The sequence below is a fragment of the Mytilus trossulus genome, chromosome 5, assembly GCF_036588685.1.
Source record: "Mytilus trossulus isolate FHL-02 chromosome 5, PNRI_Mtr1.1.1.hap1, whole genome shotgun sequence".
NCBI lineage: Eukaryota > Metazoa > Mollusca > Bivalvia > Mytilida > Mytilidae > Mytilus > Mytilus trossulus.
In genome coordinates this window covers 81,482,332-81,554,420 of record NC_086377.1, presented here as the reverse complement: position 1 = coordinate 81,554,420, position 72,089 = coordinate 81,482,332, and the positions used below count along the sequence as shown (strand labels likewise).

Here is a 72,089-nt window from a genome sequence, read left to right as displayed (position 1 = left end):
TGTTGTTAATCAGACAGGTTTAATGGACAACAAATATTTGTTAGAATTATATAAAGTGGGGTCTCATTTTATTCGTAACACAGAACTGAATCAGATAGTTGAGGTTTTATTTTGTTTCCTGATGAAAAATTATTTTGTAAACATTTGATTTTAATGAGAAGTTGATGAGAACAAGTTGTGTTAACTTCTTTAGTTAGATAATGTTAATTCTACAGATCTAATGTAAAATGCCTTTTAAAAATAACAAATACTTGACAGAATTATATAAAGTGCGGTCTTATTTTTCTTGTCTCTTCGCACTGAATCAGATAATATAACTCGTTTTAATGTTTCTTGAAATTTTTTTTTTTTTAACTTTGATCATTCTACGTAATCATTGTTAATCAGACAGATTTAATGGACAACAAATATTTGATAGAATTATATAAAGTGGGGTCTCATTTTAATTGTCTTGTCCAGCTGAGTCCATTGATATAAATATTGTTTATGTTTCTAGAAAAAAGTTTTTTTTTAACCTGACAGTTCTGATGGAAGTTCTGACATCTCACACTAAAACATGTTGTTTATTTGATGTTTATGTAGAATATAAATACAAGTGTGACTGGTCATTTTATTTAGTTTTGACCACTGATTCATGTGATACATATTTTGTTTATATTTATTACACAACATTGTCCAGTTTATGACACAAGTTTTGATGTCTGTTATATGTTGATATTACAGATTGGAGAGACACCATTAATGTTGGCGGCTGAGAGAGGACACCTGGAGGTGGTGACTTACCTGGTCACTCACGGCAGTCAGTTAGACGCTACACACCGCTGGGTAATGATAGATACAATCACCTTACTCTGACTTAACATCACTTTATACAGAATCTACACAAAATCATGTTGTTAATCAGACAGATTTAATGTACAACAAATATTTGTTAGAATTATATAAAGTGGGGTCTCATTTTATTCGTAACACAGAACTGAATCAGATAGTTAAGGTTTTATTTTGTTTCTTGACAAAAAATAATTTTGTAAACATCTGATTTTAATGAGAAGTTGATGAGAACGAGTTGTGTTAACATCTTTAGTCAGATAATATTAATTCTACAGATTTAATGTAAAACATCTTTTAAAAATAACAAATACTTGACAGAATTATATAAAGTGGGGTCTTATTTTTCTTGTCTCTTCGTACTGAATCAGAAAATATTACTCGTTTAAATGTTTCTTGAAAATTTTTTTTTTTTTTTCAACTTTGATCATTCTACTGAATCAACATAAAATCATGTTGTTTATCATACATGTTAAATGGACAACAAATACTTGTGAATTAGATAAAGTGAGGGTTGCTATCATTTAACTTGTTACACTTATATAATTAAGAGTTTACTTTTTTTTTACCTGTTTTGTTTCACTGAATCAGAAAATATGCATTGAATTTATATATCTTAATCTACCATTTAATAGTTTATACACAAATATAATTGCATATTTTCTTACCCGATGTTAGATTTCTTACATTTGGTAAATTGTTCTCATGATTTTGTTATCACACACCATTAACATGTTTATATTTTTATATTGTTATAGGATGGACAAACAGCTTTACATCATGCTGCTAAGTATGGAAATATTGATGTAACAAAATGTTTAATAGATCAAGGATGCAGTCCTTGGGTGAAAACACATAAGGTATCATTCAGTTTTATTCCTATTAGATAGATAGATATTTTATTCTTTAAAAACTAAATACAAGTCAACTGAGGAAGTACAATTACAATATAAATACATGTACAATAGTTGAGGGTAAACAGATGCAGATAAAATATAATAAAGTACAACTTTATGATGAAATACCTGTATAATAAACAGGTTAAACTAAATATGAAGAAATCAGTCTGTGCGTTACTTTTACATGGAGGGATTAACCTTTTTATTAATACACTTAATGAATGAACACAGTTTTCTTAAGGAGGCTCACGGGTATAAGATTTTCAAAAAAATTAAACAATATTTTTTCATTACAAATTTTATTTATTACCTTAAGTAGTTATTACTTTATCATTATGGTACAAGAATCATTCCAAAAAATCAATTCTTGTTGGCCTCAGGTGACTTTTAAAATGTAGATATAATTGAAAAAGCTCCAAATTATCTCCCTTTGGTGCAAAAATGCCATTTTTTGGCATTAAAATAGAAATATCTTAAATTTACTCATTGGTGACCTATATTTTTTATTGTTGTTTTCGAAAAAGCTGTACATAAACTAAATAACTGTAAAATTTAGTTCTTTTTTTTATTTCGATATTACAACTATTTCCCCTATTAGGTCAACAGAAAAAAGGACATTAACAAAAATGTATACTTCTTTCGAAGGCAGATTGTGAGCGTAAATGAACGGTGACCCCATTTTTTAGCTCACCTGGCGTCCGGCGTTAACTTTTACAAAAATCTTCTCTGAAACTACTGGGCCAAATTTAACCAAACTTAGCCAAAATCATCATTTGGGTATCTAGTTCAAAAATTGTGTCCAGTGACCCGCCAACCAACCAAGATGGTCGCCATGGCTAAAAATAGAACATAGGGGTAAAATGCAGTTTTTGGCTTATAACTCAAAAAACCAAGCATTTAGAGCAAATCTGACGTGGGATAAAACTGTTTATCAGGTTAAGATCTATCTGCCCTGAAATTTTCAGAAGAATCTGACATTCTGTTGTTAGGTTGCTGCCCCTGAATTGGTAATTTTAAGGAAATTTTGTTGTTTCTGGCTATTATCTTGAATATTATTTTAGATAGAGATAAACTGTAAACAGCAATAATGTTCAGCAAAGTAAGATCTACAAATAAGTTAACATGACCAAAATGATCAGTTGACCACTTTAGGAGTTATTGCCCATTATAGTCAATTTTTAACCATTTTTCGTAAATCTTAGTAATCTTTTAGAAAAATATTCTCCTCTGAAACTACTCGGCCAAATTAATTGAAACTTGGCCACAATCATCATTGGGGTATCTAGTTTAAAAATTGTGTCCGATGACCCGGCCAACCAACCAAGATGGCCGCCACGTCTAAAAATAGAACATAGGGATGAAATGCAGTTTTTGGCTTTTAACTCAAAAACCAAAGCATTAAGAGTAAAACTGACACTTAGTAAAGTTGTTGATCAGGTCAAGATCTATCTGCCCTGGAATTTTCAGATGAATTGGATCATCGGTTGTTAGGTTGCTGCCCCTGAATTGATAATTTTGAGGAAATTTTGCTGTTTTTTTTGTTATTATCTTGAATATTATTATAGATAGTGATAACTGTAAACAGCAATAATGTACAGCAAAGTAAGAACTAAAAATAAGTCAACATGACCAAAATAGTCAATTTACCCCTTAAGGAGTTATTGCCCTTCATAGTAAATTTTAAATAATTTTCACAATATTTGTAGATTTTCACTAACATTTTCCACAGAAACTACTGTTATAGATAGAGATAATTGTAAGCAGCAAAAATGTTTAGTAAAGTAAGATCTACAAACACATCACCATCACCAAAACACAATTTTGTCATGAATCCATCTGTGTACAATGTTTAATATTAACATAGACCAAGGTGAGCGACACAGGCTCTATAGAGCCACTAGTTTTAAATTAAAAAAATGATTTAGACCCATGAGCCCTCTTAAAACTGATTATTTTTTGTCGAGCCTGCGACTTTAATCTCAGAAAGCTCGGCATAGGGATAGTGGTAAAGCAGTGGCGGAGGCGTTAGCTAACTTCTTAAAAGCTTTATATTTTAGAAGAAGGAAGACCTTGATGCTTCATACTTTGTATATGGATGCCTCATGTTATGAAGTTTCCGCCAGTCACATGTCCAATGTCCTTGACCTCATTTTCATGGTTCAGTGACTACTTGAAAAAAAAAATGTTTGTAATGTTAAATTATGTTTTATAAATAAAGTACTATATTTGGTATGTGCGTACCTTGCAAGGTCCTCATGCCCGTCAGACAGTTTTCACTTGACCTCAACCTACCAACACACCTAACACCAATCCTACATTACTGACACAACTACCATCTCATCATACTCTACCAACACACCCTACACCAATTCTACACTACTGATACAACAACCATCTCATCATACTCCGCCAACACACCTAACACCAATCCTACATTACTGACACAACGACCACCTCATTATACTCCACCAACTCACCTAACACCAATCCTACATTACTGATACAACTACAATCTCATCATACTCCGCCAACACACCTAACACCAATCCTACATTACTGACACAACGACCATCTCATTATACTCCGCCAACACACCTAACACCAATCCTACATTACTGACACAAAGACCATCTCATTATACTCTGCCAACACACCTAACACCAATCCTACATTACTGACACAACGACCATCTCATTATACTCCACCAACTCGCCTAACACCAATCCTACACTACTGATACAACTCCAATCTCATCATACTCCGCCAACACACCTAACACCAATCCTACATTACTGACACAACGACCATCTCATTATACTCCGCCAACACACCTAACACCAATCCCACATTACTGACACCACTACTATCTCATCATACTCCACCAACACACCTAACACCAATCCTACATTACTGACACAACTGCCATCTCATCATACTCCACCAACACATCTTACTTCCATCTAATCACATTCCACTAATGCACCTCACACCAATCATACACTAGTTAACAAAACTACCATCTAATCATACTCCAACAACACACTTTACTACCATCTAATCACATTTCACCAACAGATCTTACACCAATCATACACTGTTTACAAAACTACCATCTAATCACATTCTACCAATACACCTTACACCAATTATACACTATTAACAAAACTACCATCTAATCACATTCCACCAACACACCCTACACCAATCATACACTTTTATCAAAACTACCATCTTAGCATACTCCGGCAACACATCTTACACCAATCATACACTACTAACAAAACTACCATTTAATTATACTCCAGCAACACATCTTACACCAATTATACACTATTAACAAAACTACCATTTGATTATACTCCAGCAACACATATAACTACCATCTTATCACATTTCACCCACACACCCTACACCAATCATTCAATAATTTCTTTAACAGCAAAATCTGAAATATTATTCATTGATCTCTTTATAATGACACTTCATATTTGTTGTTAGTTTAGGTTCACTGGTTTTTATTTCAAGTATATATAAATAAGACAACATTCTGCATTGTATAGGCAGGGATCTCCATGGGTGAAAATTGAACGAAGGAGGAACTTTCACCATCATAAACCGTATCTACGCTGTACAGTGTAGCGCGATCGAAAGTATTTCATCCCTCCACATAAGGATAGGTGAACATGCTAATTCCTTGCTTATTTAAATTATATTTATTTGAATTTTCATTATAAATACTATATAGAAGTATATATATTTTCAATAATTGCCGTTTGTAACCCTTCAAAGGCCAAGCCTTCATGCCCCCTCCCTTTCCCTTAGTCGAGAATGACCAATAGCTATCACGAAGGTCCCCACGTAGTTTTCTTGCTATTTTGGGAATTGTTATGGGGGTTAAAAATCATGTGGAGCTTATTTTTCACGAACACTATCAAATTCAGAAGTCATGAACCCATTACCGGTATGGCTGGTTTGCAGCAACGACAAAACGAGTCGTACAGGTTATGTAAAAGGTTAAAAAGATTTGTAAAGCAAACGTTGTCAAATGAAAAGTTTTGCAAATCAATGCTATATGCAACATGCATCTTTCGAGTCTGAAAAGAAACCGAAAACGTGGACGTATTAATTTGATTGTAAACTACGAAATGAATTCCGAATAACGATACAATATTTCTTTACAGGAAATATTAAAAGTTTTAACTTTTTAACTTTTAAAGTAATTCTATATTATTGTTACAATACAGCAGTACTCGAGTTATTTGCGATGAAATGATAACTACTGTTTTACGTCTTATTTTATACTTCTTAAAAATGGATGCTGATTGCGTAAGTCAAAATAAAAGCACGTGTTCGACTTGTTAAACTTTGTTACTGGATTATTAATATATTTATTTAATCTGAATTATCATAAGCATTTGCGGAAACATAGTTAAATAATTCGACAAATGAATCTTCAGATAATATTCTCCTGTCTGGTTTGTTGATCTACCTGTACAAGCTCAGGTACAAGTGATTAGCGATTTTAATCCCGATATCCCTCAGGCGTTAGAATTGTATTGGATTATACTATAAAAAAAGCCCGAGGGTTATGCAATTACATGCATTTGATTATAATTGATAAAAAAATGGTGTCAGGCTATAAAAACGATTACAGTTTTGAACGATGGCGGAAGACAATTGAACGATGGCGCTGGTCATTTGACGATGGCGCAAGACATTTGAACGATGGCGGGGCGCCATCGTTTAACAGGCCATGGAGATCCCTGATAGGTAAAATTAATGCAACAGTTACCTATTATTTACTGTTTTACAGTTTTTGAAATAAAAGATATATATGTGTATAATTAATGAAAGATTATTTGATTGTATTTCAGGGTCAGACTCCTTATGATATGGTAACAATATCACCGTTTTGTTCTAAAGAGAAGAAGAAAGAAGTGATGGACTTCCTTAAGGTAAAAAGTATTGTCTTACTTTAAAAGATATTCACAGATTATAAGAGACAAAACAGACTTGGTACAAAGAAATTACAATAAAACAGTTGCCTGTAGTTTTCAATGTCATTGTAGTAATTTTTGTCAGTTAACAATGTAAGTTGACAATTCCAAGCTTGTTGCCTAATATACATGTTGGCAAATGTGAAAGACAAATGTTTAAAATCTGTGTTCTCATCTGTTGGATGTCTCTTATTTTTTATACGCCACATATTATGGTATACAAATGTCCAGTGTCTGTCGGTCTGTCCGGCGTAAACATGTCGCACCATAACTTGAGAACTCCTTATTTAAATTTCATGAAACTTAATATAGTAGTTTCTTATGATGGTCAAATGATCTGTATACTTTTTGGTAAAAATAAGATTTAAACTTTTTGAGTTACCGCACTTTGTAACTAAAACAGTGGTGTGATTCTTTTTCACATGTCGCACCGTATCTCAAAAATGATTCTTGATTATTGTTTAAAACTTTACACACTTCTTAGTTACATTAATCTCATTATCTGTATACTTTTTGGTGATGATTCAAAATTTCATTTTTGAGTTATTGAGTATTTTGTAAAAAAGGGGGAGTTTTTTTTTTTACATGTTGCGCCGTATCTCAAAAACAATTTATGATTATTGCTTAAAACTTTACACACTTCTTTGTTATATTAATCTAAAGATCTGTATACTTTTTGGTGATGATTCAAAACTTTATTTTGGAGTTATTGAGTGTTTTGTTAAACAGGGGAGGTTTTTTTTACATGTCGCGCCGTATCTCAAAAATAATGTATGATTATTGCTTAAAACTTGACACACTTCTTTGTTATATTAATCTAAAGATCTGTATACTTTTTGGTGATGATTCAAAACTTTATTTTGGAGTTATTGAGTATTTTGTTAAACAGGGGAGTTTTTTTTTTTACATGTCGCGCCGTATCTCAAAAATAGTGTATGATTATTGCTTAAAACTTGACACACTTCTTTGTTATATTAATCTAAAGATCTGTATACTTTTTGGTTTTGATTCAAAATTTTATTTTAGTGATATTTAGTTTTTTGTAAAAAAAACAAGGTTGGGGGTTTCACATGTCCCGCCGTGTCTCAAAAACAATATATGGTTATTGCTTGAAACTTTCTCAGAAACTATTTATGATTATTGCATAAAACTTCCACACAAGACATCGGGCGTATCATGCGCTCATGGCGCAGCTGTTTATTGTTTTGTCTCAGTCTTTTTGTCCCTTGTCCAAAACTAATGCCTTCACCACCCTTGGCTGCTAGATTAAAATGAAACTTTTGTAAGAATGTACATAAAGGAAGGTTTACAAAGCGTATTGATTCTTGGATAAAAACACTTTTGTAAGAATGAACATAAAGGAAGATTTACAAAGCGTATTGATTCTTGGATAAAAACACTTTTGTAAGAATGAACATAAAGGAAGGTTTACATAGCGTATTGATTCTTGAATAAAAACACTTTTGTAAGAATGAACTTAAAGGAAGGTTTACAAAGCGTATTGATTCTTGGATAAACAGACTTTTGTAAGAATGAACATAAAGGAAGGTTTACAAAGCGTATTGATTCTTGAACAAAAAGACTTTTGTAAGAATGAACATAAAGGAAGGTTTACATAGCGTATTGATTCTTGGATAAAAAGACTTTTGTAAGAATGAACATAAAGGAAGGTTTACAAAGCGTATTGATTCTTGAATAAAAAGACTTTTGTAAGAATGAACATAAAGGAAGGTTTACATATTGATTCTTGGATAAAAAGACTTTTGTAAGAATGAACATAAAGGAAAGTTTACAAAGCGTATTGATTCTTGAATAAAAAGACTTTTGTAAGAATGAACATAAAGGAAGGTTTACAAAGCGTATTGATTCTTGAATAAAAAGACTTTTGTAAGAATGAACATAAAGGAAGGTTTACAAAGCGTATTGATTCTTGAATAAAAAGACTTTTGTAAGAATGAACATAAAGGAAGGTTTATGTATTGATTCTTGGATAAAAAGACTTTTGTAAGAATGAACATAAAGGAAGGTTTACAAAGCGTATTGATTCTTGGATAAAAAGATTTTTGTAAGAATGAACATAAAGGAAGGTTTACAAAGCGTATTGATTCTTGAATAAAAAGACTTTTGTAAGAATGAACATAAAGGAAGGTTTACATAGCGTATTGATTCTTGGATAAAAAGACTTTTGTAAGAATGAACATAAAGGAAGGTTTACAAAGCGTATTGATTCTTGAATAAAAAGACTTTTGTAAGAATGAACATAAAGGAAGGTTTACATATTGATTCTTGGATAAAAAGACTTTTGTAAGAATGAACATAAAGGAAAGTTTACAAAGCGTATTGATTCTTGAATAAAAAGACTTTTGTAAGAATGAACATAAAGGAAGGTTTACGTATTGATTTTTGGATAAAAAGACTTTTGTAAGAATGAACATAAAGGAAGGTTTACAAAGCGTATTGATTCTTGAATAAAAAGACTTTTGTAAGAATGAACATAAAGGAAGGTTTACAAAGCGTATTGATTCTTGAATAAAAAGACTTTTGTAAGAATGAACATAAAGGAAGGTTTAGGTATTGATTCTTGGATAAAAAGACTTTTGTAAGAATGAACATAAAGGAAGGTTTACAAAGCGTATTGTTTCTTGAATAAAAAGACTTTTGTAAGAATGAACATAAAGGAAGGTTTACAAAGCGTATTGATTCTTGGATAAAAAGACTTTTGTAAGAATGAACATAAAGGAAGGTTTACAAAGCGTATTGATTCTTGAATAAAAAGACTTTTGTAAGAATGAACATAAAGGAAGGTTTACAAAGCGTATTGATTCTTGAATAAAAAGACTTTTGTAAGAATGAACATAAAGGAAGGTTTACAAAGCGTATTGATTCTTGAATAAAAAGACTTTTGTAAGAATGAACATAAAGGAAGGTTTAGGTATTGATTCTTGGATAAAAAGACTTTTGTAAGAATGAACATAAAGGAAGGTTTACAAAGCGTATTGATTCTTGAATAAAAAGACTTTTGTAAGAATGAACATTAAGGAAGGTTTACAAAGCGTATTGATTCTTGGATAAAAAGACTTTTGTAAGAATGAACATAAAGGAAGGTTTACAAAGCGTATTGATTCTTGGATAAAAAGGTCTGTAAGAATGTACATAAAGGAAGGTTTACAAAGCGTATTGATTCTTGGATAAAAAGGTCTGGTGTTTCAAAGTCATTGATACTTGGATAAAAAGGTCTGGTGTTTCAAAGTCATTGATACTTGGATAAAAAGGTCTGGTGTTTCAAAGTCATTGATACTTGGATAAAAAGGTCTGGTGTTTCAAAGTCATTGATACTTGGATAAAAAGGTCTGGTGTTTCAAAGTCATTGATTCTTGGATAAAAAGGTCTGGTGTTTCAAAGTCATTGATACATAATTGAAAAAAGGAGTTCTGGATTGTAACTTCAGTTTCCTTTGCAGCTGATTGATTAGAATGAAATTTTAACAGTTGGAAGATATTTGAATGGACAGAACCCCATATCTAAACGAAATATGTTATACAGTAAATAAGTTGATAAAATATTTATTCAACCATGTTTTAAAAATCAGAGTTGGGGAGAAGTGCTTACATGTACAAATAATATACATAATTTGAGAGATCTGTTGTAAATAGACTATTTTCATATTACTGACTTTTGACTGGATATATGTTCCATTTTTGTCTCGCCTGTGACGAAAGTCGCAGAGTGAGACATAGGTATTACTATCCGGCGGCGGCGTAAACTATTTGTATAAAACTTTATATTTCAGAAGGTAGAAGACCTGGATGCTTCATACTTTGTATACAGATACCTTATGTTAGGAAGTTTCCGTCTGTCATATGTCCATTGTCCTTGACCTCATTTGCATGGTTCAGCGACTGCTTGAAAAAAAATATGATTTTTTTGTATTGTGAATTTCTCACTTATGAGTAAAAGGATAACTATATTTGGTATATGGGTTCCTTGCAACGTCTACGTGTCCGTCAGATAGGGTTCACCTGACCTCCACCTCATTTCATGGATCAGTGATCAAGGTTAAAGTTACGTGATTAGGTCCGTTTCTCTGATACTATAAGCAGTAGGTCAGCTATGTATGGTGTATAGAATAATTGTAAGGGGTACATATCAGTCTGGCAGGTTTCATCTGACCGTGACCTCATTTTCACAGTTCATTGGTCAATGTTAAGTTTTTGTGTTTTGGTCTGTTTTTCTAATACTATAAGCAATAGGTCAACAGTATTTGGTGTATGGATTAATGATTGTAAGGTGTACATGTCTGACTGGCATGTGTCATTTGTCCTTGACCTCATTTTCATGGTTCATTGGTCAATGTTATTTTTTTGTGTTTTGATCTGTTTTTCTAATACTATAAGCAATAGGTCAACTATATCTGGTGTATGGAATGATTGCAATGTCTACATGTCTGTCTGGCAGGTGTCATTACTTGACCTCATTTTCATGGTTCATTGGTCAATGTTAAGTTTTCATGGTTTGGTCTTTTTCTTGTATACTATAAGCAATAGGTCAACTATGTTTGGTGTATGGAATGATTGTAAGGTGTAAATGTCTGTCTGGCAGGGTTCATCTGACCTTGACCTCATTTTTATGTTCATTGGTCAGTGTTTAGTTTTCCTGTTTAAGTCTGCTTCTTAGATACTATAAGCAATAAGGTCAACTTTATTTGATGCATGGAATGATTGTAAGGTGTACATGTCTTTCTGACTTGGTTTATATGACCTTGACCTCATTTTCATGGATCATTAATAATTTTAAGTTTATGTGATACTTGTACTAGTGAAACTTTATCTTTAGGACTATCAACATAAAACCAATCATGGTTAGTAAAGCAGGCGAGACATTTCAGCGGGTGCACTCTTGTCAGAATTATTCCGAGTTACTTTTCTAAAAACCCTATATACTTATATTGGGTGAATGCCCCCCAGACTAGGCAAGTTAGTAGAAGAGACCCTTTGTCTATAATTTTGAAAACCATTATAAAGAGAAAATCTGATAAGAGCTAAAATGATCAGGATGTTGAGCTCTGCCAATTGTCTATACTTGTCGAAACCGTCAGATGACTTCTTGTAGGATTTATTGCCCTCAAATGACAAATTTTACCATTTTTAGCTCACCTGGCCCGAAGGGCCAAGTGAACTTTTTTCATCACTTGGCGTCCGGCGTCAGTCGTCGTCGTCCGGCGTCTGTCGTCATCCGTCGTCATTAACTTTTAAAAAATCTTCTCCTCTGAAACTACTGGGCCAAATTACACCAAACTTGGCCACAATCATCTCTGGGGTATCTTGTTTAAAAAATGTGTGGCGTGACCCGCCAAACCAACCAAGATGGCCGCCATGGCTAAAAATAGAACATATGGGTAAAATGCAGTTTTTGGCTTATAACTAAAAAACGAAGCGTTTAGAGCAAATCTGAAATGGGGTGATATTGTTTATCAGGTCAAGATCTATCTGGTCTAAAATTTTCAGATGTTTCCGACAATCCGTTGTTAGGTTGCTGCCCCTGAATTGGTAATTTTAGGGAAAATTTTGCTGTTTTTGGTTATTATCTTGAATATTATTATAGATAGAGATAAACTGTAAACAGCAATAATGTTCAGCAAAGTAAGATTTACAAATAAGTCAACATGACCAAAATGGTCAGTTGACCCCTTTAGGAGTTATTGCCCTTTAAAGTAAATTTTTAACCATTTTTTGTAAATTTTATATATCTTTTACGAAAATCTTCTCCTCTGAAACTGCTGGGCCAAATAAATCCAAACTTGGCCACAATCATGTTTGATGTATCTAGTTAAAAAACTGTGTGGCTTGACCGACCAAACCAGCCAAGATGGCCGCCATGGCTAAAAATAGAACATAGGGGTAAAATGCAGTTTTTGGCTTAAAACTCAAAAACCAAAGCATTTAGAGCAAATCTGACAGGGAGTAAAACTGTTTGTCAGGTCAAGATCAATCTGCCCTGAAATTTTCAGATGAATCAGAGAACCTGTTGTTGAGTTGCTGCCCCTGAATTGGTAATTTATGGAAATTTTGCTGTTTTCGATTATTATCTTGAATACTATTATAGGTAGAGATAAACTGTAAACAGCAATAATGTTCAGCAAAGTAAGATTTACAAATAAGTTAACATGGCTAAAATTGTCAGTTGACCCCTTTAAGAGTTATTGCCCTTTAAAGTCAGTTTTTAACAATTTTTCCTAAATTTTTTATATCTTTTACAAAAATCTTCTCCTCTGAAACTCCTGGGGCCAAATTACACCAAACTTGGCCACAATCATCTCTGGGGTATCTTGTTTAAAAAATGTGTGGTGTGACCCGCCAAACCTACCAAGATGGCCACCATGGCTAAAAATAGAACATAATGGTAAAACACAGTTTTTGGCTGAAAACTCTCAAACCAAAGCATTTAGAGCAAATCTGACAGTGAGTAAAACTGTTTATCAGGTCAAGATCTACCTGCCCTGACATTTTCAGATGAATCAGAGAACCCGTTGTTGGGTTGCTGCCCCTGAATTGGTAATTTTATGGAAATTTTGCTGTTTTTGATTATTATCTTGAATATTATTATAGGTAGAGATAAACTGTAAACAACAATAATCAGGGATGATTCCACTATATAGTTTAGAAAATCGGCCAGCGGCCCCAAAAAAATATTTGTGAATATGAATTCCCAATTGATGAAAATGAAATAAAAATCGGTATTTCCGGAAAAGTTTAGGACTTTATTCGTTATAGGTTGAAAAATATAGGCAAAGTATAGATGTTTATTCAGTGTCCTATATTTTGACTTTAGTGGACGATTTGATTATGTCATAGATATCTATGATTATGTCAACATGTGGTAAACAATTTTAGCAACCGGATTCAATTGATTAAAATTTTATGGGATTATTTGATCTCGTAAAAGTAGATCGCCCAGCAGGTTGATCAAAAACATGTGTGTCAAAATTGGTGTGAAAGCAGACCTCGGCTAAGAGCAAATTCAAATTTTGATATGATATTGATGAATCCATTTTAATGGGCGCCGATCTCGTAAAAGCAGATCGCCCAGAAGAGCTGCATGGTTATATAATTTGATAAAAATAAATTAATTTATATTTTGCTCTATTCATCAAAAGACAAAAAATTGAGCGTTTTGAAATAATGTTGATGATTAGACCATTCATGAAATACGATATGTCACCATTTAATATGGAACTGTTTCAAAAGTTATGAAAATGATCCTTTCTTCTTCTTAAGAATACCATCAACTTTTTGAGAATTACTTTGGCGCATGCATAAATCGTTTTTAGTTAATTTCAAAGATTATTTTATTTATTTATGAAATCTACAATTTTTCCAAATAATTTTAAGGTTCACTGGTCAATTGCTTTAAATATCTTATCTATTAAGTATATTAACTTTTGTAATTGTCTTTCTGAATACGACAATGGACCAGTTCAATTTGATATCCATTTTAATCAAGGTAAATTTATAAAGATGACCTGTTGAAAAAATGCCAAATGGATGATTTTTTTTCATTGGTTTATATGGCAAGCCATTTTGCTATTTAATTTAATTTCAAGATATCTTATACACTTTATAAGATATCGTATACACTTTATAAGATATCTTATACACTTTATAAGATATCTTATACACTTTATAAGATATCTTTTACACTTTATAAGAAAGATATCTTATACACTTTATAAAAAAGATATCTTATACACTTTATAAGATATCTTGTATAGTTTATAAGATATAATATGAAATATCTGACAGATTATATAAGATATCTTATAAAGTTTATGAAATTTACAATTTTTTAAATAATTAAATAAAATATTAGAGATATCTAATAATTTATACAACATATCTTATAGATTATATAAGATATATCTTATAAACTATATGAGATATATTATTAACTATATAAGATATTTTATACATTATATGTATTGTTTATAAGATATCTTATATGAAAGATATTCATTAGATATCTTAATAACTTAAGGAGATCTTTAAAAGTATATGAGATATCTTATAAAATATATAGTTTATAAGATATCTTATATAAATTTCTTTGTAAGATATCCCATAAACTATATAAGATATCTTAAAGATATCTGATAAACTATATAAGATATCTAATCTGAAATATATTCATAAGAGATCTTTAAAACTTTAGGAGATATCTTATAAAGTATATAAGATATCTTGTAAAATATATAGTTTATAAGATATCTTATATTATTTTCTTTATAAGATATCCCATAAACTATATAAGATATCTTAAAGATATCTTAACAGCTATCTTATAAACTATATAAGATATTTTATAAACTATCTTATAAACTTGATAAGATATCTTAAAAATATCTTATAAACTATATTATATGATATCTAATCTGAAATATATTCATAAGATATCTTAATAACTTTAGGAGATATCTTATCAAGTATATAAGATATATTATAAAATATATAGTTTATAAGATATCTTATATAATTTTCTTTATAAGATATCCCATAAACTATATAAGATATCATAGAAACTTTATGAGATGTCTTATCAGCTATATAAGATATCTTGTAAATTATAAAAGATATTTATAAGATATCTTATATACTTTATGAGATCTCTAATAAACTTATGAAATATTTTATATAATATATAAGATATCTCATATTATATCAGTCATCTTATGTAAATGAAACTATAGAAGATATCTTACATGAGATATCTTATATATTACATGAGATATCTTGACATTCGATTAAATAGTAAAACGGCTTGCCATAGTTTTATGTTTGCTGGTATATATGTTTATGTATATGTAATATGCCTAGGTTACTTCGAAGTAAGGCGTCAAAGAAAAAAAAATATAATAGCCTTTCAAGACGTCATAATTATTTGGACTAGTGCATCATGTGCAATGATATTCATGTAATACAACTTCCCTGGTCTCAATCCAATAACTTTCAAGTAATCTGGTGATCATACCTATGAGATCAGAATCATATATATATATCATAATCAGTAGCCCATCCATAATTATTCAAAATGTTACAACTTCTTAAATCAGTGTAGAGGTTAAACTTAATATACATTTTCCGTTTTTACTTTAAAATCATATGAATTCGTTTTATATTTTATGCATAAAAAATTCCCAATTGGGATAAAAAATTCCCAATTTGATGTTCAAGGGACCCATTTGAAAACACCTGGAATCATCCCTGATAATGTTCAGCAAAGTAAGATTTACAAATAAGTTAACATGTCCAAAATTTTCAGTCGACCCCTTTAGGAGTTATTGCCCTTTAAAGTCAGTTTTTAACCATTTTTCCTAAATTTTATATATCTTTTACAAAAATCTTCTCCTCTGAAACTGCTAGGCCAAATTACACCAAACTTGGCCACAATCATCTCTGGGGTATCTTGTTTAAAAAATGTGTGGTGTGACCGGCCAAACCAACCAAGATGGCCGCCATGGCTAAAAATAGAACATAGGGGTAAAACACAGTTTTTGGCTTATAACTCAAAAACCAAAGCATTTAGAGCAAATCTGACTGGGAGTAAACTTGTTCATCAGGTCAAGATCTATCTGCCCAAACATTTTCAGATGAATCAGAGAACCCGTTGTTGGGTTGCTGCCCCTGGATTGAAAATCTTAAGGAAATTTTGCTGTTTTCGGTTATTATCTTGAATATTATAATAGATAGAGATAAACTGTAAACAGCAATAATGTTCAGCAAAGTAAGATTCACAAATAAGTCAACATGATCAAAATGGTCAATTGACCCCCTAAGGAGTAATTGTCCTTTATAGTAAATTTTTAACTATTTTCATAAAATTTGTAAATTTTTACTACCCGTAACATTTTCAACAGAAACTATTGGGCCAAGTTCATTATAGATAGTGATAATTGCAAGCAGCAAGAATGTTCAGTAAAGTAAGATGTACCACCATCACCAAAACATTATTTCGTCATGAATCCATCTGCTTCCTTTGTTTAATATTCACATAGACCAAGGCGAGCGACACAGGCTCTTTAAAGCCTCTAGTTTTTATACGACCGCAAATTTTGAAAAAATTTTCGTCGTATATTGCTATCACGTTGGCGTCGTCGTCGTCGTCGTCGTCGTCGTCGTCGTCGTCGTCGTCGTCGTCTTCCGAATACTTTTAGTTTTCGCACTCTAACTTTAGTAAAAATGAATATAAATCTATAAAATTTTATCACAAGGTTTATGACCACAAAAGGAAGGTTGGTATTGATTTTGGGAGTTTTGGTCCCAACATTTTAGGAATTAGGGACCAAAAAGGGCCCAAATAAGCATTTTCTTGGTTTTCGCACTATAACTTTAGCTTAAGTTAATAGAAATCTATGAAATTTTGACACAAGGTTTATGATCACAAAAGAAAGGTTGGGATTGATTTTGGGAGTTTTGGTTTCAATAGTGTAGGAATAAGGGGCCAAAAAAGGGCCCAATTAAGCATTATTCTTGGTTTTCGCACAATAACTTAAGTTTAAGTAAATAGAAAATAATGAAATTTAAACACAATGTTTATGACCACAAAAGGAAGGTTGGTATTGATTTTGGGAGTTTAGGTCCCAACAGTTTAGGAATTAGGGGCCAAAAAGGGACCCAAATAAGCATTTTTCTTGGTTTTCGTACCATAACTTTAGTATAAGTAAATAGAAATCTATGAAATTTAAACACAAGGTTTATGACCATAAAAGGAAGGTTGGTAATGATTTTGGGAGTTTTGGTCCCAACAGTTTAGGAATAAAGGGCCCAAAGGGTCCAAAATTAAACTTTGTTTGATTTCATTAAAATTGAATAATTGGGGTTCTTTGATATGCCGAATCTAACTGTGTATGTAGATTTTTAACTTTTGGTCCCGTTTTCAAATTGGTCTACATTAAGGTCCAAAGGGTCCAAAATTAAACTTCGTTTGATTTTGACAAAAAATTAATCGGTTGGGTTCTTTGATATGCTGAATCTAAAAATGTACTGAGATTCTTGATTATCGGCCCAGTTTTCAAGTTGGTCCAAATCGGGGTCCAAAATTAAACTTTGTTTGATTTCATCAAAAATTGAATAAATGGGGTTCTTTGATATGCCAAATCTAACTGTGTATGTAGATTCCTCATTTTTGGTCTTGTTTTCAAATTGGTCTACATTAAAGTCCAAAGGGTCCAAAATTAAACTTAGTTTGATTTTAACAAAAATTGAAATCTTAGGGTTCTTTGATATGCTGAATCCAAACATGTACTTAGATTTTTGATTCTGGGCCCAGTTTTCAAGTTGGTCCAAATCAGGATCTAAAATTATTATATTAAGTTTTGTGCAATAGCAAGTCTTTTCAATTGCACAGTATTGCGCAATGGCAAGAAATATCTTATTGCAAAGTATTGTGAAATAGCAATTTTGTTTTTAATTAGAGTTATCTTTCTTTGTCCAGAATAGTAAGCAAGAAATATCTAATTGTAAGAATTTTTTTTATTTGGAGTTATCTTTCTTTGTCCAGAATCAACTTAAATCTTTGTTATATATACAATATACAATGTATACAATGTATATATATATTCACTTTTTACTACCAACTGATAAATAATCTTTACCATTCAGTGATAACAAGCTCTTTACCATTCAGTGATAACAAGCAGTTTTTTTACATCTTAATATTTTATGATGTATTTAAATGAGTAGTAATTGTTGCAAACTCCATTAGAAATTTTAATTGAGATTAGTTTTGGAATAAGGGAAAGGGGGATGTGATTAAAAAAATTGGGTTCAATTTTCTCATTTGAAATTTCATAAATAAAAAGAAAATTTCTTCAAACATTTTTTTTGAGAGGAATAATATTCAACAGCATAGTGAATTGCTCTAAGAGAAAACAAAAATTTTAATTTCATTAGAACACATTCATTCTGTGTCAGAAACCTATGCTGTGTCAACTATTTAATCACAATCCAAATTTAGAGCTGAATCCAGCTTGAATGTTGTGTCCATACTTGCCCCAACTGTTCAGGGTTCGACCTCTGCGGTCATATAAAGCTACGCCCTGCGGAGCATCTGGTTATTTTTGCCTACTATCTTGAAAACTATAATAGATACAGCGGTGAAGATGATGAACAAGACAAGTTCTACAGATAGGTCAACATGGTCAAAATTGTCTATAGACTCCTTATTAGAGTTATTGCCCTTCGCTGACCAATCTTTCCGTTTTTTGCCTTCTATCTTAAAACTATATTAGACAGATAGAAAATTAGCTAGGCAAAATTGATCAGCAAAACAAAATCTACAATAGATACGATAGGGAGGAAATGGTCAGATGACTCTTTTTGGAGTTATTGCCCTTATCGCCCTTAGTCAAGATCTACTAACAATTCAAATGTTGCCGATATAGTTAAGTAGACTGACTCTTTATAGGAGGGATAGCCCTTAAATGAGGATTTTGTTTATCTTCTTTTGTGTTTTGAGCAAAAACTAAAGAAGTTAGAGAGAAACTAAACAGGCTAAATGATAAGCAATACAAGATCATCTAAACTGATTTTTGTCGTGAATTCTATTCTTGTCTACAATGTTGGAGAGTGTCCGTTGTTGAATATGCACATAGTCCAAGGTGAGCGACACAGGCTCTTTAGAGACTCTAGTTAAAAGTTATCTAGTAAATACAATCTAGTTAATCCTGCTGCCATATTATTTTTTATGCAAGGAGAAGTATTTAGATATATATTGAAATTCTCAAAACAGAAAGAGTTGTTCAACATGTTCAACAAGAAAAAAAAGATATATATATATATATATATATATATATCTGTCATTTGTGGATAGATGTCTTATTGGCAGTCTTACCCCAGATGTCTATAGTTTTATACCATATTCATTATACATGTATTAGAATATTATTATTAGTATATTAGTAAAACTTTATAAAACAAATTCTCTTAATAATACAATAAATATGTCTCCTGTCTTACACACTTGATAATATATAAATTAATGCATAAATATGTTGTCTAAATTTTTTCTTCACTGTAAAAAGTTAAGAAGACACTTTAAATATCACTATTTTGAACTAAATGTTCATACACACTTATTCAAAATGGTGGAAATTCTAATGCAATGTACTTACCAAAAGATGTTTCCATAAATATTTGTTAAAACATCAATCTTCCTTAATCCAAAAGTCATGCCATCAGAAGAATACACTGCACAATTCAATGTCTATACAGTTATTAGTAAACATCCATTGTAAAATTCTTATTTTATTTATGATAGCTAGAAGACATCTTTGCTTGCCATGTGTATGCTCAAGCCCAGTTCAAATTTTAACTTTGTTTGAGGTTTTTTAGGGTATTGTGACAGTGTGACCCTTTTAACATTTGTCCCTAATAATAACTATTAATTACCAAAATCTTGAATATTTGATATATCTTATAATAAAAAAATACTGTTTGTTTTTTTTTATTTTTATGTTATGAGTTATAGTTAAGTAAATACCTGTAGAAAAAATGTATAAAAACATGTGCTTCCCTTAATTTTGCCTCAAACTCTATGACATTTACAATAAAATTTCCTGTCTTCTTGTACTTTACACATGTACACAGAGATAAATTGAAAACAGATGGGCACATAACATTTATATCACCAGCTCATATTTCTAATTGCTCAACTTTTGCTCAACTTTTGCTCAACTACATGAAAAGTTAAACCAAAGATCAATTGCTCAACTTTTCTTCAACTACAAAATAAATCAGTCTAAATGCTCAACGTTTGCTCAACTATCTGAAAACCAAAGATCAATTGCTCAACTCTTCCTCAACTTAATGGCCAGGTTCAGTTGAGGGCCAGTTGAGCGACATCTATCAAACATACAGTGCTTGGCAAAGTTTCAGTTGAGCTATAAAATTGAGAATGGAAATGGGGAATGTGTCAAAGAGACAACAACCCAACCATAGAGCAGACACAAGCAGAAGGTCACCATCAGGTCTTCAATGCAACGAGAAATTCACGCACCTGGAGGCGTCCTTCAGCTGGCCCCTAAACAAATATATACTAGTTCAGTGATAATGAACACCATACTAAACTCCAAATTGTACATAAGAAACTAAAAGTTAAAATAATACAAGACTATCAAAGGCCAGAGGCTCCTGACTCGGGACAGGCGCAAAAATGCGGCGGGGTTAAACATGTTTGTGAGATCTCAACCCTCACCCTATACCTCTAGCCAATGTAGAAAAGTAAACGCATAACAATACGCATTAAAATTCAGTTCAAGAGAAGTTCGAGTCTGATGTCAGAAGAGGTAACCAAAGAAAGCTGCTCAACACCTAGCCCTCAACTATTTTGCGTAAAACAGCTAGCCCTCAACTCTCCTTCACATAGCCCTCAACTGTTTTTTTCTGTACATGCTGTAGGGGTATATAACTATTTGACAAGTTTTCACATGGGACATGATAGTCTATTGCATATTCTTTTTTTGTAGACTGTCATGTCAAAGACATCCCCAGAAGTAACTCCTGACACCAATTTACAGGAACCTGCAGCACCAGTAGTTGAAGGTAATTATCTAATGTTAATTATTCAGATACCGGCTGAAATGATTTATAATTACCTGTTTCTAATATACGGATATTTGTTGTCCTAAGTACATCCATACTTTTCTGAGAGTATTGCCACAGTGGGATATAGTTGATCTGCTTGAGATGAGTACATGGATGTTTTATGTTCTTCCTACAATAGAAGAGGGTCATGATGTTTTCTTGTTTGTGCGTCTGTCCCAGTATCAAGTTTACCTTTTGAAATAAACATGTAGTTTGTGATCACATCAACTTGAAACTTAGTTAATATATATAACTCAAGCAATTAAATATTTGATTAATATTGAGAATGGAAATGAGGAGTGCATTAAAGAGACTTCAACCAGATCAAAAAGCATAAAACAGCCCAAGGCCACCCATTGGTCTCTAACACAGAGAGAAAATCTCACACCTAGAGGCTGCTTCAGCTGGCCCCTAAACTTTAATGTATACAAGCATTTTTGAGCCTGTCCCAAGTCCCAAGTCAGTAGCTTCTGGCCTTTGTTAGTATTGTATTATTTTAATATTAGTTTCTTGTGTACAATTTGGAAATTAGTATGGCGTTCATTATCACTGAACTAGTATATATTTGTTAAGGGGCCAGCTGAAGGACACCTCTGGGTGTGGAAATTTCTCGCTACATTGAAGACCTATTGGTGACCTTCTGCTGTTGTTTTTTTCTATGGTCGGTTGTTGTCTTTTTGACACATTCCCCATTTCCCTTCTCAATTTTAAGTTCAGTGAAAATGGACGTCTCACTAAAATAAACTATAAGTATTCACAAAGTGGAATAATAAAATAAATTAAATAAATGGACAGGATATCACGAAATTACGTATTGAAGGGTTTCTTTGCAAGTACAAACTGATGGACGCCACTGGTGGATCAATAATTGTTCTCATGGACGTTTGTTGAGATTTCTGCTCTATCTGCAATTTTATGTTTAATGTTTTTAAGGGACTTATGTCTGTCTTTTCATGTTGACTCTAATAAGGGGGAGTTGAAAGGCTGAAAACCAGCCATCAGCTCAACTGGATTATACAGAATAAGTAGTTGTTTGGCATATTGATACATTGACACATAGACGGATAGACACATTGACCAAGATGACCTATTAATCAATTGACATATTAAAACATTGACAGATCATCATCTCACATTTGAGATATCAACAGAGTATCATATTCAACCATTGACACATAGACATATGGACACATATGGACACATTGACCAGTTGACAGTTCTAAAGCTTTTTGCACATCAATACCTACAGAATAAGCAGTTGTTTGGCATATTGATACATTGACACATAGACGGATAGACACATTGACCAGTTGACCTATTAAAAAATTGACCTATTAAAAAATTGACATATTAATTAATTGACATATTAAAACATTGACAGATCATCATCTCAAAATTGAGGTATCAAAAGAGGATCAAATTCAAACATTTACACAAAGACATGTGGACACATTGACCAATTGACAAATTAACACATTGACATATTTATACATTGACAGTTCTAAAGCTTTTTACACATCAACGCCTTGAGAGATCTACACATATTGATACATTGACAGATCAACACTTAAACAGACTCATATACTGACACATTGACGTATCCACACTTAGACAGATCAATACAATAACAGACTCATATATGCATCGACACATCAGGCCTCTACAATAACTTTTTTTCAACTTGTCCAGTAGGACAAGTACATACCAAAACTTAATTGTCCGAATGAAATTGTTACTTGTCCAATTTTTTTTAACCCAAAATAACCTTTTTACATTTTAAGTTGATTAAAGGAACAAAACGAATTTAAATAATAGAATAGAATTTGATGAATTTCTTTTAAAATACTTTTCAAAAATATGTGTCAAGTACAACTGAATCTAGTCATGTCACAGGACTTAGGTTCTAGTTTTCACCAATGCCAGTCTCATCAGAATCTAAACATTAGGCACCATCTGATAGGCCTGTACACTCATCATTGCTCATTGGAATTGTATCCTGTTTTTTTTAGTTGAAAAAAGTTTTATTCAAATGCAATCAATAAAAAGAAGATGAGGTCTGATTGCCAATGAGAAAACTCATATGGTATTTATTAAAAAAGAACATAATAAGGTAAGAAAATGAGATACTGATTTGTCTTGGTCCCAAATTGTCTCCTGTCTTGCCAAAATGTCTATCAATCATGTCTACTAAATATGTGTCCTACGGTGCCAAACTGTCTTAAACTTCGAGCTAAACCTGTCCAGGTGACAAACTACTATAAAGTTACCTTATCTATAAAGCGCAGCATTGATTCGGATCAGTAAGACTGGTTTCCGAGAATAGTATACTTTTGACCTGTTAGAAAGTACCTGACAAAGAACCAGTTAAAAATTATCGATTGCAAGTCGAAGAAAAAGATTTTGCATTTGAATAAACAGAATACAGAAACCACGTGACAGAAACATGTCAAATTAATATTTGTTTTGTTTGTTTGTTGTTTATAATTATACTTTGTTCATTAAAGTTGGATGAAGTTTATTTTCTGCAGAATAATTGTACTTGTCCCAACGGACAAGCTTGATACAGCTTTTACTTGTCCAACCTTTTTTCCCTCTGGTACCGGACAATTGGACAAGCGTTATTGTCGAGGTCTGATAGATTAACACTTTTACAGATTCATACATCAGCACATTGACATATCGGCAAACTGACAGATCAACACGAAACAGACTCATCAATTGGCATATTGCTACACTGACAAATCAACACATAAACATATTCATACATCAACACATTGTCATATCGATAAACTGACAAATCAACACTTAAACAGATGCATACATCAACACATTACCATATTGGCACACTGACAGATTAGAAAAAATAACAGACTCATATATCGACTCATTGACATATTGAAACACTGACAGATCAACACATCCACTGACTTATACATCAACATTTGATATATCAACACATTGACAGATCAACACATTAACAGACTCACACATCAACATATCAACACATTAACATACTAAAACATCTACACATTGATACACCGACACACTGACAAATCAACCCATTAACACTCATGCATCAAAACACTGACAGATCTACATATAACAAGACTCATACATCAACACAATGACATTGATACCTTGAGAGACTTAAACATCAATGCATTGCCATATAAACACACTGACAGATTAACACATTAACAGATTCAAACATCAAACATTAATACACTGATATATCAATACATTAACACTCATACATCGACACATAAACATATTGACACACTGACAGATTAACACATCAACTGACTCATACATCAACATTTGATATATCAACACATTGACAGATCAACACATTAACAGACTCACACATCAACACATAGACATATTGACACACTAACAGATTTAACACATCAACACATTGACATATTGATACACTGACAGATCAACATATTAACAGACTGGTACATCAACACATTTACATTTTGACACACTGACAAATCAACATATAAACACACTCAAACATTAACAAGTTGACATATTGACACACTGACAAATCAAAAAAATAAACAGACCCATACATCAGCACATGTACATATTGACACATTGACAAACTTAACACATTTAAAGATTCACACTGATAGATCAACAAATTAAAAGACTCGTACATCAACACAATGACATATTGAACAGACACATTGACATATTGACACACTGACAGATCAACATATTACCAGACTCCCACTTCAACAATTTGACATATCCACACACTGACAAATCAACACTTTAACACACATTTGTCATCACGCTGATAGATCAACACATTGACAGGCTCATACATCAACACATTGACATATTGACACACTTACATATCAACATATAACCAGATTCATAAATCAACACATTGACATATTGACACACTTACATATCAACATATAACCAGATTCATACATCAACACATTGACATATTGACACACTTAGATATCAACATATAACCAGATTCATACATCAACACATTGACATATTGACACACTTACATAACAACATATAACCAGATTCATACATCAACACATTAACATATTGACACACTTACATATCAACATATAACCAGATTCAAACATCATTACATTGACATATTGACACACTTACATATCAACATATAACCAGATTCAATTTCATACATCAACACATTGACATATTGACATATTGAAACATTGACAGATCAACACTTAAGCACACATACATCATCACGCTAATAGATCAACACATTGATAGACTCATGCATCAGCACATTGGATATTGACACACTGACATAATAACATATTACCAGACTCAAACATCAACACATTGACATATTGACACACTGACATATCAACATATTACCAGACTCAAACATCAACACATTGACATATTGACACACTGACATATCAACACATTCCCTGACTCAAACATCAGCACATTGACATAATGACACACTGACATATCAACACATTTCCTGACTCAAACATCAACACATTGACATATTGACACACTGAATATCAACATCTTACCAGACTCAAACATAAACACATTGACAGATGAACACATTAACAGGCTCATACATTGACACATTGACAGATCTGAACATTAACAGACTGAAACATTTGCATATTGACAAATTGACACACTGACAAATCAACACATTAACAGACTAAAATATTCACACGTCGACATATTGGCACATTGACAGGATCATTCATCAATACATAGACATATAGACACTCTTGACAGATTGAACCACAAACATATTGAACAACTCATACATTAACACATTAACATATTGACACACTGTCAAATCAACACATTAACAGTCTCTTACATTCACAAGTTGACATTACGACACATTAACAGTCTCTAACATCCACAAGTTGACATTACGACACATTAACAGACTCACACAGCAACACATTTGGATATTGACACACTGACAGATGAACACTATTACAGATTCATAAATCTACACATGACATATCAACATATCAACAAATAAACACATACACACATAAACATACTAAAACATCTACACATTGATACATCTACACACTGACAAATCAACCCATTAACACTCATACATCAAAGCACTGACAGATCTACATAGAACAAGACTCATACATCAACACAATGACATATTGATACCTTGAGAGACTTAAAAATAAATGCATTGCCATATAAACACACTGACAGATTAAAACATTAACAGATTCAAACATCAATGCATTAACACACTGATATATCAATACATTAACACTCAAACATCGACACATAAACATGTTGACACACTGACATATTAACTAAAATTTCAGACTCATACATACACCTTGACATATTGGCACACTAACAGATCAACAAATTAACAGACTTGTACATCAACATGTAGACATATCAACACACTTATAAATTAACACATTAACAGTAAATTCAACAACACATGAGATATCGACAAACTGACATTTTAACACATTATCAGACTCATACATCGACATAAAGACATTCTGACATATTTAACACATTGACATATCGAAAAATGACATATAAACATATTATACAACAAATGAGGAGAAATTATCTATGAGTGTGTGTATATAAACATTTTTTTTCACAACATGAACAAATCAAAACTTTAAATTTTTTTTTTTAGAATCCATCGAAAAAAGGCAAAAGTCTGCAATGTTAAATCGTTTATTAGGGAAGGGCAGCTATGAATCTTTTGATATGAGATGCATGGTAACTGGCCAATTTTCTGTTGGGAAGTCGACTCTTGTTAAGTTGTTAGCTGGAGAAATTATACCTGATGGTCGACACCCGACTGATGGGATTTCTCTGGTAGAAGGTCGCTGTGGCCTAGATATTCTTACAAAAGAGTGGATTCTTGTTGATCAAGGTGAGAAAGGGTACAAGTACAAACATCTGACCACATTTAAAGAAACTATTGCATGGACTGCGCTATCAGCAGAGATGTTATAGCACTGATTTAGATTAGTTTCACATTGTAGGCATTTTTTTGTGCCTTCTATTCACGCACCATATTAATTCAATATCAAATCTTATTTGTGTATGAAAATTTTAACATCATTACTAATCTCATTAGAAGGATGTTAAGTTTTTATATGTCCGCAAAAAATGAAATGTTTTGGTCGTATATCAGTATATTGGTATCATGTTGGTGTCGTTGTTGTCCGTAGTCGTCGTCGTCCGAAGACATTTGGTTTTCGCACTCTAACTTTAGTAAAAGTAATTAGAAATTTATGAAATTTAAACACAAGGTTGATGACTATGATAAAAGAAAGGTTGGGATTGATTTTTGGTGTTTTGGTCCCAACAGTTTACAAATTAGGGGCCAAAAAATGCCCAAATAAGCATTTATCTAGGTTTTCTCACAATGACTTTAGTATAAGTAAATAGAAATCTATGAAATTTTAACACAAGGTTTATGATCACAAAAGGAAGGTTTGGATTGATTTTGGGAGCAAATTAGGGGCCAAAAGGGTCCAAAGTTAAACTTTGTTTGATTTCATCAAAAAATGAATTATTCGGGTTCTTTGAAATGCCAAATCTAACTGTGTATTCAGATTCTTAATTTTTGGTCCTATTTTCAAATTGGTCTACATTAAGGTCCAAAGGGTTCAAAATTAAACTAAGCTTGATTTTAACAAAAAATGAATTCTTGGGGTCTTTGATATGCTGAATCTAAACATGTACTTAAATTTTTGATTATGGGCCCAGTTTTCAAGTTGGTTCAAACCGGGGTCCAAAATTATTATATTAAGTATTGTGCAATAGCAAGAGATTTTTAAAAGGTACAGTATTGCGCAATAGCAAGAAATTTTCAATTGCACAGTATTGTGCAATAGCAAGAAATGTTCATTGCACAGTATTGCGCAATAGCAAGAAATCTTCAATAGCACAGTATTGTGCAATAGCAAGAAATCTTAAATTGCACAGTATTGCACAACAGCAAAAAATATCTAATTGCCCAATATCTGCAATAGCAACAAATTTTCAATTGCACAGTTTTTATGAAATATTCTTTGAAAATTGAAGTTATCTTTCTTTGTCCAGAATAGTAGTTGTATCAACTTAAATCATTGTTTTATACAATATACAATGAATAGTCACTTTTAGTATCAACTAATAAATTAAAGCAATCTTTACCATTCATAATTGCAAGCACTTTTTTACATTTTGATATTTTATGATGTATTTAAATGAGTAGTTATTGTTGCAAACTCCATTAGAAATTTGAATTGAGATCAGTTTTGGAATAAGGGAAAGGGGGATGTGAAAAAAAATGGGGGGGGGGGCAATTTTTCTCATTTCAGATTTCATAAATAAAAAGAAAATTTTTGTAAACATTTTTTTTGAGAGGATTATATTCAACAGCATAGTGAATTGCTCAAAGGCAAAAAAACAATTTGAAAGTTCATTAGACCACATTCATTCTGTGTCAGAAACCTATGCTGTGTCAACTATTTAATCACAATCCAAATTTAGAGCCAAATCCAGCTTGAATAATGTGTCCATACTTGGTAAAATGTGTTAATAGCATTATATGAATGTTACACCTGATAAGATATGATTCTTATTTTAATTCTGATTTTTCTTACATTCTTCACTTGGTTTTGACAGCCTGCAGCTGATTTGGATTTGATTTGCCTAATGTATTAAATATAATTTCAGACTCTTACAATGCCCTGGATGTTGTGTACCATAAGGTTTTAATGACCTCTCTGGAAGAAGAGGAGGAGAGTGAACTTACCAACAAAGCTTCAGATACAAGCCCAACTGGTTATGCCAAAGCTACACTTTCCTCTTTGCCCTCAGAACAGTCTGCAGCAGCACAATCTCTACCACCTCAGAAATCCTCCACGGTTAAACAGATGGAAAAGAAAATGAGAACAAGAATGACTAAAGAAGAAATAAGAAAGAAAATGGAAAAGGTTCTCAAAAGTGGGAAGTATAAAATGAAAGTTGGACGTCTTATCTTCTGGGATTTTGGTGGACAATATGTTTATCTAACAACACATCAGACCTTCATGACATTCCGGGCATTATTTCTTGTAGTATTTGATGGGAGCAAAAATTTGCATGAACAGGTCCGTGATGTGATGTGTTTTCCAGGGCAGCACATGACGCCAACCCCGGCAGGTAATATGCATGTTATTTACAAACCAATACTGCAAACAGCCCAAACAGAAAAATAAATGAACAAATTGCCTTCAAATCGTATTCAAATCTCTTTCAAATCGTGATTCTGCGATTTGTTAGTACCATTTGCTTGCGATTCATTAAACAAATCATAGACAAATCAGAATTTTCCAAATTCCCTAAATCTGATTTCTATGTGATTTCTTTTATTGTATGATTTGTAAGCCATTTGTTTCTGTTTTTGTGTGATTTCTTAATGATTCGTTTACTTAGAATATCGTATGAAATGATTTGAAAGAGATTTGTTAACTTTGTTAGCTAGAACTGTGTGATTTCGTTATGATTTGTTAACTTTAAATATCATATGAAATGATTTAAAAATGATTTGTTAACTTTCTGAGCTATCTTGGTGTGATTCATTGATGATTTGCTACAATGAATTAAATGTTAATGTATTCCAGTTTTCTTTGTTTATCTATCTCTCTGACTTCCGGTTGAGGTCAAATTCAAATTTCAAATAATGTTCTATATCAACTGAACAAAGAAGGTTGCAATATGAGGAGTTGTATTCAGTCTATTAAAGATGACGGTGGTAAGGAATCTTTATATTTATAATTTCACTTATTTAACTAATACTTATTATTAAAATGTTAACCTTTAAAATTCAGAAACTGTGCATTTCAGTATCTCGTTATAATCATGATAGTCTAGTGCTGTTAGTATTAATTTTTAAAATAAAGATGTGTAAACGATCAAAACATTTCAAGACTAGCTTCCTGAACCAGCAGATCAAATTCACTGGCAACGTTTAATGTTTTAATTGTTGTTTACTGACTAGGTCCCGGGTTAAAATGGACAAAGCCATGTATATTCATGTACTATATATATAGCTAGTATATTGCAATGTAGCAGATTTGGACCAAGACTAAGACCCATCACCTATTCGACATTATTCTACTAAGTACACGTGGTTGCCTATTTCTTTTTCAAATTTCGTTTTAGTCAAATTCGGGTAAAAGTAAGAGAAACTATACAAAGAACAATTTGTCCCTTAACACAACCAAAGATAGTACTCCTTTTTACAATTAGGTGGAGTAGCTGTTAAAGGTAAAATGAAGACACATGAGCTTCAGAGTTTGGGGGTTTCAGGGGCAGAACTTATTTTTGATCTGGATGTTAATTACATAATCTGTAAATTGATGATTGATGCCAATTTATTTACGATTTGCTTGTGATTTGCTAGAGATAGGAATATGATTTACTTCTGATTTGTTAAAGATTTGATAACAATTTCTTAACGATTTGAGAACAATTTGCTTCTGATTTGTAAATGATATCAAAACAATTTGTTTATGATTTGCTTATGATTTGTAAGCAATTTGTTCGTGTTTTGTTATTATGATTCGTTAGCTCATTTGCATGTGAAATTTTATCACTTTCAAATCACAAAGAAATCATACAATTTGTTTATCATTTGTTACTCTAATTTGCTAATGATTTGTAAGCAATTTGTCCGTGATTTGTTATTGTGATTTGTTAGCTCATTTGCATGTGAAATTTTATCACTTTCAAATCACAAAGAAATCATATGATTTGTTTTTCATTTGTTACCATGATTTGTTCCTCAATTTTTTTTGTTTGGGAGAGTTTTCATTTATAACAGCAAGGAGATTATTTAAAATTTTTGAAATTGCATTTTGCAGCATTGATGTGAAGTACATTGTAAGACATAAACATTGCAGTCAACAATCATACAAGATACCAGATGTCACTTTTTGTACGCCAGACAAGTGTTTTGTATACACAAACATGATCAGTTAAATTAGACTCAAACTTAGATGCAAACTCGTTTTGGAAGTTACAGCATGACCAAAACACTAAAAAAAAAGGCTTAATTTTCAAATCAGTCAAAATAACAATAGAAATACATCATGATATATTGTGATAAAGCTTCCTGCAAATTTCTTAAGTATTTTTGTTGTGTGAATTTATTGAAAAAAAGAGCTGATGAACACTAACTACACTGGTGTTATCATTAGGAAAAAATCAGTGTTACACTTATTGACAGACTACACTGGTGTTATCATTAGGAAAAAATCAGTGTTACACTTATTGACAGACTACACTGGTGTTATCATTAGGAAAAAATCAGTGTAACACTTCTTGACAGACTACACTGGTGTTATCATTAGTAATAAATCAGTGTTACACTTATTGACAGACTACACTGGTGTTATCATTAGGAAAAAATCAGTGTAACACTTCTTGACAGACTACACTGGTGTTATCATTAGGAATAAATCAGTGTTACACTTCTTGACAGACTACACTGGTGTTATCATTAGGAATAAATCAGTGTTACACTTCTTGAGAGACTACACTGGTGTTATCATTAGGAATAAATCAGTGTTACACTTCTTGAGAGACTACACTGGTGTAGCACTTATTGACAGACTACACTGTATTTTGGGAAGTATAGTTTTGAACTTGTTCTGGCATAAATTGTGTTAATAGATTTTTGTTATTACTTAAAAAACTATTTTTGTTCAACTTATATTAATAGCTGCACAGCTTAGTCATTTAGACATTTAAAAAAAATGATTTCCCATAGACATTCTGATTCTTTTAAATGAGTGTTAAACCAGAAAATAATTTTACTATAAAAATGTTAACATACTGATTTCTTAAAATATTTAAACAAAAGACAAAACATATAAGTTTTGATGAGAAGGATTTATCACGTTGGGATTTTGAAGGTTTTGCTTTGCTAGAACGAAAACTGAGCACGTTTATATAAACCTGTTTAAAAAGAACATAGCATACGATATAGTGTAGTTTGTCAGTCCATGAATTAACATTTCATGCACACAGTACATTTTTGTTTTATCGGTTCTCATATTAACGCAAGTAATATTTGTTTCTCTTGTTATACCCACCTTTGTTTTGTATTGTTTGTTTATATATAGATTCTTACATTGATACCAGTGGATTATCGGATTTATCCAATCGAGATAGTTAAATTATCAATTTTAAAGTCCAAGCCAACTCGGCGAGGACTTTAAAATTGATAATTTAACTATCGAGATTGGATAAATCCGATAATCCACGAGTAACTATGTAAAAATCTGTTTCTCTAATGATTAAAAAGACATTTTCTTTTTTTGTTAACCGAAAATCCCCTTCGAGTGCCTTTCACATTGCATGAAGTTGTCAATTTCATCAACACCTGTTATCATATTTTGATTCATTCAGTTAGCTAAAAAGGTCATGACCCTTAAAATCATCCAATGATCTTTTAGATCACCAGCAACCACACTTTGATTACATTTTTTTATACAATGGGTTCCGAAAGGGATAAATTTCCATATAGTTAGAGAAATGTAAATATAGTATTCCTTGTTTTACACGTATGTATTGTGTCTGAGTGATCAAACATGTCAAATAAAGTCATATTATATTATTATTAAGGGGGCTCGCGGGTCTTAATCATTTTTTTTATTTAATATAAGATTTCGCTATATTTTTCTATAAATTAACTTTATCTTATACCTAATAGAAAAATGAAATAAAAAAATGGGGTCACCGTTCATTTACGATCACAATCTGCCTTCGAAAAAAGTATACATTTTTGCTAATGTCGTTTTTTTCTGTTGAACTAATAGGAGAAAAAGCGATAATATAGAAATTAAAAAGAACTTAATTACAGAAATGGCTAAAATTTTACAATTATTTAGTTTTTGTACAGCTTTTTCGAAAATAACAATAAAAAATAAAGGTCACTGATAAGTTAAAAAAGATATGTAAATTCTAATGCCAAAAAATGGCATTTTTGCACCAAAGGGAGATAATTTTGAGCTTTTTCAATGATATCTACATTTTAAAAGTCACCTGGGGCCAACTCGTATTGATTTTTTAGAATACTTGTTGTACCATATGATTAAGTAACAACTTCTTAAGGTAATTAATAAAATTTGTAATGAAAAATACACGTTTGATTTTTTTCTGAATTTTTTTTACCCGCGAGCCTCCTTAAGATCAACATTCATCAAATGGAATATATAAGGTTTTTTCAATTTTCAATTTTGATTTATTTCGTTAAAACAAACTAATTTTAAAAATAAATCTTAGGAATTGTGGACTACTTTTCAATAATATAACTTGGTATTAATTGTCTGTTATAAGGTCCGGGAACACAGTTGTCGTCCTTTGATTTCCGTCTTTACTGTGGACAGTGCATCTGTCACCAAGGTCCAGACACTGTTAGATAAGGGGAAGCTAATTCGTATGGAACCAAGGGACAGTGGTCAGTCAATCGCTAGACTTAAATGTCTAATAGGCATAGCTAAAAACAAAATACTAAACTCTGAGGGAAAATCGAACAATAAAACACATCAAACAAATGGACAACAACAAGGAAATTGATGTTTTCATAATTTAATAAAAATCAGTTAATGATGGTAACAAATCAATCAGTAAACAATGCCAATTAACAATAAACTAATTCAAGTACCAGGATATTAAATCCAAAGTAAAAAAAAATTAAAAATTAAAAAAAAATATTCAAAGATACATGTTTGTCTCAACACTACAAAGGCAACTGGTAAACTGATCAACAGTCTTACACATCTAGTACAATACATTTTAGTAGTGCAAGTTAAGGTTTCCGAAAAGATGACTGTTTTTTCCGAAATGTCACAATGTGATTTATACTAAACAACAAATAACTCAATTTGTTTTGACATGTAAATAGTTCTCTCATTAGCAAAAATAGACTTTAATTAACAAAGCCTAATCCTATAATGTTTTGATAACATCTAACACTTTCCAAGTGACATATGCTCATTAATCTGGTCCGCAGTTCCATCTATAGCTTCACACCAAAGGAAGGGGTTGAACCCATCGTCACATTGGCATTATTAATTGGACAAGTCTTAAAAATTCAACGATTCGCTAATAAAATAGACCAATTATCATGATTATAGTGATAGGAAATTGGCCTCCATTGTTAATACCGCGATGCCATCAAATAAAAAAAGTATCTGTTAATTAACCTCATGGTGGTAGCGGAGATAAATGATCAATGAGCGTGTTATCACGTTCTTGACAAAAGGAACCGGTATCTTTTATTTCCTTAGGAACTCCGTCGAGTTATAAATGTGTTAATTTCTCGTTTGATTTCCTATTAATATCTCAAAACAAAATGTCTTGAGCAATCTGTGACATTTGGAGTACTAATGCTACAGCATAGGTAAAATTGATTGAACAAATTAATAAAATTTTTACAAAAGACAAACATTAAATTTTCTTTCTAACGATAAAACATATTTCTTATACAAAATCATACTATTAAAAATATAAGCCAAATAACACGCCATGACATATAACTTGCACATTTTTTTCATACACTGTCCAGATACATTTCTTTTTAGTAATACGTTAAATAGTAGGGGATGAATTTTCATGTACAAAATGTGGGATTTTGTTGGTAAATTAGTGATTTGGTCCATTTTAAAAGGTCAACAATTAGTATATCTGAAGCTGTCAAACAAATTGCAGACTCCCTTAACCTAACTTGTCCATATTTGGAGTTACTAACTGTTAGAGCCAAAGGGTATTTTTAAGATTTTGACATTATTTGTCCAAATGTAGTACACTGCACTTTAAAACTTGTTTAGATAGAGCAAGTGTGTTTTTTTCTTATTTGTTGTCTAAAAGAAATCATTACGGAATAACTGTATTCTTAGCCTTAAATGATAATTGAAAACGAAACACAGTGATAAAAATACATCCCAGGGCTGTTCTTACACAGAACTGACCACTATTTATGTGGTGTGAAATATTATGTTGTATACGACTTAATTGTAAACAGGTCTTTAGAATTGATACCTTTTTATGCCCCAACTACGATAGTAGAGGGGCATCATGTTTTCTGGTCTGTGCGTCCGTCTGTCCGTTCGTTCGTTTGTTCGTCCGTCTGTCCCACTTCAGGTTAAAGTTTTTGGTCAAGGTAGTTTTTGATGAAGTTGAAGTCCAATCAACTTGAAACTTAGTATACATGTTCCCTTTGATAAGATCATTCTAACTTTTATGCCAAATTGGAGAATTCATTCCAATTTCACGGTCCACTAAACATAGGAAATGATAGTGTGAGTGGGGCATCCGTGTACTGTGGACACATTTTTCTTGTTTAATATGCATTCCTTAATCTACGTGTTGATGAAATAGACTGAAGAACAAATACAACAATAATGTTTATACATATACACTGAACATGTTGAAAAAGTTGTCCCTTTTTGATAGAGAATCCAATTTAGAGGAAGACTTTTGTCATCTGTTTGGTTGACAAAGTAATCAGCATTTTTTTTATAACAGGGTAACAACATAAAAGACAATGAAAAACCTAAAGTGTAGGATCACAACTATAAAAAATGCAGAATGTATATACTTTTTTTTTGGTACTTTTAAGACAGATTTTGATTATATTTTGTAGTATTCTTGCAATATTGGGTCAATTCCATCCTGACCTATTGTAAGGTTGTATATGCAGGCATTCCAAAGATCTTGTTTGTTGCAACTCACAAGGACAAAGTACCATTGGTGAGTAATCTTGTGTAAGCTATATGGTAGTAAGTTATTGTCATTTTGAAAACTTAGATAATGTGTACAAATTGCCCCAATTGCTAGCATAAAAACCAGGTTTAATCCTCCATTTTCGACATAAGAAAATGCCTGTACCAAGTCAGTAATATGACATTTGTTATCCATTCGATTGATTGTGTGAGAGTTTGATTTTCCCATTTGATTATTTTGATAACTTTTTTAATTTTCCACGTAGTTCAGTATTCTTTGTGATTTTCTTATAAGAGCCTGTATGATTACGTATAATGATGTCCTGCCCATCTTAACTTGACCAAAATTTTTGTGAAACTACACTTTTAAAAGACGGAATCCTTATTGGTTTGTGGGTAATACACTTAAAATCAGATTACAGGGCCTATAAATAGAGTACAAGACATGAAGAACCACTTCTAGATAAGTAAATGATATTTGGTATGAAATTGTATCAATATTCCATTTGATACATCTCATTTCCATGGAGATAAGTTGGCCCTGCCACTCTTAGTCATGTTGATCAGTTTACATGTTAAATTTTAATTAAATTTAGTTTTATTTCAACAATCAGGTTGTCAATATGAAGCTTAATTATTAAGAATAGTAGTACTGCACAAGATGCAGTTCTCAACACTTAGTATTTCCTTGGTGATGTGTGAGGCCAAAAAGTAAAACAATTGTTGAACAGATGATGAAATAAAACATGATATATAACAAATTAGGACAAGAAATGCATAACGATACATACTTTATTTTAAAAGAAGTTCATTTTTAGTTCACCTGGCCTAAAAGGCCAAGTGAGCTTTTCTCATCACTTGGCGTCCGGTGTCTTCGTACGTTGTCGTCGTCCGTTGTCTGTCGTCATTAACTTTTACAAAATCTTCTCCTCTGAAACTACTGGACCAAATTAAACCAAACTTGGCCACAATCGTCATTGGGGTATCTAGTTTTAAAAATGTGTGGTGACCTGGCCAACCAACCTAGATGGCCGCCAGGGCTTAAAATAGAACATAGGGGTTCATTGTATATTTTGGCTTATAACTCTGAAACAAAAGCATTTAGAGCAAATCTGACATGGTTTAAAGTGTCTATCGGGTCAAAATCTATTTGCCTGATATTTTCAGACAAATCGGACAACCCGTTGTTGGGTTGTTGCCCCCGAAATTAGTAATTTTAAGGAAATTTTGCAGATTTTGGTTATTATCTTGAATATTATTATAGATAGAGATAAACTGTAAACAGCAATAAGGTTAAGCTAAGTAAGATCTACAAATAAGTCAACATGATCAAAATGGTCAGATGACCTCTTAAGGAGTTATTGCCCTTTATAGTCAATTCTTAACAATTTTCATAAATTTTTGTAAATTTTTAGAAAATATTTTCCTCTGTAATTATTCGGCCAAGTTCATTATAAATAGAGATAACTGTAGCAACAAGAATGTTCAGTAAATTAAAACACATCACCATCACAAAAACACAATTTTGTCATGAATTTATCTGTGTCTATTGCATTGTTTAATATGCACATAGAGTCATAGACCAAGGTGAGCGACACAGGCTCTTGAGAGCCCCTAGTTGTTTAACTGCAAATTTGAATAATACAGTTTCCGTATTTTCACGCTAATCCTGAAGTACTCTATACTAAAAGAGGGACAAAATACCAAAGGGACAGTCAAACTCATAAATCTAAAATAAAGTGACAACGCCATGCATGGCTAAAAATGAAAAAAAGATAAACAGACAAACAATTGTACACATGACACAACATAGAAAACTAAAGAATAAACAACACGAACCCCACCAAAAACTAGGGGTGATCTCAGGTGCTCCGGAAGGGTAAGCAGATCCTGCTCCACATGTGGCACCCGTTGTGTTGCTTATGTGATTACAAATCCGGTAAAAAGTCTAATTCGGTAGGTCACATTCATGAAAGGGAAGGGGATTTTAGTTACGACGTAAGGAACATATCCGATTTCATTTGTGAAACGGTTATTCCATACTAAACTATTAATACCTTCTTCTACCTGTTTAAAATGTATTGCCAATCTATTAAAATGTTTCATTTTTTTTACTAGTGGTATCTTTAGAAATAAAGAAGCTAGGTTAAAAGTGTAATAATTGACCTGTAAGAGTATCTACTTTGAATATTTAAGATAAATCTAGTTATTTTCTATTTGGAATGTTCCATCATTGAAGATGCACATACATCATGTTCGCGATACATGCTCTTTACACCCTCAGGTTTATTTATCTGGGACATTTTCATGTTTTAATAGGAGAATGTTGAGACACGACGTGAAGAGCTTTACAGTGGAATTGAGGAGTTGTTTAAAGACCATGAGGGAAAACATCATCTGGTCCTTAGACCTTTAATATTTGTCAATGCCAAAGATAAAGCTGACCCAGAAATAGAGGTTCTGAAGAAAACAATAACAGAACTAACATTCGACCATCCATGCTGGGGTGAAAGGATGCCGAATGCATGTGTTCCACTGGAGCTTGAGATCGCTGAATTGGTTGCAGAAGGGAAACAAATTATGTCTTTGGTTGAAGTTAAAGAATTAAATGCTATCAGCGAGGTGTCTGTCCTGTCTCCTGAGCAGTTGACCGATTTTCTACATTATCAACATTCTCGAGGGAAAATTGTCTATTTTGACACACCACAGCTAAGAGACAATGTTATCATCAGTCCCCTTCTTATGGTGGAAGTTATGAGATCTTTTATTACTGGTGTGTAAATATTTTCATTGAGTAATAATTAAATTGCTGGTAAAAAATCAACATACCAAAATATTGTTTACCAGGCATTTAGAGAACTGGGGACTGTTAACTGATGCCTTTCACTAATCTTTTAAACTTTATAAGAACTTTTTATTATACAATTAGTCAAAATTAATCTTCTCTTTAGGTATTCATAGCGTCACTACTTGTTAAATTATAGCTAATTATTTTATCATGTTGTAAAGTTTTGGAGAGAACAGAGAATGGATGTTTTGATTTACTTTTTGTAAAATTATGCAAAATTTAAAGTTAAAACTGAAACTGATATTTCCTAGTTATTAAGATGTAGGTATTATTATAGAACTACATGTACATGGTTTCTAAATATAGAATATATTAATTGGGGTATGGTCTTCCAAATGAGAAAGGATATTTTGATCATTGAATCCCTTCAATAAAGAAAATTTAATTACTCCTAAAATAGGACATTTTATTAAAGTATTAAGATAATTTTGTTTTCATGTCCTGACCTAGGTGAGCATATTACCGTTTTATATAAATATTTTTTTTACTTTGATTTCAAGTCATAAGATTGATTTTTTTCCTTCATTTTCATAGATGTTGAATTCTGGCCAAAAGAAGATAAAACAAGAAAAACCTTCAAAAAGATGTCTGAAAATGGAATGATACAAAAATTAGACCTCTACCAGATTTGGGAGCAAGAAGAATTTTGTCAGATTTTACCATTTAAAGAGTACATATTTGATATGCTGATACACCTTGATATCGTATCTGAACAGCGTAGATATGATACAAAAACAGGAAGTCGGCTACCAATAGAACACTTCTTTGTACCCTGTATGCTTACCCAAAGAAATGATACAGATTTCTTGACACAAGAATGTACACCAGAGAGGACACTTAGTTTGGCCTTTGTTTTCAAAGGAACCATCATACCTCCAGCCTTACCAAATCGTCTCATATGCGCATGTCTTAGTATGTGGACATTGAAGCAATACCGTGGAAGGAAACTTATGTTTTCTGGGTTTGTTGGGTTATCAGTTGATAAAGAGCATGATATTGTTGTTTGTGTAGAAGGTAACAAGATCTTACTGTACCTAATCCATAAACGCTCCAAGGGCCTGATAGTACCTGAGATAGCCACTAGTGTCAGAGAATGTTTGCATTTAACATTGGAGAGGATTTCAGAATTTTATCAGTCCACTGTCCACGAAAAAGTCCGCAGTCAACTACCATTTCACACTGAGTATTCCTGCTCAAGATTTATCTGTTACTTTCCAGAAGAAAGATTAGCTTTAAAAACTGATGAGTGTGTTTGTAAACATGGTGACGACATTACACTCAACTGGAAGGTTTGGAACCAGGAACAGGTTTGTATACTAGCATTGAATATACAAGTTATTTTGTAATCATTTAATTCCCCCTACCACAATCATGACAATACAGAGATGTAGTTGAAGTTCCCTATTATCTTTCTAATTTTAATGCCAAATTAGAGTTTTGACCCAAATTTCACTGAACACAGAAAATAACATGTGAAGAGACCACAAATGGAAAAGAAAATCTATAATTTTTGGGAAAGCAAACAATTAAAGTAAAATAAGTAAATTAACGATTGGCTAACTTTTAATCCATTTAAATATATGTGTACAATTCGTTTGAAAGGTATGGTTCTTTTCGCTCAAACGGAATTTTAAGACTTTACTTACATTTCACAAGGAAGTTTACCTTATTGAGTTCATTTCAACTCTCTGGTTAATCTGTTTGCAGTTAGCTAATAAGATATTTACAGAAAGATATGTTAATTTTAATCAATCGAATTTGGGTCATACTGTTAATAGTTCAAATTGTTGTGTTTAGTATATGCTTTGTTATAATTAGTGTCTGTGCAGTTTCTTGTGGATGTTGAATTTACAATTATATATTTGTTTTCCTTTAATAGAAACAAAAGCAGTGTGATCCGGATTGTACAGGTATAGTTATGTGTTTTGTATTTAATTTCGTGTTTTGTTATTGAAAGAATAATACCAGTTAATTATGAATTGACATTAGGTCTCAGTCCTTAACTGACTGAACTAATTAAACCATGAAGGTGTCAACCCCTAGGATACCTTAGTTGTATATAACATATGAGAATTATTGGATTTTAATGCTCTTGGGTTTCGTAATAAACTTCTTTTACTATTTAACTCTTGATTCCATTAGACACTGAATTATTCCAAGTTCGATTACCCATTCACAGGTCAGTTACATCTTTTCATTAAACAGTGAGTTGTTTTTTTTATTACAAAAATAGGGGAATGATAGAAACAAAGTTCTTTTTTTTTCGTCATCAAAAATCGAATTTGTGAAGAACTTCCTACTATGATCCCAAACAAAAATAAGATGACTCTAACTGCTCATATGATCTTAAAAAGAAATACACTGAACATAACAAACATTCTGAAAATATACATTGAGACTATGCCCTCAGAGGCTAAATATGGCAAGGAATCAATAACACTTATATTTGAACAGACTATCGGGTGTCCAATTGGTTCTTGTTATGCATCATTGGAAACTCATGGATGCATAATACATTAGAGGGAAATTGAATGAAAGTTGTTTTCTCGTTAAAAAAAAGTCGTATATATGAACTTAATATCTGCTTTAAATTAGAGACAATTGCTGATTACTGGTGTTGAACTTTTGGAAAATCTCTGTAGCTTAAAGTGGAACAATACCAAATGTCAAAAAAGAAAGAATTACCTACTGTGCTTACATAATCCACCAATCAAGTGGGCATTCAGTTAAAATTTCACAATAAAATAAGAAGCTATCCGTAAGTTACAGTTCAGAAGACGTAACTTAATATGCAATTACATAAACACAAGTCTTCTATTGGTTTTTGTATCACAGACACATCATGCATTTCAAACAATTTCTAAAGGCAACTTAAACTTTGTAATTTGAGAAAGATTAATAGTACATGATCCAGGAATGTCGGAGAGATGTTCCATTAAATATCATGTGGAGCGGGCTTAGTATACAGCGTTCTATTACAATTTGTGAAAAGTTGCGTTATTCAGTATACGTATAAAATTTGCATCTACTTTCATTTTATATCAAACTCAGTTTTTATGAATAATGTAAATAAATAAGTCGTATACTGAGAAGATCATTTGACTGCTAGATACAAATTATTGGCAATATAAAAAAGAAGATGTAGTATGATTGCTAATGAGACATCTATCCACAAAAGACCAAAATGACACAGACATGAACAACTATAGGTCACCGTACGGCCTTCAACAATGAGCAAAGCCCATACCGCATAGTCAGCTATAAAAGGCCCCGATAAGACGATGCAAAACAATTCAAACAAGAAAACAAACGGCCTTATTTATGTAAGAAAATGAACGAAAAACAAATATGTAACACATAAACAAACGACAACCACAAGTTTTTCAATTATCTATATTTGGATTTCTCATCAAATTTTGTCAATATAATGCGGCTGTTAACAACTGTCAATTAAATGGGAGATTTATATTGCTATAAAAACAGGTTTAACCATTTTCTTAGGATATATGATAGTTATCCTTGTATCAATATGTTATATGTTGTTAAAGCTGTATGTTGATGTAATGTGTTTGTAAAAAGTTATCATATATATTTCTTATATATGAATTTAAGGTTTGAGTGAAGATGCATTATCTCAGTTTCCTAATAACATAGAGTTACTTCGTCTGTCTGTTAATTGTGAGACACGCATGATACATGATTTAGCTCTTCATCTTGAATTGGAAGAAACAGAATGGAGTGATAAGGTAGAGAATTACCCAAGAAATACACAAATGGTCAAGTTTTTAACACTTATTGATTTGAGAGAGAACAATGGAATACGTTTTGGAGATTTGGCCAAAGGCTTAACCGAAATGAAGTTAACAATGCATACCTTATGTATGGTAAGCTATGTATGATACTGATAAATTATTCGTTTTCTGCATCTCTTTTTCTTCTGTTTTTTTTTCTTACCCTCCAACTCGACCCATTTTCTGAATGCTATAGATATATTTTTTAGATGAAGTGAACTCCTTTAATTAGATAATTATCTTGTATTAAAGGATATATTTCATTACATTACATTGTGTAGATAAAGTTGTTGATTGATAAGTTGCAGATCTATATTAGTTTGTGACAAATGAAAGAAATAATATTTGGATTTATTAATTATATTTGATTAAAATTTGAAAAAAGATATACATTGCGTAACATCATATCTAATTTAAGTGGGTAAATCATATCTAATTTTACAGAACTGTTTGTTTTATCAGTTAAAAAATTTCTGTTCAACGTGTTCCATGAACCAGTAATGATAAAAATAAAGTATATGGATTCTGTTCAATTAATTTTAGTCATTAGTTTTCAAAATTTCTTTACAACTATTTTGTTTAAGTCATGTGTGTTATGAAAGTAGATGTCAAAGTTTTTATGTGGTATTTTATTTTTGTTGTGTGTGTTAATGTTTAATTTTTACATGATCCTGTTTGGGGTTCAGATTTACAAACATCATTTTCCTTATTAGTTAGATACTAATCTGTTTTAAATATTCAATCACAATCCAAATTCAGAGCTGTTTTGAGCTTAAATGTTGTGTCCATACTTGCTCAACTGTTCGACCTCTGTAGGAAAATCCGGTTTTCTGTCACTCTGAAAGCCTTTTGTCTCAGCATATTGTTTAAGTATGATTTCTGGTTTAGAAGGGGGTATGATTCATTCCTTTAGCTCGTCTGTTGACAATAGTCTAATATAAACATTGTGTAACATTTGAAAAAGCTTTTGCTGCTTATTCATTGAAACAATTTAATGTCTGATATTAATCGTTTACAGATGCGGAGGAGAAAACAAGTGATGTCTAGTAAGTTATTAGAACTATGAAGATATTTACATAAATCCGGCTTCTTTCACTCAATCATGATTATTAGTACTTTTATTGTCCCCTCTCTAAACAGATTTGAAGAAGATATTTAGTGGTTTGTCTGTGAGATTGTCAAACATCTGGAAGTCATAGATCACTCATCATTTGATGCAATATGTTAAATGAGGAAAGTTCACACATATATACAATTGCCTTAACCTTTGTTTTACACATGCATGGTTTTGATTAAGTTTTGTGTTTTTGTTTACAAAGTTCTGTACGTTCAATTGTATTTATACATCCCTCACATTGAAATGTTTCACTTTGAGTGTTCCTGATGATGGTACACCTAGAGTTAGTTTCTGACGTTTCCTGGATTTTCTAACATAGTAAGTTTAACTGCGTCACATGCATATGTTGTTAATCAACATATTAAGTTTGACTGCGTAACGTGCATTTGTTGCTAATCAACATATTAAGCTTAACTGCGTAACGTGCATTTGTTGTTAATCAACATATTAAGTTTAACTGCGTAATGAACTTGATTGTGAGCACTTATTGTTTTGATTATATGCTGTGTGTATTAATTGTTATGATTGTATGCTGTTTGTATTAATTGTTATGATTTTATGCTGTTTGTATTATTTGCACCATTTTTCATTTATGGTCCATAATATTTTTCCAAACACATGAAAACGGTACAATTATAATTTAAATTTGTACCAAAGAAGAAATTCAATTCTTTCGAGTGATACATGTGATACTTCAATTTTCCTTTTACTTTGGTCCTGCAACTCTTCTAAGTTGAAAAGCTACTTACGAGTCTATGTAGTCAATAGCGTGTATGTTGCACTAAAATATAAGCCTTGTACCCTTGATCAATTGTTACCACCATTTGGTCAATGACATTGTTTGTACACATTTTGTTTCCAATGGCATGATAGTGCCACAAATCCCCCGGTGGTCAGCACTGTGTTGACATGTACTATATTTTATACAGTTATGTATATGTAAAATTATTGATATATTGTGTAATCAATGCTATTTGTTCATAGACTTGCTTTTGCCTTCCAACTATTTTAATACAGTGTCTTTGCAGCATTTTATATTGATGAGAAACGTGTAACCCTGTGTTTGTTTTTAGCTCACCTGGCCCAAAGGGCCAAGTGAGCTTTTCTCATCACTTGGCGTCCGTCGTCGTCCGTCGTCGTCCTTGCGACCGGCGTTAACTTTTACAAAAATCTTCTCCTCTGAAACTACTAGGCCAAATTTAACCAAACTTAGCCACAATCATCATTGGGGTATCTAGTTTAAAAATTGTGTCCGGTGACCCCGCCAACTAACCATGATGGCCGCCATGGCTATAAATAGAACATAGGGGTAAAATGCAGTTTTTGGCTTATAACTCAAAAACCAAAGCATTTAGGGCAAATCTGACATTGGGTAAAATTGTTAATCAGGTGAAGATCTATCTGCCCTGAAATTTTCAGATGAATTGGACAACCTGTTTTGGGTTGCGGCCCCTGAATTGGTAATTTTAAGGAAATTTTGCTGTTTTTGGTTATTATATTGAAAATTATTATATATATAGGTAAACTGTGAACAGCAATAATGTTCAGCAAGGTCAGATTTACAAATAAGTCAACATGACCAAAATGGTCAGTTGACCTCTTTAGGAGTTATTGCCCTTTAAAGTCAATTTTTAACCATTTTTCGTAAATTTTATCTATCTTTTACTAAAATCTTCTTCTCTGAAACTGCTGTGCCAAATTGATCCAAACTTGGCCACAATCATCTTTGGGGTTTCTTGTTTAAAAAATGTGTCCGGTGACCTGGCCATCAAACCAAGATGGCCGCCATGGCTAAAAATAGAACATAAGGGTAAAATGCAGTTTTTGGCTTATAACTCAAAAACCAAATAATTTAGAGAAAATCTTACATGAAGTAAAATTGTTAATCAGGTCAAGATCTATCTGCCCTGAAATTTTCAGATGAATTGGACAACCTGTTTTTGGGTTGCGGCCCCTGAATTGGTAATTTTAAGGAAATTTTGCTGTTTTTGGTTATTATATTGAATATTATTATAGATATAGGTAAACTGTAAACAGCAATAATGTTCAGCAAAGTAAGATCTACAAATAAGTCAACATGAACGAAATGATCAATTGACCCCTGTAGGAGTTATTGACCTTTGTAGTCAATTTTCAATCTGCTTCCTTTGTTTAATATTCACATAGACCAAGGTGAGCCACACAGGCTCTTTAGAGCCTCTAGTTTATACATATGAAGGCTAGCTCAGGACTAAATATGTTCCCTTAAAACCCTCAGAGAAGTCATTTTTATGCCCCGTCTACGATAGTAGTAGGGGCATTATGTTTTCTGGTCTGTGCGTCCGTTCGTCCGTCTGTCTGTTTGTCCGTCTGTCCCATGTCAGGTTAAAGTTTTTGGTCGAGGTAGTTTTTGATTAAGTTGAAGTCCAATCAACTTCAAACTTAGTAAACATGTTCCCTATGATATGATCTTTCTAATTTAATTGCCAAATTAGACTTTTGACCCCAATTTCACGGTCCACTGAACATAGAAAATGATAGTGCAAATTTCAGGTTAAAGTTTTTGGTCAAGGTAGTTTTTGATGAAGTTGAAGTCTAATCAACTTCAAACTTAGTACACATGTTCCCTATGATATGATCTTTCTAATTTAATTGCCAAATTATACTTTTGACCCCAATTTCACGGTCCACTGAACATAGAAAATGATAGTGCAAGTTTCAGGTTAAAGTTTTTGGTCAAGGTAGCTTTTGATGAAGTTGAAGTCCAATCAACTTCAAACTTAGTACACATGTTCCCTATGGTTGATCTTTCTAATTTAATTGCCAAATTAGACTTTCGACCCCAATTTCACGGTCCACTGAACATTGAAAATGATAGTGCAAGTTTCAGGTTAAAGTTTTTGGTCAAGGTAGTTTTTGATGAAGTTGAAGTCCAATCAACTTCAAACTTAGTACACATGTTCCCTATGGTTGATCTTTCTAATTTAATTGCCAAATTAGACTTTTGACCCCAATTTCATGGTCCACTGAACATAGAAAAGGATAGTGCAAGTTTCAGGTTAAAGTTTTTGGTCAAGGTAGTTTTTGATTCCCTATGGTTGATCTTTCTAATTTAATTGTCAAATTAGACTTTTGACCCCAATTTCACGGTCCACTGAACATAGAAAAGGATAGTGCAAGTTTCAGGTGAAAGTTTTTGGTCAAGGTAGTTTTTGATGAAGTTGAAGTCCAATTAACTTCAAACTTAGTACACATGTTCCCTACGATATGATCTTTCTAATTTAATTGCCAAATTAGACTTTTGACCCCAATTTCACGGTCCACTGGACATAGAAAATGATTATGCAAGTGGGGCATCCGTGTACTATGGACACATTCTTGTTTAAACCTTTTTGCAATTTTTAACCCAACTGTAAATAGGTCAAAGAAAAGATCGAATTCATTTTCATATTTTGTTTAGATTGTTTCTAAATCAGGAAGGTCACACGTATGATGTAATAAAATTACTAGATGCATTATATTTAAATATATATGTGTCTTGTGCTGAAAAGGCCAGCAGCATTGTTACATCATAAAACAGAGTAGTTTTTAGTAGTTCCAGTGTTCGGAAGTATTTCATAGAAAGAATTCCTCCCAATGTTTACCTTATTTCTATTTTTGGAAGCATAATACATATGTTTTTCATACAGATATTCCAGACGATATCTTAGATTCAATTCCTACAGATGAAATATTAGATAACATATCACCACAGATTGGTAAAATGGTCTTTCAACTAGGAACAGAACTTGGATTGTCCATAGCAGATTTAGAGAATATAGACAAATGTAATTGTGACTTGACTGCCCAGAGTAAGGAAGTCTTATTTACTTGGAGGAGAGACAAACTAGTACGACCTACAATACGTGTCCTTGAACAAGCTTTGGTAAATAGTAGAAAAGGTGCACGGTGTTTAGAGGAGGTTGTAAAGAATGTTGATCCGAAAACACTGAGAGCTGTAGAAACAGTAACAGGTAATACTATTTCAAAGTGGGTAATTTTTTTATGTCTGTAAGTCTTTTGAATAATAGAAAGTATTTTAAACTATACGATCCATCAAACATAAAATATTTATCGTACTAGCTTTGAAAAAAAAAAGTTTATATTATCTTACCTCAAGTAAATTAATAACAATTATTGTTTGTATTTTTTTCGTATATCTACTTACATAAAAAACCCACAGTAAAACAGAAAACATTTGAACTCATTACAAAACTGAAAAGCTGCTAGAATCGGTACAGGCTGTTTAGCCTGTGAAATATTCATTAGTATCATTAATTAGCATTGATCATAATTGTTCATTTGCCATACACTTTTTCAAATGTCTCTGAATCTACAAGATAAAATTTATGGAAATTCACAAACTATGAATATTTGCTTTGTATGCATCAGTCTCTTCGCCTTTCAAAAAAATATGCAGACAGTGCCCTTGTTAACACAAATAAACTCATCATAGATACCAGGACTAAATTTTGTATATACGCTCGATTCCAAAAAAGTTTTAAAAAAAAGCCAAATAAAGTACAAAGTTAAAGAGCATTGAGATCCAAAATTCCTAAAAGTGTTGCCAAATACAGCTAAGGTAATCTATGCATGAGGTAGAAAAGCCTTATTATTTAAAAAAATTCAAAATTTTGTAAACAGTTAATTTATAAATATAACAATATCAATGATAATTCATGTCAGCACAAAAAGTGCTGACTACTGGGCTTATGATACCCTCGGGGAAATAAATCTCCACCACCAGTGGCATCGACACAGTGGTTGTAAATAAACTCATCATAGATACCAGGACTAAATTTTGTATATACGCCAGACGCGCGTTTCGTCTACAAAAGACTCATCAGTGACGCTCGAATCCAAAAAAGTTATAAAAAAAAGCCAATATCCGTCTTATCTGTTGGTTGCATAATAAAATAAGAGAACATTTTAATGTAAAGATACAGTTTTAAGGAATCTATATCCTTTTTTTCTCTAACATTGCATATCATGTGTGAAAAAAGTTATACACTAATGATTTAATGAATAATAAATCTTTTTGATTACAGATAGAATCAAAGATAATGAATATAGAATCATACATAACATACAAACCAGCCAAATTTTAGACCATATGATGACACATCTGGTGATATCAGCAGACGACAGACTTGATATTGAACATTATCCTCGACATGATGATCAGAACAAAGCATTGCTGGATATTGTGATTAAAAGGAGAGAACCTGCTTACAGTGTGTTTGTTGATGGATTACGTAATTATGGATACGAAGATATCGCTGATGATTTAAAATGTGATTTCAGTCCAAGTCCAACATTAGTATCTGCTGAAAATGAAGGTATGGCTAAAGGGGTCATAAACACAAGCAACGAATGTTTATACTGAAACATAAAATATTTTGGTACCTCTGCGCATGTTAGTGTAATACACGACACAGAGTGTATTTGATTTGATATAATACTTTATAGATGCAAAAAGGTTCCTCGGATGGGTTTGATTTCTTTTGGATTGATTCATTTTGAAACAATAGAAAATCAAAATTCACCGCATGATGCGAAAATCAATATCACTGCATATATATGAGAAATAAATTGTTCGTCAATAGTTTCCCCATTAAGGTAAACACATCTACACTGCATCAAGAATAAACTTTATATATACAATAGCTGGGTATTGATAAACTTTATATATACAATAGCTGGGTATTAATAAACTGTATATATACAATAGCTGGTTATTAATAAACTTTATAAATACAATAGCTGGGTATTAATAAACTTTATATATACAATAGTTGAGTATTAATAAACTTTATATATACAATAGCTGTGTATTAATAAACTTTATATATACAATAGCTGGGTATTAATAAACTGTATATATACAATAGCTGTGTATTAATACACCTTATATATACAATAGCTGGGTATTAATAAACTTTATATATACAATAGCTGGGTATTAATAAACTTGATATATACAATAGTTGTGTATTAATAAACTTTATATATACAACAGCTGTGTATTAATAAACTTTATATATACAATAGCTGGGTATTAATAAACTTTATATATACAATAGCTGTGTATTAATACACTTTATATATACAATAGCTGGGTATTAATAAACTTTATACATACAATAGTTGTGTATTTGCATGTATTAATAAACTGTATACAATAGCTGTGTATTAAAGAATTGGTATTAATAAAACATTTGAACTTTCAAACCAGCTATGGACTAATACGTATCAAGTAAGTAAAATTAAAGAAAATAATGCATTAAAATAGTTATTATGTAAAATTAAAGCCATCTCTGTTTATACATTAAACATCTCTATCCGTATCAACTCGTTTGATAGATAATATAATGCCTAAATTATCCATTAGTTGCTGACAAAAAAAGGCAATAAAAGTTGAAGTTCTTGGTATTACCTGTAATTCTTTATTCAATAGTTATACAGCTTATAGAGAAAAAAAAATGTTTATTGACGAATGATAATTATGAAGTATTGTTGACTGTGTGTATGCCCAAATCATGAGCATAATGTGATTTCGGTCTGTTTTTCCGTTCGTTCTTACGTCTGTTCGTTTGTCTGTACATTTCTCCGTCAGGTCATCCGTCTGTTCATTTGTCTGTACATTCCTCCCTCCGGACATCCGTCTGTTCATTTGTCTGTACATTTCTCCCTCCGGCCGTCCGTCTCTTCATTTGTCTGTACATTTCTCCCTCCGGCCGTCCGTCTGTTCGTTTGTCTGTACATTTCTCCATCAGGTCGTCCGTCTTTTCGTTTGTCTGTACATTTCTCCCTCCAGTCGTCCGTCTTTTTGTTTGTCTGTACATTTCTCCCTCCGGCCGTCCGTCTGTTCGTTTGTCTGTACATTTCTCCAGCAGGTCGTCCGTCTCTCGTTCCCGGTTCAGATTAAACTGGGTTAAGATAGTGTTTGTTGAAGTTGAAATCCAATTAATTTCAAACGAAGTACATGTTCCGGATGATATTATAGTTTGTATTTAATTCCAAATTATTTTTTTACCCCAAGTTCACTGTTCACTTAACATAGAGAATAATAATCCAAGTGGAGCATACGTGTATAATGGACACATACTTGTTTCTCTCTCATATTTTCATGTATTTGAAATAAATCAATAAAACACATTTATAGCGAACAAATGGTTATTGTTGGAATTTTTCTTTGTATAGAATAATGGAAGTAGATTCTTAATACTAATGGTATCGAAGAGTTGATAATTATTATAGGCCACTTGTCTAAATATCACATGTTAAGAAAGTAGGTGAGATAAATTCGTTACATATTGTGCTAGTGTCCTAATACAATATATATGGGGTCAATAAATTCCATATGGGGTTTCGCTCTCACCCCATATGGAATTTACTGACCCCATATATATCGTATAAGGTCACTAGCACACTATGTAACTAATAATATATCCTCCTCATAACTTTATTGGAGCAGTTTAAGGGTAGGAGCACACGTCTGGATATGAAGTTTATATAATGATAATTGGGAAGTTTAAATCGACCTGTTTCTCAAAAATTTTAGTGTGAAGTTGACCATTGTCAATCATTTGTAATAATATTGAGGAAAAGATTAAGATATGAAGTAGTCCTTCTAATGCCAGTAGTATTCTTAATTTCAACTTCACTGGGATATATCAGATGTAAGTACTGGCTGAATATAGGTTATTCAGTGATAGGACATCATCAGTATATCTGAAAGTAAAATTAAAGAAATTTGCAAGGTGATTTTCTTATTGTCTTTTAGAAGATTCAAAATTAATTCTGCTTTATACGAGTACAAAAACTAATTGGCCAGTAAGGGTGCACAATTAGTACCCATTGGAATACCGACTTTCTGTTGAATTATCATTTTCCAAACTCAACAAATATATTGTCGATCAAAAAGTCAATCATTTTGGTAGTATCATTTTCGGTATATTTTCTGGTAGAATCAGTACGGTTCTTTACAAAATAAGAATAATTATAACCAAAAACAAGAAATTTGTATCTACGATTCCAATTTTTATATACAAAAAGCTCTGATTAATGAGATGGCGAAGTCGATCTATCAATTGACCATGGCAAATAGCAGTATTAAGCGTAGAACAATGAAAAGTCTTAATGTTGCTACAGAATTTCAGAGATTGTGATCCGAGATTAAGCAGTAGATCTTTAGAATTGTTGAGAATCTGATTAACACCATGGGTAGAATATATCTCATCACAATATGTGTTAAGGCCATATTTTACTGTAGAAGGAATAGTATAACTGGGGTAAATTTTCTGCTTTTTCTTTGATGTTGATGCAAAAAGGTAGGACACATTTGTGTTTTGTAAAATTTCATCATTCTATCATTCTATAGCACTTAAGAAAATAAAATCTCTCTTTTTATATTTTGTAGGCTTTTCAGCTTGGAATGTTCCATTGTATAAAGTTCGTCTACAAAAGAATTACGTTAAGGTTATCACTGATATACAACATGAAAGCATAGTAGATCATCTAATATCAAGAGAGGTAGTGTCAGTTGATGATGGGAAGAAGATAGAATCTGGTAAAACACCACAGGAAAAGAACAGGAATTTGATGGACATGCTTTTGCGTAAAAATGAACAGGCATTTAATGAATTTCTCAAAGCCCTTCGAAAAGACTCAATTTATGCATACCTAGCAGAGCAAATAGAAAAGACAGAAGTTACTAGCACAGATATGGCAACCCTTCATAAATGCTTGAAATAATTAAATGTAATTTCTTTCAGAAAAAAAACAGCTAGGAAAACCATCATTTAACTATCAATAGAAGGAGGTATTGTCAATCCAATGCATCACGATTTTGTCACTTAAATGATCCACTGTAAATTCAGAAATTATTGCGTGCATTTATTATTGTCTTTTTATACGACCGCAAAAATTGAAAAAATTTTGGTCGTATATTGGTATCACGTTGGCATCGTCGTCCGTCGGCGTCCAAGACTTTTGGTTTTCGCACTATAACTTTAGTATAAGTAAATAGAAATCTATAAAATTTAAACACAAGGTTTATGACCATAAAAGGAAGGTTGGGATTGATTTTGGAAGTTTTGGTCCCATTATTTTAGGAATTAGGGGCCAAAAAGGGGCCAAATAAGCATTTTCTTGGTTTTCGCACTATAACTTTAGTTTAAGTAAATAGAAATCTATAAAATGTTGACACAAGGTTTATGACCACAAAAGGAAGGTTGGGATTGATATTGGGAGGATTGGTCCCAACAGTTTAGGAATAAGGGGCAAAAAAATGGCCCAAAAAGGCATTATTATTGGTTTTCGCACAATAACTTTAGTATAAGTAAATAGAAGTCAATGAAATTTAAACACAAGGTTTATGACCATAAAAGGAAGGTTGGGATTGATTTTGGGAGTTGAGGTCCCAACAGTTTAGGAATTAGGGGCCGAAAAGGGGCCCAAATTAAACTTTGTTTGATTTCATCAAAAAATGAATAATTGGGGTTCTTTGATATGCCTAACTGTGAATGTAGATTCTTAATTTTTGGTCCCGTTTTCAAATTGGTCTACATTAAGGTTCAAACGGTCCAAAATTAAACTAAGTTTGATTTTAACAAAAATTGAATTCTTGGAGTTCTTTGATATGCTGAATCTAAAACATGTACTTAGAATTTTTATTATGGGCCCAGTTTTCAAGTTGGTCCAAATCGTGGTCCAAAATTAAACTTTGTTTGATTTCAACAAAAATTGAATCCTTGGGGTTCTTTGATATGCTGAATCTAAACATGTACTTAGAATTTTTATAATGGGCCCAGTTTTCAAGTTGGTCCAAATTGTGGTCCGAAATTAAACTTTGTTTGATATCAACAAAAATTGAATCCTTGTGGTTCTTTAATATGCTGAATCTTAACATGTATTTAGATTTTTGATTATTGATTTTTGGACCCAGTTATCAAATTTCTCCACATTGAGGTCAAAAGGGTCCAAAATTAAACTTATTTGAGTTCATAAAAAATTGAATATATGGGGTTCTTTGATTTGCTGAATCTAACCATGTATTTAGATTTTGGATATTGGACCATAATAGGTAAATGTCCAATTTAAAATTTGTAAGTTCTTAGGCCACATTCATTCTGTGTCAGAAACCTATGCTGTGTCAAATATTTAATCACAATCCAAATTCAGAGCTGTATCAAGCTTGAATGTTGTATCCATACTTGCCCGAACTGTTCAGGGTTCGACCTCTGCGGTCGTATCAAGCGGCGCCCCGCGGAGCATTTTATTTTTAAATGGACAAAAATGAGATATTAATTATTGCGATGTCAGGAAAATCTTTATACCAATATATGTTCACTCAGTCGCATTATTTGCATTTATAATAAAAACCTCGAAATAATTTCTGAATTTACAGTATGTGAATGAATCACAATGTAATAGTGATAACAATCTTTTATCTTAAACATATTTCATGTGTGAGTGTCACGCATGGCTAGGAAAAAGCTAAAATGTGTACTAACCCCTTTTATAAGAGTTGATTCCTAAACATCAATTCCAATATTCATTTGATGTGGCTTGGTAGTTATACAGCCCGTCATTGTGTTATTGTGCTATGGTAAATTTTTGTATTCTCGCTTTTGTTTTTGCCAAAATGCTTTGTTTATATGCCTTTTTGATTTTTTTAATAGTGATTTAGACTATAACACAATGTTTACTGCTGTATCCTTATTTTTGACAATTTTACCTATTATGTCTATTTGCTTTGTTCACACATTGGCATCAATATAATGGAATTTTATGCCACTTTTATACAAGTGAGAGGTTTAACTAGCTATAAACCAGGTTCAATATACCATTTTCGACAGAAGCAAATGTTTGTACAAAATCAGGAATTTAAAAGTTGTTATCCATTCATGTAGCGTGTTTGAGCACATACGTCTAGATGAACAAACCTTCGTGTTTTTGATAATACATAATTTTGTAAACAGATAATTTGCACACGTGATATGTCATAACTACTGCGCTGGTTATACCCGTTAGAACGTAACAACCGCCAGTAGTTGCATCAACCCGTTGATTGTAAAAACTCGTAAAGTATACTTAATTTGTTATGCTGGTGGGTAAACCAGCTGTGTTTAGAAATCAATTAAATTTAAACTTATCATCATTTGTAAAGTTACTTTTTTTTTGTATAGTTAAATAATACCATTTACATGTTGGACAGAGATCAACTGATGAACTGCTAGATTGAAATTGTTTGTAAATAAATGACTATTATTATGTATTTCTTTCTGTAATGTGTATACAAGTATCAGTCTATATTTGTAATTCCCCATTTACAAAGGTTGCATTTCTGTAAATATAAACAGTGCAATTTATCAGTAAACAGGACAGTGAAATTTCTCAGTAAGCAGGACAGTGTGATTTCTCAGTAAACAGGACAGTGTAATTTCTCATTAAACAGGACAGTGTGATTTCTCAGTAAACAGGACAGTGTGATTTCTCAGTAAACAGGACAGTGTAATTTCTCAGCTGCTTTTACAGCTTTAACTGTACCATGTTTACAGTGAAGTTTCGCACGAATTTGTATCCAAGAATGGAAAGTTCATTAGCACTTTTATTTTTCAAAGGTCAAAACATAAGTCTGTGCAGCATGTTTTCAACAATTATATACCACAAACTTATAAGAGTTTAAACTGATACACACATTATGTACTTTCTCACCCTTCACGTGTGGTCATACTCAGAATTTAGTTTGGCAGCTACACATGTGTATTTATACTAGTTAAAAATTCCCCAGGTGTGTAGCTGAACTATGGAGATGATACCAGTAAATAAACTAAACATAAAATATATAAATATCTCCCCTAGATACAATATTTAATATATACTATTTTAATAAATTTTGAAAAAAACCTACATAGCTACAATTACGAGTTTCATTTCATTCGTAACTTTGTATATCAATAACTTAAAGCTGTTCAATAATACCTTAATAGTTAATTTAGTTCTAAATTTAAGTCTAATGGATACTAAAGTATGTACATATGAAATAACTAAATCAAAGACCGAATCTTGTCCTTCATGCATTTCTTATGGGGGTGTCCGAGTGATTATATAGTCTAATGGATACTAAAGTATGCACATATAAAATAACTAAATCAGAGACCGAATCTTGTCCTTCGTGCATTTCTAAAAACATGACAGCAGCTAATTTAAATGTAAGCTTGTAAATAAAAATGTCTCTTTATCAATAAGGTTTTGAACAAAAATGCATGTAATGCATATTCACCATTTCCTTTCTCAATTTTATCTGTTATATCAAATGAAATAATGGTTATGCCCCACGTACGATAGTAGAGGGCCATTATGTGTTCTGGTCTGTGTCTCCATTCGTTCGTTCGTTCGTTCGTCCTTCTGTGCGTCCGTTCGCTTCAGGTTAAAGTTTTTGGTGAAGATAGTTTTTGAAGAAGTTGAAGTCCAATTGACTTGACACTTAGTACACATGTTCCCCATGATATGCTATTTCTAATTTGCATGCCAAATTATAGTTTTGACCCCAATGTCATGGTCCACTGAACATAGAAAACAGTGTAAAGTTCAGGTTAAAGTTTTTGGTCAAGGTAGTTTTTCATGAAGTTAAAGTTACATTAATTTGAAACTTAGTACACATGTTCCCTTTGATATGATCTTTCTAATTTTAATGCCAAATTAAAGTTTTTACCCCATTTTCACGGTCCACTGAACATGGACTATGGACACATTCTTGTTCATTCATCAGAAAAACGGAATTTGAATTCAAATAGATCAGTGATAATTGTTTGGTTATATTATATAATCAAATATTTGAAAGTGTTTGAGAACATATCACAAAACATTTATGGACTTAAAAATTGTGCGTCTCTACGGTAATCTACACCATGTGTTGTTTCTTTGTGTTTGAGCGTAATGCTATACAACTTTCTGTTTGATTTGCCCTTTTAACAGTTTTATTATATTCAATAATATTCAATAGAGATTAGATTTTGTGAGGCCCCTCATGGGGGTGTCCGAATGATCATTTAATCATAAATTTTTTAACAATATAATCACAGAATCATTAATTGTTTTTCTAAACAAGATAATCAAATAATCAAACATACAGTTCTAGATAATTATATAATCATAAAATATTTGGTCTTGTAACCGAATAACCAAATAACCATTATTAAAACAGCTGAATAAAGAAATACTCAATAACCCCACGAGGAGGCTTTATGTCGGATATGATTTTACAATAATAATAATAGTATGATTTCATGCTTGATAATTTTTTCCTTGCACTCAATCACCCCAAATGTGTACTATAAAATCTAATGCCAGATGTGTCATCAATTTGTCAGCCTTTTTCAATGCTTATACATTTTGCCTTCAAACAGTAAGCTATAAATTAATACAACTGTTTTATTTTAAATATATAGAAACTTTGTTATTTACAAATAATTATGATATGATACAGTTGTGTTTTGTTGTTGATGTTATTATTGTAGCACGTTGTGTGTAAGAACTGTATATATGTATAAACTGTTTGTGCATTCTACTACCCTTAAAGGTAAAATCAAAAGTAAATAAAGGTTTTTGTTCTTATTTATTGTGCCCCAAAATGAAAGAAGCATCTACACAGTGATCATGACAGTACAACCATTAATAAAAACAGAAACTAGTTAATAGATACAAAAGTCATATTCAAACTCATAAGTTGAAGACAAGCTGAAAATGCCATATCTAAAAATAAATGCGACCAAAATAAAAACAACAGTTTACAAAATGCAACATAAAAAAATAGACAGAGAAGCACAAAGACTTCAAAAAACTGGAAGCTGGAAACCCTTTTTCGTAAAATGAAAGGTATATACGTTGGTTACCCCATGTTTATCAGTAGAAACATTCTTTCAAAGATGAATATCACCTGATGTAAATAAAGGTTCATTTGCGGTGACTTAATATCATTGTATATTTTTACAAATCACTAATCAAACAATCGTTCCAGGTAGCACATGTTTATAAGTCACTAAGCAAACAATCGTACCAGGTAGCACATGTTTACAAGTCACTAATCAAACAATCGTACCAGGTAGCACATGTTTACAAGTCACTAATCAAACAATCGTTCCAGGAAGCAGATGTTTACAAGTCACTAATCAAACAATCGTACCAGGTAGCACATGTTTACCAGTCACTAATCAAACAATCGTTCCAAGTAGCACATGTTTACAAGTCACTAATCAAACAATCGTACCAGATAGCACATGTTAACAAGTCACTAATCAAACAATCGTTCCAGGTAGCACATGTTTACCAGTCACTAATCAAACAATCGTTCCAAGTAGCACATGTTTACAAGTCACTAATCAAACAATCGTACCAGGTAGCACATGTTAACAAGTCACTAATCAAACAATCGTACCAGGTAGCACATGTTTACCAGTCACTAATCAAACAATCGTTCCAGGTAGCACATGTTTACCAGTCACTAATCAAACAATCGTTCCAAGTAGCACATGTTTACAAGTCATTAATCAAACAATCGTCCCAGGTAGCACATGTTAACAAGTCACTAATCAAACAATCGTACCAGGTAGCACATGTTTACCAGTCACTAATCAAACAATCGTTCCAGGTAGCACATGTTTACCAGTCACTAATGAAACAATCGTACCAGGTAGCACATGTTTACAAGTCACTAATCAAACAATCGTTCCAGGTAGCACATGTTTACCACTCACTAATCAAACAATCGTTCCAGGTAGCACATGTTTACCAGTCACTAATGAAACAATCGTACCAGGTAGCACATGTTTACAAGTCACTAATCAAACAATCGTACCAGGTAGCACATGTTTACCACTCACTAATCAAACAATCGTTCCAGGTAGCACATGTTTACCAGTCACTAATCAAACAATCGTTCCAGGTAGCACATGTTTACCAGTCACTAATCAAACAATCGTTCCAGGTAGCACATGTTTACAAGTCACTAATCAAACAATCGTTCCAGGTAGCACATGTTTACCAGTCACTAATCAAACAATCGTTTCAGGTAGCACATGTTTACAAGTCACTAATCAAACAATCGTTCCAGGTAGCACATGTTTACAAGTCACTAATCAAACAATCGTTCCAGGTAGCACATGTTTACAAGTCACTAATCAAACAATCGTACCAGGTAGCACATGTTTACCAGTCACTAATCAAACAATCGTTCCAGGTAGCACATGTTTACCAGTCACTAATCAAACAATCGTTCCAGGTAGCACATGTATAAAATCATCAGTCAAAACGTAAGCAAATGTACAAAATGATTTCCAAAATATTTTCAAACGACAATCTTTTGAAAAGGGGGGGGGGGGGGGGGGAAATATACCAGAGGGACAGTAAAACTCATCAATCGATAATAAACTGAAAACACCAAGGCAAAAAAAAAAATATAATGACAAACAGAGAAATAATAGTACAAAGAAAGTAAAATCACAAAAAACTCCGAGGAAAATTCAAAACGGAGAGTCCCTTATCAAATGGCAAAATCAGATGATAAAACATATCAAACGAAATGGACGACAACTGTCATATTCCTGACTTGGTAGAGACATTTTTAAAGGTAAAAATGGTTGATTGAACCTGGTTTTATAGCGCTAAGCCTCACACTTGTATGACCTCGAATCAAATTTCATTATATTTACAACGATGCAGGAACTGTATTTGTCAAAATAGGATTACAGTTATCATCACTGTGTCACAATCTCAATTAAAACAAACGCAAACAAATATTTAACAAAGAAGCACAAAAAGTATCTATCTAATTTAACAACCGCATTCATTGCAAACTTCTATATGTATTGTAAATCAACTCATAAAGAAATGAAATAATTAAAGTCCTGTAACTAGATTCACATCAACTCTAGGGTAGATTCGCGTGTTTGACGGCAGAATGTAAATGTTACACAGGAAGAAATAGTAAATTTTTTAAGTATTTTCAAAATGAAAATTTTACATGGGAAATGGTGGTATACAGGGTTGAAAAATAAAAAAAAAATGTTAGAACTAATTTCACAAAATACACCGACATTTAAAATTATCAGGAACTTCTTTAGAATTTTGAAAAATCCACATATGGTTAATACCACAACGCAAGTAAAAAATTTGGTTGAAAGTACTTTCAAAATTATGATAGAAAAATAATTTCATGGCATTATGATAGAATGACAGGATGTTTACAAGTACAGAGCCACGTTATATGTACCAAAGAAACACAAAAAGTCACACGTCCAAACCAACAAAAACAAAAGATTATACAAACAACACATTGACGGGATGTGTAAGTACCGAGCCATGTCAAATAGATATTACAAAAAACAGACCAAAAAGTGAAAGAAACAATAATAAAAGAACAATATAACACGTTGTAACGTTGATAAACAACGTCAGTACGCAGAATCTATATATCAAGATCATCATGCATTATTTGTGAAGTTGATACGAAATATTAATCAACAAGGTCGTGGTACATTACGATGAACTTGTTTGTTCATTCTACTACCCTTTATAATACTTGTGATATGTCTAAACTTTAGTGCATTCTACTACCCTTTATAATACTTGTGATATGTCTAAACTGTTGTGCATTCTACCACCCTTAATAATACTTGTGATATGTCTTAACTTTTGTGCATTCTACCACCCTTTATAATACTTGTGATATGTCTAAACTTTAGTGCATTCTACTACCCTTTATAATACTTGTGATATGTCTAAACTTTTGTGCATTCTACTACCCTTTATAATACTTGTGATATGTCTAAACTGTTGTGCATTCTACTACCCTTTATAATACTTGTGATATGTCTAAACTTTAGTGCATTCTACTACCCTTTATAATACTTGTGATATGTCTAAACTTTAGTGCATTCTACTACCCTTTATAATACTTGTGATATGTCTAAACTGTTGTGCATTCTACTACCCTTTATAATACTTGTGATATGTCTAAACTGTTGTGCATTCTACCACCCTTTATAATACTTGTGATATGTCTAAACTTTTGTGCATTCTACTACCCTTTATAATACTTGTGATATGTCTAAACTTTTGTGCATTCTACTACCCTTTATAATACTTGTGATATGTCTAAACTTTTGTGCATTCTACTACCCTTTATAATACTTGTGATATGTCTAAACTTTTGTGCATTCTACTACCCTTTATAATACTTGTGATATGTCTAAACTGTTGTGCATTCTACTACCCTTTATAATACTTGTGATATGTCTAAACTTTTGTGCATTCTACTACCCTTTATAATACTTGTGATATGTCTAAACTTTTGTGCATTCTACTACCCTTTATAATACTTGTGATATGTCTAAACTTTTGTGCATTCTACTACCCTTTATAATACTTGTGATATGTCTAAACTTTTGTGCATTCTACTACCCTTTATAATACTTGTGATATGTCTAAACTTTAGTGCATTCTACTACCCTTTATAATACTTGTGATATGTCTAAACTGTTGTGCATTCTACTACCCTTAATAATACTTGTAGATATGTCTAAACTTATGTGCATTCTACTACCCTTTATAATACTTGTGATATGTCTAAACTTTCGTGCATTCTACTACCCTTTATAATACTTGTGATATGTCTAAACTTTAGTGCATTCTACTACCCTTTATAATACTTGTGATATGTCTAAACTGTTGTGCATTCTACTACCCTTAATAATACTTGTAGATATGTCTAAACTTTTGTGCATTCTACTACCCTTTATAATACTTGTGATATGTCTAAACTTTTGTGCATTCTACTACCCTTTATAATACTTGTGATATGTCTAAACTGTTGTGCATTCTACTACCCTTTATAATACTTGTAATATGTCTAAACTTTTGTGCATTCTACTACCGTTTATATACTTGTGATATGTCTAAACTTTTGTGCATTCTACTACCCTTTATAATACTTGTGATATGTCTAAACTTTTGTGCATTCTACTACCCTTTATAATACTTGTGATATGTCTAAACTTTTGTGCATTCTACTACCCTTAATAATACTTGTAGATATGTCTAAACTTTTGTGCATTCTACTACCCTTTATAATACTTGTGATATGTCTAAACTTTCGTGCATTCTACTACCCTTTATAATACTTGTGATATGTCTAAACTGTTGTGCATTCTACTACCCTTTATAATACTTGTGATATGTCTAAACTGTTGTGCATTCTACTACCCTTAAAGGTAAAAACAAGACTACATGCATTTTCTTTTTATTTATGTGCCAAAAAATCAAAGCAGCATCGACACGGTGAGACTGACAATCCAACCATCCACAAAATCACACAGAGGTGAAAGATACCAAAGACATATTCAAACTCATAATTTGTAGACGAGCTGACAAGGCCATGGCAAAAATAAAATGCGACCAAAAGACAAACAACAGTTTACAAAATGCAACATATAAAACTAAACTGAGACCAAAAACTGGTAGCTGGAAGATTTTTGTCGAGCAATTAAAAGGATGTACTTTTCTTCAACCTTATGTTCATCAGTAGAAAGAAGACCTGATGAAAATAAAGGTTCCTTTGCGGCGAAACAAATGCATTGGTCATTTTTACAATTCCCTAATCAAACAATCATCCTAGACAGTAGAGGTTGAAAATTAAATTTACCAGGGGTTTTAATGAGTGTAAATCTCCATCCGCCAATGATAGGGATCATATAAAAAATGGTAGTAATATCATGCCGACATGAACAGATGGTTTCACAAGACCGCCCTCTCCAAAAAGAGTTCCTATCTAAATTTGTATTGATTCTGACACTGTGGTTTCGTTGAGTGAAAAATCGGCTCAAACATTGAATTCATCAGGGGTTTTGATGAGTGTAAACTTTCATCCATGTTTGATAGATATCATATAAAAATCAGTAGTTATATCTTGACCACATGAAAATAACCTGCAAAAAAGTCCCTATTAAAATTTGCATTGATTAACTGAGAAAAAAATCAATATAGTTGACAAATAAATCGATAAACATTCAATTAAATTAACAATCTGATAAATACAAAAGTTTTATTGTCGATCCTGTCACTTCTGTTGTAAAAAGCACGACAAGGAGATAGTGATCCAGGGGCGTGAACTACAAATGTAAGTTCTCAAAAGCTTTATATTTTAGAAGGTGAAAAACCTGGATTCCTTATACGTTGTATACATGTATGACTTATGTCATGAAGTTTCCGTCTGCCATATGACCATTGTCCTTGACATAAATTTTTTTTAAATGTTACTTTCTTTTTAATTATGTATACTAAGGTGACTTTATTTAGTATGTACATACCTTGCATGAGCTTCATGGCTGTCAGACAGTTTATATACAGGCTAACAATAAAAAATGTTCTACTTGATAAGCCTAAATCTTCCTTTTATTGTGCGTTTGGTCTATTACAATTCTCAAGATTAAAGACTAATACAAACGAAATTGGTAAAATGTGTCATTTAAGTGCAATAACTTTTGTAACAGGTCGTGTGACTGTCTTGATGAAACTGACAAGTAGATCTCATCATTTTAAACATATCCGCTCCTGTCAGATTTTCTCTGTTTATAGCGGTTTTAAATAGCATAAGAAAGATAGTAGACAAAACTTGCATTGTATCCAGATGGTATATTTTTAGCCATGTCGACTATGTCTGTGGTAAGGTGAGAGCATTGGGCGCATTGTAGTAGTAGATACTATAATGAAAATGTTGGCAACGTTTGGTTGCCGGGTAGTTTCCCGCACAAAAGACATTGCTAGTTGCGAAGTGATGAGAAAAGCTCTCTCACCCCTTCTGGCCCAGAGAAGTGTATGGGTAAATTGTTAAATTGTAAAATGTTCAATTGAAAACTTGAAAACTAATTAAAATAATGATAAGGGTTCTACAATAACACTACAATGGGATGACCTGCCTTTAATTAAACTACTGAGCCAAATTAAACCAAACTTGGTCTCAATAATTTTTGGGGTATCTTATTCTAGTTATTATGATTTTTACCTTATTTGACATTATTTCCTAAATCACAGTAGACACAGGTGAGCGACTCATGCTCGAGAGCCTCTAGTCTAGTTAAACATTTTCTAGCCAAATTTTATGTTTTAATATGTTCTCTTAACTCTGTTGATGTATGCATATGTACAAAGGTCAAAGTTGGACCTTCACATGATGTTTTATATTCACATTAATTTCTTCTTATCTATCTTACAAAGTAATTGAAATAATTCACTCTCTACAATTTGTTGGTTTACAGTAAATCATTATAATTTATGCTACTGACACAATTTCTGTAATAACAGCGATCAAGTATTCATTATTTGATATGTCTGTCCTATAATCTCCCTTTGCTATGAATTATCCATGTTATTTTTTGTCTGTTTGTTGATAAAGATATACAATTCGTCTATACACTGCCAAGAATGTGTCCCCTTTGTTTCTTGTGACATTTTGACCTTCCTCAGTGCTGATGTACGATTTTTCTACAACTTGGTCTGTCTCCTGCAAAACGTTCATTGAAATTTATTTTTATAATTAAATTATTCCATATAACTCCTTCTAATTGTTATATTTATCTTTTTATACTGGTTAATGAAATCATAACAGTGCAGAGCTGCAGTGTGAACTGGATGGCATTATCGCGTATGATACAATCTTGACACGCCTACATAGCTAATGCATATTCATGACTTGATGAATAAGATATTCAGCAAGCGTAGCCATAAACTACGAGTTGTAGAATTCTAGCGTAACTGTACATATGTAGTTTTGAAAATATAGTATAGATACAAAAAAAGTGTTATTAATGATTATAATACGAGCAAGTAAAACACGGATCTATCATGGTGGAGGACTCAAATTGTATATATTAATATTGTGACTTTAATTTCGTGGTAGTTGTTAAAACAGTTCATAATGGCTTGTTTTTTCTCCTGGATACACTAACGTTTTCTTTGGATTTATTTACTTTTTTTTGGGGCTGATTTTATAACAGTTTGTGGATATCGTAGGTGCTGCTGTTGCTGTAAAGATAGAAGGGCGATATAAACAAGTGAAACATATAATTATTACCTACTAATGACTTTTCAGGAACTTTAAATACGGCAGCGTGATTTTTTATATAGTATTGTGGACATGCATCTTATTATTTCTGAACATTACATTTAACAATGGATTTTTATTTCCATATTAGATGTAGGCCAGTGTATGAAACTGTCTCGGATTTTTGATTATATCTATTAGTTTCAAAATCATGTTTTGATGTAAAATAAAACCGATAACCGCTGAGCTGTTTCAATCGTGTTGATGTGTGTGTGAGAATTGCCTCGCCACAGATATTCAAGATGAAGTTTGTGCTTGTGTGTGAGAATTGCCTCGCCACAGATATTCAAAATGAAATTTGTACTTGTGTGTGATAATTGCCTCGCCACAAATAGTCAGAACGAAGTAAAACTTGTGTTTGAGAATTGACTCGCCCCAAGATTTCGAAAATGAGTGTTTAAAAATTGTCTCTCCACTATGTAAATGTAACAAATTACCAAACCATGGATACCATAGACGGATGTAGATGGAAGAATATTTGTGTGAAAATATATTAAATAACTTTGAAATTTTGATGATATGTTTTAGAATTGATTTAGAATGAATTGTTAGTGACTTGCACTTAATTTGTTTGTTCTTGTTGAATTGGTTCCTTTGCATGCTTGTATATAGGGCTACACGTAACTAAATTAAGAAGTAGTATATTTGTTGTTGTTGATACTTAAATAGTGCTGATAAGGTTATTTGTAAAAGTGACTTTTGCTATTTGAGTGTCTAATTGTATAAGGATTGTTTAAGTGGAATCAAATGATTCAAGAGATATATATAAAGTTAAAAGTGGCCAAAAAATTGGTGGCTTGGTAGAATCAAATCATTCAAGAGTAATACATGTAATGTAGTGGGCAAACATTGGTGATCGGGATTTTGTGATGGGGGCCAAAAATTGGTGGCCGGGTGGAATCAAATGATTCAAGAGATATAAAAAGTTCAGTATATATCTTATATCTTCAGACGTTGAACATACTATGACGATCAGAGACATGGTGTCAAATCAAATTGTGAATGCAGCCACTACCGCCACCAGATCCACCGAATCCACATTTCTAAAAAAAATATGTAACATGCGTTTTGTGAAATACCAATGAGTAAATCAACAGTTTTCGGTATTCTCAAATTTTTATCTTTAAGACAGTTTTTATTTGTAGCTTTCGCCTTTTGTTGTTTAACAATCTTTTACATTTATTTTCTACTGATGAAATGAATAGCTCGTAGAACAGAGATAAATATAGTGGTCAGCACTGTTGAAGGTGGAACCAAACATCTTTATTTTTTCCTTTTCTACATTTCATAAATGTTTAACTTTGACCTTTCGGCAATAACATTAATATTTCAAAAAACTTGAACCACGAATTTTATCGGGAATGTTTCATTCGATATAAAACTGTTTGACAAACACATGAAACGCCAATGTAAATGACTGAGCAGCTTAATTTGTCCAATAACAATAAAACTTTAATAAAACGTTATCTCCCTGAAGTATTATGTACCATCTTGATATATATAAAACATGTATATTGATTGACCAAAATAAGCTGCAAAAAATGTAATTAATGATACCGTTTGTTCCACTTGTTATGTATCGATGTGCGTTTCTGCATGAGCTGTTCTTAACAATCAGATGTCCAGTCGAGCTATAAACATGACAAAAGAACACTGTTTTAGATCATCAAAGATGCATATGTAACGAAAAACTTCGAATAACTAAAATTTAAAATGTAAAATTACAAAAAATTTCCAAACGCCAACAAAAAATTCAAAATGGAAAATCGCTTCAAAAATGGTAAAATGAAAAGCTCATATTATCAAACTAATGTATAACGATGGTCATATTACCGAGTTGGTACAGGCAATTCCTGTAAACAATGGATTAAACCTGGTTTATTGCTAGCTAAAGGTGTCATTGATCAATTGTATGACGGTCGCATTCAATACTATTAAGAAAACTGGAGACGGAATGAGTTATCTGCAATACATTAATTGTCAGAGATGTAAGTAAACATTGGCATCACTCATGTATAAGGTGCAGCAATATTCAAGAATCATTTATTTATTAAATGTATATATCAAAATTGATATAAAATACCAAGATCTATAGTTTAGAGTTCTGACATGAAATACGCACAGTTGGTGAACTTCTGGATACCTACAAGAGTATTTTACGGCTGGATCTTTATTATCGTCACGTTTAACAATTATTATTTCTGGGTTGCTCACACAATTGTGTTATATAACGGAACTATATCATATGTCTTATAAGTGGGACGTTTAGCTAGCTATGAATAGACTAGGTTCAACCAAACATTTCCTTCTGAAAATGTCGGTCCCAGTTTAGGACTAAGACAAAAGACAAAAGATACCAGAGGGACAGTCAAACTCATAAATCGAAAATAAACGGACAACGTCATGGCTAAAAATGAAAAAGACAAACAAACAAACAATTTGTTTTCAATACGTACCGTTGCATGATATATTCGAGCGTTTCTTTTGGTTACTGTCGATTCGCTGAAATGGTAATTCAACACACACAATAAAATTGTTGTCAAGAATTTTGATAATAGGACCTGCATTCATTTGTTGTTGGAATCAGTGTGGTTCCTCACAAGATCAGATCGTTCAAGACCCCAAAACAAGTAACAAGAAATTAGAACCTACGTGTTATAGTGTTTGGAAATAATTCATCACTGTATTTCGGAAGAAAACTATAGTAAATGGTAACGGTAGTAAGAACATCAAACATCCTGATTTATAGATCGTTCTTAATAAGGATTTCTGTGCGAAGTTTTGTTCTCTCTTATTATAGTATTTATAAACATGATAAAAAGGAGATTTTCAAAATTCTCATCTTTGCAAATATTATAGAGCTATGTGGTATCCATGTTTGTAGCGAATTCAAAGTTTTTTACTGATATAATATTTTGCTTATAAATCACTAATGCTAGAAGTTATGTCTGTTGGGTCAAAACAAACTATTAATAAATAAATATTATATGAGTAAAAATTATACATTATATGAGTAAACATTATATGAGAACACAATAACATTATATACAATTGAAAATTCCTAGTGATAAATATAGTATTCGGGAAAATAAAAATAAGTCCGGAAACAAATACGTTGTTGGTTTACTTTTACATTTACTGCAACTATAACTGTTCTGTATAAGGTAGTTCTTACTTACGTGTAAGTACAATTATTCACATTTGATTTCTATCTTTTTAGTGTATATGTGTAAAATCTATTTGAGATATATAAACAACTTGACACAAAATTAAGTTATAATGTTATAATTATTTGGTATTTTATAACTAGTGTAATGATATGATAATATTTATACTATTTCAGTATTAATTTGTAAATAAAAGAAAGATTTATAAATAGGCATATGCACTATGGATGCCAATAAAACAGCTCTCCATCCAAGTTACAATGTATAAAAGTGTAAAAAGTTCTTTGTATTGATTTTCTTCAAGCAGCCAATCAAAATGTATATATCTTAACACAGAAAGTTAGCGCTATAAAATGAGTTCCAATTCACCATTTTCTACATTTGAAAATTTGATTAGGGACCTGCCGTTTTGAATTTTCATCGGAATTCAGTATTTTTGTAATTTTACTTTTTACTACAGTATGAAACATCTCTGACATAATTACACACGAATTTTATGGTACAATTTAGCCTTTCAAATCAATAAACTAAATTCAAGTTTATATGACTTTAAATCAATAGAGGGATAAATTATAATTTAAAACTTATTTTATGATATGAATAAAATACTGATCCTCAATAAAACGACAAATGTATATATAACTTGTTAAAAAAGTAATGCAGAAAATGCAATTGATCCTGTTATAAAAGTGTTTAAGCAAATAATGAACAGTTAAATATTTTAATGTGTAGTGCTAGGCAGAAGCGTATTCGGTGTTTGTTCATAATGTTGTTTGTGGTATACAAAATTCTAACTGACATGTAACTATCGAGAACTGATGATAAAGAGTTCAAGTACTTTGCTGTATGAAAAATCTTCAAAAAATATACTGCTAGTGAATTAAAATCTTTTCGTTCTCTTTTTCCCCGAAAGTTTTTCCGCATGCAGCGAGGTTAACAGCGATGAGTTTCATTAATACTTTAACCTCTGCGTAGTGCATATGCATTACACAAACCGTGATAAAAGAAAGGTTAAGGAAGAATGTGTCCTCAGTGCACTATAATTTTATATGTTCAGTGAACCATCAAAATGGGGTAAAACCTCTAAATTGTCATAAACATAAGAAAGATCATGTCATGGGGTGTTCTAAGTTTCAAGTTGATTGGACTTCAACCTCATCAAAAAATACCTCGACCAAACACTTTAACCTGATCTCGACCAAACACTTTAACTGCAAGCGGGACAAACGGACGAAAAGACGGACGCACAAACCACAAAACATAAAGCCAATAAAAGGAGCATACAAAAGTAGAACGTTTTATAGTACAGGAAATGCATTAATTGTCTTAGGTTAGTACATTTTCAATACTTAAAGGTTTTTACAATCATAAATACATAAACCATTTAACATTGAGGAATATTTCAATATTATGATATATAACTCTTTTTTTGGGGCAACTGTCTTTTTGTTATCCAGATACAAGAAATTGTGTCATGAAAGCCAATGAGAAAACTCTCCATCCAAGTCCCAATTTATAAAAGTAAGCCGTTATAGGTCAAAGCACGGTCTTCACACGGACCATTGGCTCTCACTGAACAGCAAGCTATAAAGGACCCAACAATTACTAGTGTAAAACCATTCAAACAGGAAAACCAACAGTCTAATATATATAAAAAACAAGAAAAGAGAACCACTTATGAACCACATCAATAAACGACAACTTAAAACAACAGACACCTGACTTATGCCAGGTGCAGCGGGTGTAACCTTTTTATTTTTATCACAAATTACACCCAAAGGATGACAACTATATATGATAACAATAATGTAATAAAGACATTATAATTTACCAAAAAAATAAAATAATAACCAACAGATTTTACCCAAGAAATGACCTCAAGTGCCCCCTGTTCTCAGTTCCATAAACTGTTTAATAAAGGAGCCTACATATTTCACTTGCTGACTAGTGGTTAAATTAAGTATATATTTCTTTTTGTTATCAGAAAAAATCTTTGTATTGAGTTCCAAAAGCTTCACCCTTATCTGAAACTATAGTGAGACGTCACAACATAGAAAGACGCAATATACAATATCAGTTGAAATGGCGTGTATCAATCAAAAGACATACATAACAATTGTGGACATACACTAACGAATACACTTGATCTATAGTACCATGTAAATACAAAGTCAATAAAAGTTAAAGTATTATTCCGCTGTGAAATGTGAAGAAATAAAAAAGCTTGAACTAATTAAATCCGCCATTTTCTGGATTATCACAGGTAAATGTAAGGTATATATGTACAGTTCAAATAAAGAAAGGAATTCGAAGTATCTATCATAAATAATGTTAATGTTTATAGTACGAGGTAGTGGAAATTTATAGTAATATCAAACACTTAAACATCCATTGTTTCTTCCTGATGAATTTATTAGAGTTGAGCATCTGAAAACTGCTTTCGTCTTAAACAGACTGCCTCATATGCATATCTAAAACTATGTACAAATACGAATAATCGAATTTTATCACCAAAATCAATAATATCTAAGATTTCTGTTCCTATCCAATATACCTTAATTTTCCAGTGACAGTCCACATTTCCCCGACCACCATCCCGAATGCCCTCTATTATGATGAGACGTAACTATTGTATTTATTGTTAAATTTTTCTCGTCCTGAACATGCATGAAATAGTTGCCACTGGACGTTAAGTATCAATAAATCACTGATATATAAATGTTCCTTTCATGTACATTTGAAACTTTTCAATATTGTAACTGTCCTTAAAAGAATGCTATATCACAATGCGACAGCAAACAAACGAAAATAGAAAGATTCAGTAATTTGAAATGCGTTATTTTTTTGTAAAGTCAGAATTATTTATCTTAGAAAGGACACAGCATTCAGAATGAGTAATTTGGTGATTGGCTTAGGACGTACAGCTCGTCGTTGGATACATGGAAATCAACGAGAAGAAAGAGGTAGGTATTCTGTCATGTCTGTTGTAGATATAAATTCAGGAATATTCATATTACGTAGAGAGTAGAATAACATGGAAAAAAAGATATCTATGTTACTATCTTCACGTCACCAATATTTTTGAGAGATAGCTTTTGTGAAGTTATTTATGACTGAGTATATTCAAAGAACCTCACTTATATAACACCACTCTGTGTACATGGTTTGAATTCAAAATAATATGTTCAACCTGGTTGCTTTCTTTTTATTCATTTATTTATTACTTTATGCATAATAGTAAAAAGCCAATATGGGATAGTAATTCATGCCACAGATTTACAGCAAAGCGCACACAAAAAAAGAGTTTATTTTTCAATTTAACAAGTTTTTTTTTTTTTTTAATAAGTAATATCATTTAACGTGATATTGTTTTGTGATCATGGTGATTGTACATATTGTTTTCGCATTATGTTATCAGCTTTTCCATAATGTATCTTTGCAAAGCTCTGATTCCTTGGCCGAGTTTGCTAATTTCTGTTCGTCCTTTTCAGTTTAAAGCTATTCATCTTAATTAAGCTTTTGTTTTTTTTAATATTATTGAATTGAACATAACTTAAGAAACATTGATTGTTTGTAACAGAATAACTACTATCGTTATCTTATTGCAAATGCATTTTGCAAAATTAACGGTACCTATTTTTTTCAGCTAACTTACAATTCTCAAAATCTTTGACGTCATTTATATTCATGATTGTTAATTACAGGAAAAGGCGTACCTTATTATGAACATGATGAAGGAACATTTGATTTCTGCAATTTATGCAAATTTAAACCTCCTGTTGTCTCCGTTTAAGAAAATCTTCTTTACAACATGCAAACTATTGTAAATAAAAAGAAGCATTGCAGGGAAAAATGAAGCGAACGAGATATCGTTCGTTAAT

The 72,089-nt window shown here is 32.0% G+C and overlaps 1 protein-coding gene and 1 long non-coding RNA gene across 2 annotated transcripts; both read left to right on the top strand.

Annotated features, from left to right (window-relative positions):
- The first annotated feature begins 1,588 nt into the window (after nucleotides 1–1,588).
- On the top strand, nucleotides 1,589–21,315 carry LOC134717497 (uncharacterized). Its single transcript, XR_010107347.1, has 3 exons — nucleotides 1,589–1,688; nucleotides 6,602–6,682; nucleotides 21,240–21,315. It is a non-coding gene; the product is annotated as an uncharacterized LOC134717497 (long non-coding RNA).
- Nucleotides 21,316–27,111: 5,796 nt separating this feature from the next.
- LOC134718366 (uncharacterized) lies at nucleotides 27,112–54,214 on the top strand. The gene is made up of 11 exons (XM_063580863.1): nucleotides 27,112–27,271; nucleotides 29,068–29,535; nucleotides 36,026–36,132; nucleotides 38,424–38,877; nucleotides 39,487–40,259; nucleotides 40,832–40,862; nucleotides 42,565–42,836; nucleotides 43,762–43,789; nucleotides 47,529–47,852; nucleotides 48,927–49,217; nucleotides 52,301–54,214. Exons 1-11 carry the CDS (start codon nucleotides 27,112–27,114, stop codon nucleotides 52,633–52,635), a joined length of 3,243 nt encoding a protein of 1,080 aa, XP_063436933.1. The 3' UTR covers nucleotides 52,636–54,214.
- Nucleotides 54,215–72,089: the final 17,875 nt, after the last annotated feature.

Excerpts from the sequence above, each read along its gene's own strand:
- LOC134718366 (XM_063580863.1), top strand. The coding sequence starts at position 27,112 with ATGGTAACTGGCCAATTTTCTGTTGGGAAGTCGACTCTTGTTAAGTTG. Across the intron at positions 38,878-39,486 it reads TATGAGATCTTTTATTACTG|ATGTTGAATTCTGGCCAAAA; the intron begins GTGTGTAAATAT and ends TCATTTTCATAG. Across the intron at positions 47,853-48,926 it reads AGCTGTAGAAACAGTAACAG|ATAGAATCAAAGATAATGAA; the intron begins GTAATACTATTT and ends TTTTGATTACAG.